The 72,089-nt window shown below is 33.2% G+C and overlaps 8 protein-coding genes and 1 pseudogene across 12 annotated transcripts; 6 read left to right on the forward strand and 3 right to left on the reverse strand.

Moving 5' to 3' along the window:
* Positions 1-1,161: 1,161 nt before the first annotated feature.
* Positions 1,162-8,986, forward strand: LOC142549599 (uncharacterized protein C6G9.01c). The gene is made up of 2 exons (XM_075658636.1): positions 1,162-1,232; positions 8,451-8,986. Exon 2 carries the CDS (start codon positions 8,451-8,453, stop codon positions 8,847-8,849), a length of 399 nt encoding a protein of 132 aa, XP_075514751.1. The 5' UTR covers positions 1,162-1,232; the 3' UTR covers positions 8,850-8,986.
* On the reverse strand, positions 1,242-6,763 carry LOC142550280 (uncharacterized; annotated as a pseudogene).
* A 1,234-nt stretch (positions 8,987-10,220) lies between the features above and the next one.
* Positions 10,221-13,063, forward strand: LOC142549600 (uncharacterized). 2 transcript variants are annotated; one of them, XM_075658639.1, is made up of 3 exons: positions 10,221-10,709; positions 10,805-11,029; positions 11,570-12,681. In XM_075658639.1, exons 1-3 carry the CDS (start codon positions 10,437-10,439, stop codon positions 11,576-11,578), a joined length of 507 nt encoding a protein of 168 aa, XP_075514754.1. In that variant the 5' UTR covers positions 10,221-10,436; the 3' UTR covers positions 11,579-12,681. The 2 variants fall into 2 exon arrangements, with proteins under 2 accessions (XP_075514754.1, XP_075514753.1); XM_075658638.1 differs by lacking the exon at positions 11,570-12,681 and adding an exon at positions 12,698-13,063 and having other exon boundaries at positions 10,227-10,709.
* Positions 13,064-16,452: 3,389 nt separating this feature from the next.
* Positions 16,453-17,491, forward strand: LOC142548239 (transcription repressor OFP7-like). The gene has a single exon (XM_075656553.1). It carries the CDS (start codon positions 16,453-16,455, stop codon positions 17,428-17,430), a length of 978 nt encoding a protein of 325 aa, XP_075512668.1. The 3' UTR covers positions 17,431-17,491.
* A 4,939-nt stretch (positions 17,492-22,430) lies between these two features.
* On the forward strand, positions 22,431-24,193 carry LOC142548240 (uncharacterized). 3 transcript variants are annotated; one of them, XM_075656556.1, is made up of 4 exons: positions 22,431-22,532; positions 22,628-22,744; positions 23,207-23,279; positions 24,006-24,193. In XM_075656556.1, the coding sequence occupies exons 2-4, from the start codon at positions 22,660-22,662 to the stop codon at positions 24,055-24,057; spliced, it is 210 nt and encodes a 69-aa protein (XP_075512671.1). In that variant the 5' UTR covers positions 22,431-22,532; positions 22,628-22,659; the 3' UTR covers positions 24,058-24,193. The 3 variants fall into 3 exon arrangements, with proteins under 3 accessions (XP_075512671.1, XP_075512670.1, XP_075512669.1); XM_075656555.1 differs by having other exon boundaries at positions 22,432-22,532; positions 22,621-22,744; XM_075656554.1 differs by having other exon boundaries at positions 22,520-22,744.
* A 5,556-nt stretch (positions 24,194-29,749) lies between these two features.
* LOC142549601 (zinc finger protein ENHYDROUS-like) lies at positions 29,750-32,981 on the forward strand. 2 transcript variants are annotated; one of them, XM_075658641.1, is made up of 5 exons: positions 29,750-30,559; positions 30,673-31,069; positions 31,168-31,448; positions 31,873-32,676; positions 32,830-32,981. In XM_075658641.1, the coding sequence occupies exons 1-4, from the start codon at positions 30,460-30,462 to the stop codon at positions 32,655-32,657; spliced, it is 1,563 nt and encodes a 520-aa protein (XP_075514756.1). In that variant the 5' UTR covers positions 29,750-30,459; the 3' UTR covers positions 32,658-32,676; positions 32,830-32,981. The 2 variants fall into 2 exon arrangements, with proteins under 2 accessions (XP_075514756.1, XP_075514755.1); XM_075658640.1 differs by having other exon boundaries at positions 31,873-32,981.
* A 497-nt stretch (positions 32,982-33,478) lies between these two features.
* On the reverse strand, positions 33,479-36,671 carry LOC142549602 (vicilin-like seed storage protein At4g36700). Its single transcript, XM_075658642.1, is given in 6 exon segments — positions 33,479-33,768; positions 33,770-34,288; positions 34,538-34,858; positions 34,948-35,028; positions 35,145-35,329; positions 36,318-36,671. Coding segments are annotated over 6 exon segments (1,548 nt in total). The 5' UTR covers positions 36,655-36,671; the 3' UTR covers positions 33,479-33,663.
* A 10,934-nt stretch (positions 36,672-47,605) lies between these two features.
* Positions 47,606-49,572, forward strand: LOC142549603 (scarecrow-like protein 15). Its single transcript, XM_075658643.1, has one exon. The coding sequence runs from the start codon at positions 47,788-47,790 to the stop codon at positions 49,393-49,395; it is 1,608 nt and encodes a 535-aa protein (XP_075514758.1). The 5' UTR covers positions 47,606-47,787; the 3' UTR covers positions 49,396-49,572.
* Positions 49,573-55,680: 6,108 nt separating this feature from the next.
* LOC142548242 (homeobox-leucine zipper protein ATHB-40-like) lies at positions 55,681-57,296 on the reverse strand. Its single transcript, XM_075656557.1, has 3 exons — positions 57,102-57,296; positions 56,654-56,982; positions 55,681-56,126 (listed from the first exon to the last, which is right to left on the reverse strand). Exons 1-3 carry the CDS (start codon positions 57,178-57,180, stop codon positions 55,899-55,901), a joined length of 636 nt encoding a protein of 211 aa, XP_075512672.1. The 5' UTR covers positions 57,181-57,296; the 3' UTR covers positions 55,681-55,898.
* Positions 57,297-72,089: the final 14,793 nt, after the last annotated feature.

Below are 72,089 nucleotides of genomic sequence, written 5' to 3' on the forward strand. Positions count from 1 at the left end.
TAATATGCAATATTGCATTAGTTATAATTTAAAATTCAAATAAGACATCGCAAGGGACAAAAATTATACATTGGACGCTTTTGACAGAATTATACAATACATTAACTATTTCAAATTATGGAAATCTCGAATTGCATGCATTGTGTGTTAAATATTTCTGATTATTGAGGGTAATATACATGTTTATTGAGAGTAATTTAATGTCCATTTGAAACTATTTTGAATATGTCACTTTTAATTTTCTTGTGCTCTCTTATTTGAATTTTTAAGAAGATAATTCAAGGATATACAATATACATATGGTTTTGGAAGAAAATTACAATGCATTAATTATTTCAAATTAAAGTAATTTCAAAACAATATGCATTTGAGATATAAAAATTTATGATTATTAAATGGTAATTTAAGGCCCATTGTAAAACATTACTGTAGTGATAACTTTTAACACTCAACCAATATATTTTAGAAAAATTAAATAAAATAATTAAATATTGTATTTCTTTTTTAGAAAGTAATTTGGGCAGAAAATTACTTAAAATAACAAATTATATTTTTGAATGATTTACCTCATGAGTGATACTGAACATTTTATACAGTTTTTAATTAAATTGATTGATATAATTAATGAAAATTTTTTAATATATTTTACGTTTTCAATAGAGTTTAGTTTCAATTTTAATAAAAAAATATATATATATAAATAAATTAAATTTGAATTAATATAAAAATTAATTAAATTCAAAATTGAATTAAATGAATTAATATAATCAATGCAAACAATAGAATTTAAAATTTATTTATACAGTTTGTAATAAAAATTAAATATATCATTGTAACACAAATTATATCACAAATTAAATTGATTGATATAATCAATGCAAACGTTCTAACGTAGGTTATGTTTTCAATAGAATTTAGTTTCAATTTGAATAAAAAATAATTAACTGTCGCTAAATTAGCAACGGTTTACAGTTAACCGTCGCTATTAAGATCGGCGACAGCTATGTTAAACGTCGCTAAGTAGCGACGGTTAATTAACTGTCGCAAAATAGCGACGGTTTCATAACCGTCGCTAAATAGTCGCTATTAACGACGGTTATATTAGAAACTGTCGCTAAATTCCTTTATATTTGACTTCTCTGAACTCATTTTTTCACTACGATTTATTGTCTCGCTTCTATACTGGCGTGTTTTGTGTCTTCTCCGACGATCCGTCTTCGACCGTTTTTGAGGTATCAAACTCGAGATTTCATATTTTGAATCTTATTATATCTTGTTAAGATTACTATTTTTTATAGCGCATGTCAATTAATTAAGTGTTGCAAAATGTTTCAGATTTGTAGATTATGATATATAGTTTAATTTATTTTATTGCATGTATTAATTTTTTTAACAATGAATAAATGATAACCAAATTAATAATTGAATAAAATATTCAATAAAATACATGTGTTTTTTTTTTGGTAGGATAAAATGGATAACGATAAAAATTGGATATATCGTCGGTTGGAGAATGTATTTCTAACGAATGAATCCTGAATTTTTATTGAATGGAAATTTACGTTGTCTTTGCAATCGAAAAAAATGTCAGAACAAAATATATTTAGATGAAAATACCGTTAAGATACATCTAAGTCGTTATGGATTTGCACCGAATTACTACAATTAGTTTTTTCATGGAGAGGAATACATTTATCCAGTCTATCATAATGTTAATATTGAGGCTCTTTCGTCATCTTCGCATCGTGTTGCACCACGAATTCTTCCAGATACATTTCAAGATTTTTTTGACACTATTGAAGAAAATGTTAACTTTGAAGCGAACCTTGAAAATGAGAACGAGAATTTTGATGAAGAAAATCCTACAATAAATACTGTTCCTGAAGGTCCTGAAAGCCCAAATAGTTATATAAAATCATTGTATAAAACCATTAAATCAGCCGAGAAAGAAATTTGGGATGAAAATCCACACGGTCATTCTGTGTTGTCTGTGCTCGCTCGGTTAATGAAGATGAAACATGAACACAACATGTCCGAGCGCAATTACAGTGACATGTGTCAACTCATATAAGAGTTATGTCCGTCTCAGAACTACGTCCCCGAGAGTTTTTACGCGACCAAAAAACTTATCAAAGATCTAGAGCTTCCGGTTGGGAAGATTGATGCGTGCAAGAATAGTTGTATGATATACTGGGTTGTTGACAATGTTTTGACAGAATGTAAGATATGTGAACATCCTCGTTACAAACGTAGTAAACGTCGATCTACAAATCCTGATAAGAATGGAACTCCGTACAAATTGATGTATTATTTTTCGATTACTCCACGTTTGCAAAGGTTGTATGCTTCGAAAGCTAGAGCGTCACATATGCGTTTGCATAATGAACATAATTTTGACGGTGACACTATGACACACCCTTCTGATTCTGCAGCGTGGCGTCATTTTGATGCTATCCACCCATCTTTCTCATCAGAAATCCGAAATGTGAGATTAGGACTATCGACAGATGGATTTCAACCATTTGGACAAAGTGGCCAGCAGTATTCATCATGGCCTGTCATTGTTACTCCATACAATTTACCACCTTGGATGTGTATGAAAGACGAATACGTGTTTTTGTCTGTGATTGCACTTGGACCGAGTAACCACAAAGACAAACTGAACATATTCCTTCAGCCGTTAATTGCTGAGTTTCAATCCTTGTGGTGTAACGGTATTTCCACGTACGACATTCACACATAACAAAATTTTAACATGCGGGTTGCTTTGATGTGGACGATAAGCGATTTTCCCGCATACGCAATATTGTCTGGTTGGAGCACTGCCGGAAAACAAGCATGTCCTCACTGCATGTCAGATTCAGACACATTTACTTTGCCATGTAGTGGCAAGACATCATGGTTCGACAATCATCAGAAGTTTTTACCTGAAGATCATCCTTTGCGTCGTGATAGGACAATGTTTCTCAGAGGTAGACAAATGTTACAGTCAGCTCCTACCACTAAACTTGTGGATGAATTACTCAATGAGTTGAACAAGTTTGGTTTTAGACCTTCTTATGAGATTGGCTCTGACACCATTAATAAGGAAATTTGTAACTTGACGAGCTGTGGTTGGAGAAGGAGTATTTTTTGGGAGCTTCCATATTGGAGTACGAACCGTGTAAGACATAACTTGGGTGTCATGCATATTGAGAAAATTGTCTTCGAAAATGTCTTTAATTGCGCTGAGTCGAACTGAATCGCATGTTCGAAGTTCGATTAATTGCGTTGATCTCGGCTTACCATATGTGAACCGCACATTCTTCCTCTTCCCACAGCCCTGCTTCTTCCTTGTGCCGCCTCGCCTACTCCACAGCCTCGCCTCCTCGTGTAGCCTCTCCCTCGCCCTCGCCCTCACCACTCTTGCAGCCAGCCCCTCGCCCTCGCCCTTCGCCCGCCTTGCCAACAGCCCCTCCCTCGCATCGCCTCTCCTCTCCTCGCCTCGTCGCCCGCCTCGCTTGCAACCATCTCACCCTAGCTTCTCGCCTCGCCCCTTCGTGCCTTCGCCTCCTCGCCCTAGCCCACAACCTCGTCTTCACCCATCTCACCCTAGCCTATCGCCTCGCTTCGTCCAGCTCCCCCATTCGCCCACCTCGCCCCTAGCCTCGTCTCGCCCTGCAGCCTCGCTCCTTGTCATAGCCCACAACCTCGCCTCGCCATAGCTTCTCGCCCCTTCGCGCCCTCGCCTCCTCGTCCTATTCCACGGCACCATCTTGCCTCGCCCACTCGACTCTCGTCTTCAAGGTCCTCTACTAGTCTTTAGGTAGGAAAAACGAGTACTTCACTCACCTTCCATATTTCAAGCTTCTCACCCTTCTTCCTACAAACTTCTCTACATAGCCTTCAAACTTCATCTTCACCACCTCTTTCCACATTCGGGGTCGGCTGGACATTTCCATGGTATTAGAGTAATCGTTATTCAATACGCTCACTGTCAAGATACGAGAACGGATACTAACCCAACAGAGATTGCCATCAATTGTTCCCAGACTCCCGTACATGAAATTGTTGAGCAACTGCGATCTATCTTTTGTTAGATTGAAACAAAGGAGACCTCTGCCTTTCCAGTAAACAACACCATTAGCATAGACCCCTGATCTTGGGTCGATTTGCGCAGCAGCAAAACAAATTTCCTTTGAAACTTTCCATGACCCTTCTTTGAAAGAATATACCTCAAACTCGGTGGCATCGTCAAAGTCAGCCGAAGGAAAGGCACAAACAAGCTTGTAATCAGCCTCAAAGTTAAGAAGCGACGGTTCGAATACGAGCACAATAGCCGGATGATCCCCGTGAACAGCGTTTGGTTTTGGGAGCATCTTCCATTGCTGTGTGACAGGATTGCAAATGTAGTAGGGTTTATCACCGGCTTGACCCTGGCAACAGAGCAGTCCGTTGGATGAGGACCTGATGTCAATTGTTTCGGCAACGGATCTGGCACACCACAGGATATCGGATGTGCAGAAATAATTCCTGGTGGTCTTCCAGGTACCTGAACAAATAACAATGCAACCGGAAACATCACGATATGAAAGCGACTGGTTGTGGGCAAAGAACGGAGTCGATATATGAAGTTTCCAGTCCCAGCAAACACTCTGGAACCTTAAAAGTGATTGGCAGGAAGAAATGGAAGGGCATTTTCTTGTATAATGCCATTGAGATTCAAGTACAACTTGTAATACCTGGACCCCAAAAAATTACCAGGCTTCTTTCCACTATCCATCTGTGGAAATCAATTAGTCACGCTGCTTGATATTGGAGCAAGGTAGCAATTTTTCTCGTCACAACTGAAAGGAAAAAATCGTTATAGTCGCATTATGACACGAAAAAAGAGAACAAGTCCAAAATCCATCTTAGATGTAACATCCCACTCCCAGATATCCAAATGTAGTAGGGTTTATCACCGGCTTGACCCTGGCAACAGAGCAGCCCGTTGGATGAGGACCTGATGTCAATTGTTTCGGCAACGGATCTGGCACACCACAGGATATCGGATGTGCAGAAATAATTCCTGGTGGTCTTCCAGGTACCTGAACAATGCAACCTGAAACATCACCATATGAAAGCGACTGGTCGTGGGCAAAGAACGGAGTCGATATATGAAGTTTCCAGTCCCAGCAAACACTCTGGAACCTTAAAAGTGATTGGCAGGAAGAAATGGAAGGGCATTTTCTTGTATAATGCCCTTGAGATCCAAGTACAACTTGTAATACCTGGACCCCAAAAAATTAGCAGGCTTCTTTCCACTATCCATCTGTGGAAATCAATTAGTCACGCTGCTTGATATTGGAACAAGGTAGCAATTTTTCTCGTCACAACTGAAAGAAAAAAATCGTTATAGTCGCATTATGACACGAAAAAGAGAACAAGTCCAAAATCCATCTTAGATGTAACATCCCACTCCCAGATATCCAAAAAGGTCAAGTTCCAAAATTTAATAAATTAACTTAAGAATTTAAACCTTGTAGAACAACTTGATAACTTAAATAAATACTAGAACCTATCAGCAAAAGTCTTTATAACATTTATCCAAAATGCACCTAAAAATAAACAATTTTCATCGCTCCACAAAGGTCTAATATAGATATCGTTTGATCACATACTTTATAATATTTATCCAAAACAAAAATAAAACGAACATCACATTCGAAGTAAAGTCATATCGATGTGGTTCCTATTGTATAAATGATATCAGAGGAGCACCACTGTGGCCATATATCCCGCCCTTGGGCTTTATTCTGCTATTACATTTCCCCGGCTGATAGGATAAAACACATGTTCCTACCAATTGCAACATCTATTTTATTTCTCTTTATCTAAACACTAGTAACCTGCTCAAGAATGACCTATATCACAAATGTGACAAATCAATATCTGAAACTTCCTATAATTACGAGTCTAACCTAAACAAATACTGGAATAATACTTGTAATTGCCTATAACTGCAGCTTCTACCCTGCATTCTAATTATTCAAGCCTAGTTTCGGTCGATCATTGTTGAAATGGTCGCAACATCAGTTTCAAATACTACCATTCGAACTCAGAGATCATTTTCGGAATGGTCGTAACGTCAGTTCCAAAAATTACCGTTCGAACTACACTATCATTTCACTATCGGAGTGTGAAGTTTTTAAATCATTAAAAAACATGAAGTTGGTAAAAATTATGAAAGCATATATAAATTACATTAATAATGATAAATGTAAAATACACGAAGTCATTAAAAATTAAATTAACACATCAATAAATATCTTTCAAAATAAATATTATACATTAATTATATCATATACCATCTCAAAATTTGAAACTACGAGCTTCAATTTTACTCATATGTCGTAGATCGAAACAAACAATATTAAGTGCATACAAGTGAACCAGAAAAAAAATGAGATAAAATATAATTATTGTGATTATTTATTAATAAATAAAAACATATGCCATCTTTATATTTATAGAATAATCAAAATAAACACTAATCATTTTCTACATTAATAACCCATTAATATATATTAATTAAAAAACACAGATTTATAATTTTGTGAAATGAATAAATTTATTTTATGTATAAAAAATTTATTTTTTTATATAAAAAATATGCACCGAGGAAAGGTACTCTTGGAAAAAAATAGGGCAAGGGTAAATTGGCCGTTCTTATCCGATTTAAGCCAAAAAAGGTTCCTGAATCGCGGAGATTATCGGCATTCTGCAGCACCGTCCGTTCCGGGTATGAAATTTGTATGTGCCACTGTCGTTCCGATAACGGCCTTCCGACGAACCAATTCGTATGTATATCGGAGGCGAAATCACAAGTTCTGATATAAAAAGTTGATCTTTCGCCCGGAAAACCTTGTTTCCAAGCTGGCCAAACATTAGCACTTTTATAGGGTTTTCCATCCCTTGTATCTTCCTTCTCTCCTAGCCTTAGTTATTTTTGGTTTAGTTTCGACGATTAAAAGCCATAATTAACTGATTACCGTACGTAGTAGCTGATGAGTTTGTAGAAAATTTAGAAAATATATGATTATGGAACGAAGTCTAGATCTAGTTATATGTTTTATATGTTGTTTGGGAGCATCCCGAATTATTTACAATTTTTTTGAGTCAAATTTCAAGCAAAGGACACAAGAATGAGACTTATTATCGGAGCGAAGTGAAATGAGTATGTCGGTGTGTAATGATAGATTTTTGTGATATTGATGTGTTTTATGTGATGTTTATAGGGTCATGTGGTTTTATTTCTTTTTATGATTTATTTGTCGTATGCTTAAAATTTTGGGCTTTCATACATTGAATTTCAATTTTTATCATTTGTTTGTTGTATTACTTGAATCTTGCATGTGTGGTTGCCAGTATAGATTATGATATTACTTATTAGTATGTGTAATGTCTTTAGGTTGGGTTAGTGTCATTGCTAAGGGATATAGGCTGCTGGGTCTTTTCATTCCCTTGATGGTCTATTTATTAGGGATTACATCATCCGTGAGAATTGGTTGAGTCGTTGCATCTTTTCATCTGGAAGCTTTTGTGGGGCATAGCTTCTGAAGTCTATCGGTATGTCCTCTAGTATTGCATCCAGTATTGAGTAACAGATCATCAATATGAGTTTATGAGTGACCATTCAAATCCAATATGCATCTACATGTGTTTGTGTATGATGCATGAGATCATGGTAAAATATATGTGTTTATGTTTAAGATAATACAATTGGGCATTTGGTTAGTCGCTTGAGTAGTTGGAAACATACTGGGCTGTTCTTGCTCATTTTTCAAAAGACGAGCAATGATACAAGTATACCAACTGAAGTGGTAGGCAATGAGGATGTTAACAATGCCGAGCATGATTAGTTTATGGTTTTTTGTTCACATGATTCAGGTTCTTGGTTGGAGTTTATGAATTTATGAAATTATAATACTTGGTTTATTTCCTTTGGCTTTATTTTTCGTTATGCCTATACTCATAAATATGTGTAATTTCTTATTGATTTGTAATGGAAGTGTGAGCTGGGTGTAGGTGGATTGTTGGGATTTGTAGTGAAAAAGATAGTCATTGCGATTCATATAGGTGGGACCTTCTCAAGAAAGTAAAAGCTAAATGAGATCAAATATATGCTTTTGTAGTGAAGAAGATAGTCATTGTGATTCATATAGGTGGGACCTTCTCAAGAAAGTAAAAGCTAAATGAGATCAAATACATGCATGCCTATGCATAGGCAGCAGAAAAATTCTATTTTCCCTCATTGAAGCTATTCTACTGTAATTGCTCCTTCTTATGTTGTGTTTATTATCCCATGCTTCTTGCAGCTCCTGCTCCCGTTCTCCCTCCTTTTCAATCCTTGATAATCATCAATCTACAATATTTTACATAAATGGCCAAGTTTCTCATTTCTGACATAATTTCTTTATGACATTAAGATGATGAAAGAGAGTTCATCGAAGAAGAAGATTAAACCAGTATGTTGTGGTCCTGTCGTAGAAAAAGAGAAACCATCCTTGAAACCAAAGAGAATGGGCAGTGAGATTGATGAAATATTTGCTAGAACAAAAAGAAAGAGGTCTGAAAAAGATACGATGGCTGACAAAGAGAAGCCCGCAAAAGCTTCGGCTTCAAGTGCTAGATCACATGATAAATTGAAGATAAGAAAGGATAAGACCAAAGATGTTCGAGAAAATCCATTTGCAGACTCTATTTTTCGACCAAGGAAGAAGACCTCGGACGGACTAGCTATTTATACAGAAGAAGAGCTAAGCTTTGGGAAGCCAGATGCTGGAGGTACTCGCATGTGCCCATTTGACTGTGACTGTTGTTTTTGATAAAATTAATTTGACAACATTTTAATGATTTTGGTCGCCCTCTGAGGGATTAGTTGCTTGGTTATTGTCCAGTGATATTTGCACATTCTGTGTCTTACTTTCTATAATATAAAATGGTTGCATGCGAATTAATATTCGGTTATGTTGTAAGGAAGTTTATTTGTGCTATGTTCAGCTTGGGCATGGTTTTGGTATTTCAAATGGTATTTATCTGCGAGACGGGTCAACCCTACCGATATTCACAACAAAAAGTAATACTCTAAACATAAAAAATAATATTTTTTCATGGATGACCCAAATTAGAGATTCATTTAACAAAATACGATACATGAGATCGGTTTATACAAGTTTTTACCTATATTATAAAAAACTAGTATTAGAATAATATATTTACCAAATGCTATAGTTTAAAAATTTTCAGTTTCTCATTTTCAAAAATCTTTTTGATTTTTCTCGTTTCTTCGCAACCTATAAATTTAATTATTTCTAGCATAATTTTTTTACAAATAATCATGAATATATAAATAAGAGTGGAGGCAAGGCAGACCCACGGTAGGTGGTCCGGTAGGGTGGAAAAAATTCTAATTTTATAGTTTTTATTTATCTTGCTCACTTTTGAAAGATTAAAATCATATAGTCTATAGATGTGATTTGTATGTTAGTGATTATGATCATATTTATTAAAAAGATGCTATCAAATTTATACCATATTTGAGTCTTTTAACATTTGACAATGCAATCCAATTATAGCGACTGTAGTGAATATATCATTGATTGAGTAAGCGTGTGTTCATTTATATATTTTTATACTCGTTTCTCAAACTTTGTGTAATTGTAATTTTTGTCTTCTAACTCGTCAAATTTCAATTTTTAATTCAGTATATATATTGAAATATTGTTTTTTCTCATCAAAATACTGACATGACATCAATTATTCACTATGTAGAACCATGTCATATCAATACGATGGAGGAAAAAAAATTAATACCGTAATTTTTTTATATTAGTTATTTCTAACAATTTTTATATCCTATTAAAAACACTCATGTAATAAAGGTGAAAAAAAAATTTTATTGTGAAATTGTAATTTTCATTTTTTTTTTAATTTGTGTGAAAATAGAAAAAATATACCTATATATATTGGACAGAAGGAGTAGTAATTTTGAAAATTTGTTTGTATAAAATTAATCTATTGTTATCATGCCAAATATTATTTGTAAATTATGATTTAAATGCATAAATATTTTTTTAAAAAACCATTATTATTATTATTATTATTATTATTATTATTATTATTTTACAATAAAAAGGGTTGTTTGATACAATTTTTAGGGCCCCGGTGGCAAGAATAGTGTCTTAATCGGGTAACTTCAAGTGGCCCAAATGTCGAAATCGAATTCAATGAAAAAGATCCATTTTCATGGCGTTGGCCCACTATAATCCACTCCACTCCCGGAAACTCAAGATCGATACTTTCCAATTCCAGAAATCAATGTATCAAAATCCAATGATCTTCGCATGAATTTCGATTTTCTGCATTCGTGATCTTTTTCGTGGACCCCTTTTTCTGGATTTGATCAGGAAGATATGAGGGATGATGACGCGCTACCAATTTCAACGCCGACATCATCATCGATTGTATCGTCATCGTCCTCCGGGATTCCGAAGCAGGACCATCCGCCGAATTCCGCCGGCTTTTTCGGCCGTGGACGGTACAAGTTTTGGGCTCTAGCAGCGATATTGTTGCTCGCATTGTGGTCAATGGTCACCGGGACCGTCACTCTCCGATGGTCCGCTGGGAATCTCAATCATGTCGCCGATGACTACCATTTCCCTTCCACTGATGATCTCGACGTCCTTGTATTGTTTATTCCGTTTCGTGTGTTTGTAAATGCCTTTACTGTGATTGAGGGTTTTTATAATTGAATGTGGTTCTTGATTTGTTCCTGTGTTAGGATTTGGAGGAGAGGGAGAAAATGGTGAATCGCATGTGGGATGAGTACATCAACAGTCAACGGATCAGATTGTCTGGGTTTTGGCAAGAGGCCTTTGTGGCCGCTTACGAGGATTTGACCAGCGAGGTGCCTGAAGTTCGACAGGCTGCCGTCTCGGAGATCGCCAGGATGTCGGCGCTCTACATCAAGCTTGACCCTCCTCCTCTGGAATCTTCAATATCTTTGGTCAGTTAATTTCCTTAGCTTGGTTTTTATTTACTTTCGGTGTTTTTGGAATGGCTGATCTAAAGTCTAAACTATGGCTGGCTGGCATAAAATCAAATACGGCAGTGTTTGCGAAATTCAGGGTTTACATTTATTGACTTGATTATAAAGTTTACCAATATGAGCTACTTATTTAGGCGCTCTTAGCAGCATCCTAAGGTTCAATATTGATATGCCTGATTGTGGGGGAAGAGCGAGATACTGGGGGCTTTACTACTGTATGCAAACCGGTTGTTGTTCATCGATTTCTCTATCATGACCTTGATTTTACCTCGAAGAACCATGGGTTTGTGTATGAGTCGTTGACTGCATGTTGTTTTGTTAGGATTATGAGTTGGTGAGTGTTTTTAAGGAAATCGATTGCCTATCTTAGGACTAAGAACTTACCAAGGGCTGACGAGTAAGTTCCAAATATTGATTTTAACATCCGTAGCTCGCCTAACCTGGATGAACACTACAATGTCATCTCTGATGTCTCCATTTTTCTTTAACTGGCCATAGATGTGTTAAATTGGTACGGCTGAAAATTGGGATGGAAAGCTCCACATCGTTATATCATATGCATCCCCGTGTCTACTTTGCCAGCTCAATGTATAAGGTGCAACTTAAGCTTTCGTCTTTCAGACTTTCTTTATTTGGGGAAAGGATGAAAGCCGGCATATGAGGCAGCAACTTCATCTTTTACCGTGTAAGGCATGATAACAGTGCATGATGATGGAACATTTTTTCCTCTCTTCGAATGTCATCTAGAGTTTACATGGTAACTTTTAATCTGACTGTATTCTTCATAGTGCTGAGTGGCAAACCTTAAATTCTGCTCTACTGGTGTGCCAATGACTTGGCACCTAACCGTAAAATTTGGGCTGGCAGATTGTTATTGCCCTTTTGCCGGCCTCATATGTTCAAAATCTGGCCATGTGGCCAGATCGACAATTGGCTTGTACCGTCGATAATAGCAGAACCCTTTGCCAGCATAAACAGAGCTGCACCTAAGACCCCAGATTGAGGAACAAGCTAATGGTGTATTTCCGTTGGTTCAGACAAATGGCTACTCTGGACCTAGCAGTTTCTATACCCAAAAGATACTTAACAGGTCCAAGATTTTTTATTTGAAAGTGGGAATGTAATAACACTCCAACTCTGTAATAGAAGCTTCATCATTTCCATTTATCATCTACAAAGACAACAAGTACCACAATTGGAGAAACCTGACGCTTGACATACAAGGAATGACAATGACCTGGCAACTCACCTTTATCTCTTTAAAGGCATTGAAAACTACAATTCCACCAAACTACTACCACTGAGCAACCAAATCACAATATTTTCTAGCTTTCATTAAGAGAGAACCTTTCTTTCATAATGCTTGATGGTGAGTTTTGATTGTTGCTCAAGATCCGAGCACTCTTCACCACACAAATATATGCGAAATATTTTACCAGTTGCTTTGCTGTAAAAATCATTTCATTACCAGCTACTTCAGCAGTTTATGATACCTGGAAAGAATATGTGGTAAAATGTGATTACAAAATTTTTGTAAATACGCTGTTTCAATATTCATTACACGTACTTTCTATTCACTCTCCTTTTCCGATCATTTACATAGATCATTTCTCTGTACATTTTCAGAAATTGCGAAATTTGAATCGAAAGGAAGCTGAGCACACATCTGCAGGAAGTAAAACATGACTTGAAAAACATGGAACATCAGAGCCCTATAGTTGTTTCTTTGCATATACAATGAGCCTTGTTCAACACAGTCTGTTACATGCCTAATTCGAGGAAATATGCTTCTTAGTTCTCATGATTATTTAACACAGATAGTTTTTCTTTTAGTCAGGCGTTGTTTTGTGTTTTTTCCTTTTGATCATTTTTGCAATCACCGTGTTGCTATATGGTTGAAGAGCAAACAACCCATCATTCTTTTGATTCATGTAAAAGTTTTGTTTCCATTCTTTCACTCCGATGATTATAGTATCATAATAATTATTTTAACTGTGGCGACCACTGTTCTGCTCATCGCAGTCGAGTTTAGCCTGCGCAATGAGCTTATTTACAGATAAGGGTGGGATCCCATGTCTTTATTTGAGGAATGAAATGGGGGAAATTTGAAATGGGAAAGACTTGCCATTTACAAAAATGGCTAATGGTAGAAGAAAATTAGACATAGATAAGATAATGGGCAAGATATCTTGGTTTGGTGGGTGGGTGTTGTGGGGGGGGGGGGGGGGGGGGTTGTTTATTTCATACACAAATTGTTAAAATTTCAGTAAAAAAAAATATGAATCTCATATTATAGAGGGTGGTCGATCATTTAACATAAAATTATTTAGATTGTATTGAACAACTAATCTTAATGAATTTTTGAAAATCTTGCTGTGGTCCCATACTCCCATTATTAGAGCCTTAAGAACGTGTAAACGAGCTTTACTTTTTAGTAACAAAAAAAAGCTGAGAATACAATTGCATTTTTAGATGACTCTGTTCCTTTGGATTCCCCCTTTTATACTTTTGTGTTACATTTTTCTTATTTATATCAACCTTTTAACTATCTTTTAAGCATGTATTAAAGTTTTGATTCCCTCATAAAGCCTGGTTTCTTACCTCTTAACGTGTATATTAATAGTGCTTGCAAAAAACATTTTTTTTTAAAATTAATAGATTAATTTTATTTTTTCAAAAAAAAAATTCACATTTTCGAAAATTGCATTGGCGTCCTGTAAAAATTACGAAAAAACTCGAGTATAAAATTAATTGCATTTGAAACTCTGTGTTTTTAAAATCAACGTAAAACCCTTACAAATTAGGTTAATGTGCTTGATTTTTTAAAAATGAGTAGATCTCTTGTGAGACGGTCTCACGAATCTTTATTTTTACCTTTAAAAATAGTGGGTATATTATTCTATTAATATTTTATAAGGGTTTTTATATCTTTTTAAATTTTTATTGGGGACTGGTGCAATTATCCCGATAATTGTTTTTTAATTAAACAAAATACTAGATTCAAATAGATTTTAAATGTATATTAACGGTTAGTTCATTATTGTAGTTCCAATTGTTTATGAGGAAACATATATACTTGTGGAACCACATAATATATATAAAAAGTTTCTTCAATTGGAAAGAAATGATTATAAAAAGTTGAAAGAAATGAAAATGCTTCCGATCAATTATATGAATAAGTTGAGTATGTTATCGATTAAGAATTATTGTTTAATGGTGATCGTTTGACTGATGATTATGAATTTGATTTTTTTTATCGACATTTTCTTAAGCGAATTTGTCACACATCGATTTCACAACTAAATAGATTTCTTTATGGAGACACCAGCATAATTCTACAACTTAAACATTAATACATAAATTTATATATGAGAGTAAAAGTAAAAAAAATAATCGAATTGACATAAATGATATTTTCATAATAAAAATATTGTTCTGGTTTGACACGAGGGCCAATTAGTTTATTTTGCCTGTCAATTTCATATTATGCAAGAGGTAAAAATTTGTGTGAGATGGTCTCACAGGTCGTATTTTGAGAGACGAATATCTTATTTAGGTCATCCATGAAAAAATATTATTTTTTATAATAAGAATATTACTTTTTATTGTGAATATCGGTATGATTGACCCGTCTCACATATAAAGATTCGTGAGACCATCTCACAAGAGACTTACTCTACGCAAGATACCGTTTCTATGAATTTAGGAAGATCGAAATTTGATTCTGATTTGAACTGCTTATTTTTTTAGGCATGCTATTTTGTGTTACTTATATATTTTTTTCGCATTTTTTTATTATAAGCCCGTTTGTATTTATTTATTATAAGCCCGTTCTATAAATTCATATATGATTTTGATTGATAAGTGAGTATACTATTGAGTAAAAATTTTTGTGTGTGTTTTTCATACGAAAAATTTCCAGACATTTTGAATTGAGTCAACATGTTAATCCATTATTACTATGTACTTTCACTATATCACAATTTAATTAAAGATAATGCCTTTTAGAGATCCTTTAGGCAGTATTCGATTCATTTTGGTGTTTTATCAATGGTTAATTTTTTTAAAAAAATTATTTTGTCTCTGAGGGATTATTTTTTATTACTATAAATGTCTCTTAGTGTAAAAATAATAATATTTTATTAGGTTATTATATTTTTTTTTATTAGCTTGCAGCATATGTTAAAATTTTAATATGTTTCGATAGAATATAGGGGAATGTAATTTTCACTCAGCATTTTGATGAATCTACTCTTTCTTTAGTTGTCGTTGTATAGATTTTGTTTATCGTGTTCTTTTTTTAAATTGAATTTATTTAGTATTGTGTTTGGATGAAATGATTTGAAATCCATGATTTAAATGTATTTCATTGATTAGACAACTTATATACAAAAGAAATTTAAGTACATATCTCTACTTATTTACTTATCAATTATAGTAATCACGATTAATTTCAAATCTTATAATGCTAGAGTAATTTGAATTTCGTTTTGATATGTGTAATTATAGTGTATATACGTAGATGAATTTGAGTTTTCTCTTAACTTATTCAAAAATGAAAATAAATTCGAAATCATGAATTTCAAATGACTATATCTTAGCTCCAATGGAAGCAAACACCATAAATTGTTTACAACGTCTCATTTTCATTTATTTTTATCATAACGACTAGTTTATAACGTCTTTGTTTTTAACTTCAAATACTTCGTTTAACAACAAACATATTGTTAAAAAGTCGAAACATGACGAAAGAGTCAACCAATCCACATATATGGATTAAATTAGTGGTAAACTAAAAACGTGTTGATGATTCTAAACGTCTCACATGTTTATACAGTATTTTATCTTAATTACGATTAATTTCAAGTTCGCTCAATGATGACATTATTTAAAATATATTATATTTTGTCTTGTTAATGTATTACAATATAAATAAATAACGTGTGAACATCCTAAGAGTTATTGATGTTAGGAAAAAGCTTGTATGGGACGGTCTTACGAGTTGTATTTTGTGAAACGGATATTTTGTTTGGGTCATCCATGGAAAAATATTACTTTTTATGCTAAGAGTATTACTTTTTATTGTGAATATCAGTATGTTGACCCGTCTCACAGATAAAGATTCGTGAGATCGTATCACAAGAGACTTACTCTTGATATTATTATAAGAGTCCAAAATTGTAAGAGAAATTTATAAAATAATAAAATAAATTTAATCAATTATTTTTAAAAAATAAAATAATTGACCCTCTAAATTGTACTATGAAATGTACATAAAAAAAAAAATAAAAGTGAAAAAAACCAAGAAAGTGTTTTCTCGTCTGCCTATCGGTCTATATAAACACAATGTCACCTTCTTCGTTTACAGTCTCCGAACATCAATGGCGAAACGATTCAAGCTTAGGATCTGCAAAGCAATCGCCACCACTTTGCAATCATGCCGTTCGAAACACCCTTCCGATCTCCCACAAGATCCTGTCCGTTCATTCTCCCCGGCCAACTCCAAACACCCAAACCGCCACCACAGCCCCTCCGCCGGTGGTTTATCTGAAAATACGAAAGCTTTGGAGAAAGAGATCGCGGTAGCGAGTTACCCGGAGCAGTTTAAGTGGGAGAAGGAAGAGAAATGGCAGGTGGTCGCTAACGTCTGCCGAGAATCCACACCGCGCCAGAAAATGTACAATTCATCCGCCTCCTGCGGCGACTCCGAAGAAGAACTTACGTTTGCGAAGAAGAAGAAAAGACGCGCGAAGAGGAACAAGAGGAACGTCCCCTGCAGGCTTCGCGAGAGCACCTCTTCAGGTGATAGTATGTGGTTCAGCTGCGAATGCGGCCGAGGAGGCGGCGGCGGCGGCGGGAACGAGGAAATAGAAACTCTCGTCTCCTCCTCCTTAACTCTGTCCACCGACTCTTCCTCAGAATTCAACTTCTATGTCCCATTAAATCCCATCGGGAAGACCCAAAACTCAACTATAACTCCGCCTCAGTACAACAGGAAACTCTCCGAACCTACTAAACATCGGGTCTTCAACCCGGCGGCACCAGAGGATGAGATTCCGGCAAGGCTGTCCATGTTCATGAAGCTAACACCATGCATCATCGACGGAAAAATCAAGGAAAGTTTCGCGATCGTGAAGAGGTCGAAGAATCCATACGAGGATTTCAAGAATTCAATGATAGACATGATAGTGGAAAAGCAGATGTTCGAGCACAAAGATTTGGAGCAGCTGTTGCAGTGTTTCCTGTCGCTGAATTCCCGACATTACCATGGAATCATCATTCAAGCTTTTTGTGAAATCTGGGATGCCATTTTCTCTGCAGAGGTTCAAAAGTTTTCGCCGGTGGTCGTCTCCGACTAGTTTAATTTCAGATTTAAGTCTTTTAATTAATCACCAGAAGATTAAATTTTAGTTGTTCATATATTTTCATCTTGTCCTTTCGTTCAACTTCGTTGAGCTTAGTTAAAACTTAAATGTGATATATTTGAGAATTCACCGAAACAATTTTGTTATTTATATCATTTATACACGTTTGATGATCATTGATACATGATATAACGACGATGAATCAATATATTTAAATAAATAAATTAATATTTATTATTAATTATTTGTAACATTTGAGTAAATACTCGATCAAAATACAAAATACACAAACTTATATGATTATTTTGACCATTTTCCCTTTTTTTAATCAACTACAATAGAAGTAGAGTCATTTAATTCTCATACTTATAAATTGAGGTAATAAAACACAAAAAAAATCGTCAAAATCTTTTTCATGTGTCAATATTATCATAATATTTTCGAAAGTTTTTCAATTTATATATCCACCGTTGATGTGACACTCACATATTTGATGTGATAAAATATATCAAAATTATGTATTCAATATGTAATTGCCACGTCAATGATAAACACAACGGTGGACAATGTCTTATTTATATATTTTTTCATGTTAATTTTTATAGTGCCATATTTTGTTGCCATATCTAGCCCAATGGAAGACAAAACTTAGTGTAAAAATAAAATGGCTTCAAACATGAATAAAATTTGATTCAATAAATTGAACATCAAATTAACAAATATATTATATTCACACACCTACATATATAATAGTTTTAAAAAGCGATAGACGGTAGATGGATAACTACCTAATGTCTAGTCGCCTAGACCCGCTTAGGACCGCTTTCTATATATATACACACATATATATACTTAGGCAGTGTGTGTGTGTGTGTGTGTGTGTGTGTGTGAGATTGACCAGAGACCGGTGAATAGTTTGTTGAGACAGAGGAGACAAGGGAGTAAGTGATCCACATGTCTGCCTTTGACACAGTGCGAAGGTTGTTAAAGTTTAATGCAGTAAAGTACGTAGTAAATCTTTTAGCATGAGCATGGCATGACTGCCTAAAGCTAACAAACTCCTGCATGCATCCCTTTCTTTTGTACTCAACAATATCAAGAATCAATATGAATGAGGCAACCTGCATATTCAGATAGATCACCTTAAAATTTGTCGGCCGTAAACCATTATTTTAATTGAAGTTGTTTTTTTATTCTAAGTAATTATAATACTAGTTACGCTTCGAGGCGCAATGTTTTTATAATAGTAGTGATTTGATTTGAATATTATTGAGATGCAATGACTGTCTATTTATAAGAACGGTCGATTCGTAACGTTTTGTCTGGTACGAGAGTTGTAGTAATACAATCAGTTAGCATCAGGTCGACATGCAAGGTTCTAAGAAGTGTTTTTAGTATGATTTTAATCTTATTAAGTTGATTAATAAGTTAAATAACGTGTAAACATAAATTTTAAAAATAAGTGCATAAATTTTCAACCTATAAAAAATGTTTCAAAATCAAAAATTGTGTGTGGAGTAAAACTTTTGTGTTGGATCAAGCATCTTCTCTTATTCGCAAAAAATAAAAAGAATTGATATAGTAAAAATTTTATTTCAACATTTTAAAGTTTTTTTTTATAAAAAGTATACTGTCAAATATTTATTTTCTCAAGTAAAATTTAAGAGTTAAAATTTATTTTAAAAAATTATGTTTTTCTCGTTTTTTCACGTTTTATTCTCTCTTTTTTTTTTTTTTTACTTTATTAATATGCTCAACCAAAGACTTGCCCCGCGTTTTTTTCAAGATTTTGTCCAAAGCGAAGCTTTTTCCTCACGCTTCATGCTTAAGCTGCGCTTTTTCTTGGGTTTTAGAACACTTCCGACCGGTACTCGATCCTACAAATACTGAACAAAGTAGTCAATAAATTTGTTTTTTGAGATATCATAAAGACATAGGGAAAAAAATAGATGGTCCTGCTTGTGATGAAAATATAGATCTTACTTTGAAAAACGAACTTATTTCGGTAAATTTGTTTGATGACTTAAAAAGGAGACAAAAACAAAATAAAATATAGATAATAAAGAATTTTTTTAATATAATAATATAATATTGATAATAATGAAAAATTGATTCACCAAGCACCAAAACAAGCCCAAGTAGAATTGTAATCAGTCCGACTCAAAATACCGTATGTATACACAAGTAAACCCTATGGGTTAAGGCTGAGTGGCTGACTCGGTATTGGATAAATTTTTTTGGGCCTTGCTCTTTCAAACGATGGTTTGTTAATTGTGTAGCACAAACCAATATTGTAAGTTGTTCGTAATCGAACTCGAGATCAAATTATTGTTTCCATAGTTAGAAAGTATTTCAGGAGTTCTAATAATTTATTAATATAATATAATTATATATTAATAAATATATTTCGAATATTTCTAAAATTTATTTTCAAGCAATAGTTCGAATAGGTCGTGATCATGTTCAAATCTTTTGAGTATAATTTAAGCAAAAAAAAATTAAATTATTCGAGTTGCAAATTAATCTCGAGCAGCCGAGCTCGAATATATTTAGTTAGGCCAGATTTTCGTCTCAGTTCGATTAGTTTACGCGACATCGCTAGGCCAAAACCTTAGAGTTTATCACCGCGATTACACTCGTATTTCAACAAGGTAAAATGCCAGTGGAAGAAAAGGTGCAAACTATGTCGCTCATCAAGATACAAAATGACCCTCAAATGAATATATTCAGAACAGTGAAAACAAAATACCAAAGATATGCAGAAACATGCACGAAGCACAGAAAACTACTGAACATCAAGTATACACCGGCTTGTATGATATAACTTTAATCATTATGTGGAACTGACAACCCTTTCTGCTTTCTTAAGTCTCATATGAAGATCTGCCGAAAATTTTCTGTTAAATGATGCTGGAAAAAAGCTCCATCTTGCTTCGGCGAGCTGGGCCTGGGATGCTTCTGATGGTAATGTCGAAGAAGACCATGGGTCGGTTTGGCAGCCTCTTATGCCACTCCACTGCCGTTCCTCCTAGGCAAATTGCTCCTGACACCATCTTTTAGGACTGTGATATTTCATTTGTGCGGGCATGAGCGTTTTGCTGTCGGATATTTGGTGTTTAGGCGGAGTGTGAAGTTGCACAAGATACCGGATGTTGATTGGCTGAAGTATTTGGCAGAAGGGTTGGCGAACAATGGGCATAGAGGGAAGGCGAAAGACATGATCCGGATAATGAATAAGCGGTTCGCCCCTAATCAGTTGAGTTCTTGGGGAAAACTTATGGAAAGATCTCGGGTTGGTTATCGATGACACTAAAAAAGCCAATGTTGTTGACATAGAAAAGGCATTTTTGATTCTGTTGAGATGGAAAAGGCCAACAATTGGGAAATGGGAATCATTATAGAATGTTCTTTCATGATGTTTAATTCTGAGGCTTCGGCTGCAAGCACCTACGAAGGCTGATGATTCTACCTCAATTACGATTGGCATAGGCTTGGAACTGCAGAAACATACTTGATGTTCGTTCATTTCTGTGGAGTCGGTTTCGATCGAATGTACGACCTGTACGACGACGAAAAAGCAAACTGTCAACGCGAAGGTGGTGACTACTGACTGTTCTTGTTGTACTCATACATTTCAAATGTATCATACAAGTTTTTTTTTTTTTTTTTTGGAATCAAGTGTTCTTAGCTACAAGGTCTCTCTTCCTTTGAGTTTATTACCTTCACCGTTAATTAATTTGACTAAAAACATATAATACAACGTGGATAATTTGCAAGAATAGACATGCACAAAAGAGATTTTTACAAAAGAAATCTCATGACCAGAAAACACATGGTGCAAGATGTTGCATTAACGAGTCCTACTTTTTTTAAAAAATATTTTCTACATGTAAAGGACTCGGTTTATAATATTATATATATATATATGCAAAAACTTGTGTGAGACGGTCTCACAAATAGTATTTTATGAGACATATCTCTTATTTGGGTCATCTATGAAAAAATATTACTTTTTATGCTAAGAGTATTACTTTTTATTATGAATATTTGACATGTCTTACAGATAAAAATTCGTGAGACCGTCTCACAAGAGACCTACTCATGTGTATATATATATATATATATATATATATATATGAGAAGACTACTTGCCAAAAAATCATTTAATATCAGTGTTCTAAAAGAGGTAGGCGGTAGGCGGGCAGTTACCTACCGCCTAGCGCCTAGGCGACTAGGCGGGGCCTAGGCGGTTGTCTAGGCGGTTTTTTTTAAAGCTTAAATTCATTAAGTGGTTCATGAGTATTATGTTTGTATATGAAATATATATTATTATAAAATTTAAAATTGTAATAATAAATATATATTAATAAATTTTTATATAAGAATCATCCACATCAGTTTACTTACTTTACTACAACCGTTGTGCAATTAAAATTAAATTTTTTTAACATTTTTTCCAACATAATATATTGATATTAAACCTAAACATCTAACTCTTCTAGTTCATCTCCATATTTTTCCAATACTTCTTCTGTATCGGATTCAAACTCAAAATCCATGGCTTCTTCCTCCTCTTAATCCGATACAAATTCTTATTCGTGAAGTCCCCTTACATCTTCAACATTTGTCTCAACATCTTCATCTCCACCATCAACAATCCATCCTTGTGCCAAAGTTGCTTCTTCATAATTTGTTTTTTTTTAAGTGTAAACCGCCTAGGCGGATTTTTAATTGTAAAATCGCCTAGACGGCTTTCGCGTCAGGCGGTCTGGGCGCCGCCTAGGCGGCCGATTAATATGGTAGTATCTAGAAGTTTCGACTAGCCTAAAATCGGGGCGGTTTTGGACCACCCAACGCCTAGACGCCGTCTAAGCAGTCATAGACGGGGATTTTTAGAACACTGTATAATATATGACATTGGCTTCATATTTATATATTTTTTAAAAAACGCATGACACAATATTATGTTTAATTTTTAACACTGTGGAGGATATATTTTATAAAATTGTTATTTTTCCGGCAGCCAATCTATAGGCGGCTAAAGTCGCTCCGCATTTGAACCCCCATTTTGGGGGCCTCCTATCGCAGATCCCCAGGTTCATTTATGTAAAAATTAAGCTTGTAATTTTGATTTCGTATCAAAATTTGTTTTGGTTCTTCTCAATAATTTCTGAATTTATTGAGCTTGAAGGAAGCGACGATCAAATTGTGGGAAAAAAAGCGATGAATTGGGTTCAGCGCAAAATCTACCTCTACAATGTTACCTTCGGACTCTATATGCTCGATTGGTGGGAGCGTTTACTCTTCAGTATCCTTTCATTCACTCTCATATTCTCTGTCCAAGTATGGTTCTTGGGATTTCAGCTATTTTAATATTTGAAATTTTACACCTAATCGTTCTCAAAGTTCAACGTTCAATCCCAAATTACCTCGTATCACCCCTATATCCCGGAAACTCGCCTCTTTGTCCTAATTAATGGATCTACACCTGGAGTTTGATATAATTAACATGTTATCATGAGTTTAAAATGATTTATGAATTATCCGCCATTCGAATTCTGGAGGTTAAAAGGAGATAAATTGGAATCTTGGAATATAGATAACTTAATGTGCAAAAAAGATTAGATGCAACATTTAAGATGCTCTTTTATTCGAGGGAGAGTTTATCAGTGCTTGTTCCTCTGTGTGGACATTCCCAACCCTGCTGCAGTCCGGATTTTACAATTCTAAACTTTGAGTTCTTGCAGTTTGGGAACCTTAATGTTAGCAGATGCAGTGTTGCTTGTGTTAATGTGGTTTGTTTGCCAAAACGGGGCTCATCATATATCAGAGATTTACAGAAGGTATAGAGTTTTTCTTATGTTTTTCAGATTTGAGTTAATGTAATTAGTTAAGATCAGCTGTACGGTGAGAAGTTGCTTGAAGTAGACGAATAGAATGATACAGATGCATTAACATACAGGCTGGCTGGTTTTACTATTGAATAATAAGCATCAGATTTTTTTCATCTCCTTTGTTGTGGGTCAGTTGACACTTGAATTGTTCTGTTGATGTCTTTTTGTATTTGTGCATCTGTTGTCTGCGTTTTTATCTGCTCTAATAGAATGGAGAACAAAGTTGCCGTGAGGTATTGCTAGCTATCATTTGTAAAGATAGGTGAGTTTAAAATGAGTTTGATATAATTAACATGTTATCATGAGTTTAAAATGATTTATGAATTATCTGCCATTCGAATTCTGGAGGTTAAAAGGAGATAAATTGGAATCTTGGAATATAGATAACTTAATGTGCAAAAAAGATTATAAACAAAGGTTAGATGTAGAAATTTTGATGAAAACGATAATTTAAGTCGTGGCATCAAAATATATGGATTTAACAAAAAAAATGAAAAGGTGAAGTTCAAAACTTCAAATAAATCAGAGTTAAAAATTATTCTGTCATTAGGTTTCTTATTGGTTTATGCTCTTAATCACACATGTTAAATTTAGGTCCATTATAGTTTTGTGTTATTCAACTCTTTCCAAGTATATTTACCCTTCTAATTGTGTCTTTGGAACTTTTTCACGCAGCTATCGCAAGGCATTACCAGTCGCAGGAGCCTCAAATCTGATAATAATTTGAACATGAAGTGTGGGATTGATTCCATCTTTTACTTTTCTTTCCTTTGATATGTAAGTTAATTAACAGAAGTTCTCGACATTATATGCTGCAACCATATTTTTTGTGGGATAAATTATAAACTTCTTGATTTTTGTTCTTTGTTCCAGCCTGGAATTAGATCTTCCCAAAAGATTTATTTTATAACATCCAAAATATCAACTTTCCCCCCGAATTTTTTGTGAAGAAATAAGTCCCAGATTCTCGAGAACTGTATTTAAGAATATGAATAAAGAACAAAAAAAAAAGACTTAATATTTTGATTGTATTGATCTCGAATTACTTGTGTTTTTCTTGTAATTCTCGCTCGTCTGGTTACTCAACGCCGAGACCTTTGCTAAATTAGCCTCCGAAGTGTCGATTGTTAGCCCCCAAAATAGATTTTTTGACACCCGATCCAAGGACCAAAATTTCTATTTTGAACGTCCCCGGACTCGAGGGCCATAAGCACTGTATCCCAAAAACCTCGAACCCCATGATTTTGCCTATTCCATAATCTTCGATCCCAATAACTTGCAGGAAGTTCAGGCTAAATAGTAAACATCTCGAGCGTTGCGCTTGGTTCTCAGACTCCCGCGCACGACACTCTGCAACATCCAGAACTATGATCTCCCTCCATGCTCTCAGTTAGATCAAAAGTCTCAATTTTAACATGATGTCAGAGACCAGATTCCAAGTTGAACTACCCGATCTGCGCATAGTTGTACCACATGTTCTACCTATAGTTGAACCACTTGTAAACTTTACGTTTCAGATAATCATTTCTGGACGTGAGAAGTACTTTAGTTGTCCTGCATCGGAGATTTCATTGATTGCTAGTAGGACTATGACTATAGCTACATTTTCTTTAATCAAACAGTCCACATCACTTGGTTGCTTTCCTCGTCTAAAAATCATTCAGACCTCCAGGAAGTTCATTAGCCAAATTTACATTCCGTTCATGAATTGGTTTCTGCTGGCTCTAACCCTGATATTAGTGTGCAATATCTCAAGTATTTATGAGATTGGAAATGCATATGGCATTGCGGAACTCGGAGTCATGATGATGACTACAATCTTACTTACTCTTGCAATGCTTCTTATGTGGCAGATTAACATTTTGTTGTTATGAGTTTGCCTATAGTTTCCTGGGGTTGGAGTTGACATTCTTTTCGTTAGTTTTATGGAGTGTGTGGGATGGTAGTTGGATCATTATGGTATTTGCCATTGTAATATTTTTTTATAATGTACACTTGGAACTATGGGACTAAGCTTAAGTATGAAACAGAGGTAAAGCAAGAGATGTCGATGGATTTATTGCGGGACCTGGAAGAGCTCATGACAATGATATAGTTTTTGAGTTTGAGTTAGGTCAAAGTCTCAATCTTAATATGATATTGGAGTCAGGTTCCACAGTTATGTGTTGAACCACCCGTTAATGTCTCCACGCTTCAGTTGTTTATTCCAGAGCGTGAGAATGTGTGTTAAGGTGTCACATATCGGTTTGATAGATTATCTGTGAGTTGTATATATAAACTTGGACAATCCTCTCTACTTGAGCTAGCTTTTGAGGTTGAGTTTGATTCAAATCTTAACAGTCTCCGGTGGTGGAGTGCAGGTCTAGTGCTATCATACGGTAAGCTTTTAGGTGATTTTCGATTTTTAGATGTTGGGTTCAAGATCAGAATGCTTCGTTTTTCTTCTGCACGCTTGTTATCATCAATCATTGATTAATTCATAAATTTAAAAAAATATGTTCTAAATGCTTTAATATCCACTCCAGTAAAGTTCAAGACTTATTTATATTGTTGACATTATTTATTCCCAGCAAGAACATGGTTTGACATATCCTATTGAAAGGAAAAAAAGTAGGACAAAATTCAACTATTAGTTAAACAATTGCATTCCGAGTCATTTCAAGCATAATGAATAGTTGATAAATAAGCATCTCTCTCGTTTTTTAACGGCTTGTTAGTCTACAAAAGCCAAATACGTGAAGTCCAAATTCGACATCAAATAAATTTTTAGAATGATGATGATCATTGGATCTATCCTATGGATATAATACCTTGGTTGGATTTATATTAAAATGTATAAATAAAAATTTTAAAGCTTAAACTCTTATTGTGACATAAATATGATTTCAAATTCATGTCAATATTTTTTTATTCGTAAAAAAGTTAATGAAGCCAAACGGTCTACTAGATATAAGTCAAATGTTGTTTTTTTTTTTTCCTGAAACATAAAATTCTAATAATTGATAACACTATTTCTGTGTTAAGATGCTAGACAGCAAATTGAAATGTATGAAAAATTGAAAGCTGGATTGGAGTATGAGCATTGAGAAGTGGTCCATCTATGTGTTAAAAATTTTGAAGAAAAGTTCAACAATTTATGGAGCACAACATTGGACTTTTTGAATCAGCCAAGTCTAGAAAGGCTCCATTATTTAAGATGAGAAGTCAAGTTAGGATTAGGACATTGCAGGACAACATAGAAATAACCAAAGATGACGAGGAACCGCAACTGGACTAACCTCAAACTTACCAAAAAAAAAAAAATCATGATATGAATATTGTTATTAGAAATCATGTATTGTGATTTGAAATTATACACATACTGTAGAATATTTCTTATATTGATATATGATAAATTAGTAATATTTTGCTGGTAGAGTGATCGAATTATGATATTTGAATTGTCGTATGATTTAAAAGACTGAAACTATATTATTATTTCTGGCTAAAATTTTTGGGTATAACAACAAACATTTGATAGCACTACTGGATTAGAGTCAATGTCGCATGCTCGATTCTTATATGCAGCAAGAAATGCAGTAGTTAGAAAGAGAATTGATGGGAACCAATAGGGATATTAGCGAAATAGTTCTCTAACTTTACCTATTTTGTGTTTTGGCCCTCTAAGAATTCAAATTTATTTTTGTTCTTGTACGTTGGTTGGTTAATTTTTTGGCATTTCGTTTTTATTTTTGCTTGAGTATGGACGTGGCGACAAAAATTACGGATGTTGTATCATGAAATGCTGATACATATGTGAGAAATACCAAATGTAAAAAAAGAACCAACTAACGTGATAAAAATGGTTATCTAAGTTTGCCTATTTTGTATTTGGCAAAAACTTGTGTGAGACGATCTCACGGGTCGTATTTTATGATGCAGATCTCTTATTTGAGTCATCCATGAAAAAATATTACTTTTTATGCTAAGAGTATTACTTTTTATTGTGAATACCGGTAGGATTGACCCGTCTCACAGATAAAGATTCGCGAGACCGTCTTACAAAAGACCTACTCTTTGTATTTTACAAATCTTATAAGTTGCTTATTTTTGGACATTTGGTTTTTTCACAGAGATGTCAGCATTTCTAATCACCTCACTAATTTATTTTAGAAACGTATCTATTTCAATAATATAGAATAGATAGATATCATTGTGTTCGCAAGCCTATTATTATATATGTTATATTATAATAATTAATATAATTAAAATAATAATTTTCTGTGATCTATCATATTATAAATTTATTCAAATTTACCCCCCTCATATTTGATACATATATTTCAATTCATTGACTTAAAAATAACTTTTACTCTCACACCATCAAAATATTTTCTATATTTTTTTTGACTAACTCTGTCAATTATCTTTATATTTCATTATAATGTTTAACTCGTACATATTTTTATTTATTCATTTATCTATCAGTTCAGATATAAAATTTCAAAATAATTATTTGAAAATATTTTTTTCATGATCAAGTTGAATAAAACATTCATTTCATTAAATTGATCCGTAAAACAATATAATAAAATTTTGTGAAATTAAAATACGTTTAAACCTAAAATGTATTATTACCCATTATAACTATTCTTATTGTGATGTGAGTGATGTGACATTAAATTACATGGTGCCATGTGGATCACAAAACAAAGGACATAATATTTAACTCGACGCAAATTGATTTTTAATATTAAATTAAAGATTAAAATTTAATAATAGATTAGACCAAATATATATATATATATATATATATATATTAAAGTTGTCTTAAAAACATGAATAAAATAATCATAGTTGTTTTGACTTTTGAATGCCTCTCACATAAAAACACATGCTTGACAGCTTGCCTGCCATAATCTTTTTTTCCAAGCACTGTTCGTTAGTTGAAATTCAAAAAATACAAATAAATATCTTTACATTATTTAATATTAATATCTACAAAAATTGTCTACGTACAAAGCACATCCTTTTATTAGGCTTTGGTCATGTCGCCACCTTGCAAGATTTTAAAACAATTTTTTTTTTGCATCGAGTTAATAAAAAAAAATTGGCAAAAATACATATTGTTTTAATTTTGTATTTCGTAAGGCGAATATAATCAATTAAAACAGTTGAAACTATATGGTTATAGAAAATTTCAGCATTGTTTTTGTTTTTTTATAGTTATATTTCCAATTTAATCCGCTTGTACGCATAACATAACTATTTTTTTAAACTCTATTCGTTATTCGTTTGATTTAAATGTTTGATAATACAAATATATAATAGTAGGTTTCTTGTGAGACGGTCTCACGATTCTTTATCTGTGAGACACATCAACCCTACCGATATTCATAGCATAAAAAGTAATATTTTTTTTTATTGATGACCTAATAAGATATATGTCTCATAAAATACGACATGTGAGACCGTATCACACAAGTTTTTGTCAAGATTATAATAGATGACTAGTGATGGGACTCCAAACAATTATTATTAATTTTTCAAATTAACCAGATTGTCTGAAGTTGTATGTAATAGTAAATGAAAATAAGTGGAATTTATGCGTTTTTGTCCATACTGTCTTGGACTTTTACCATTTTTTTTTTCTCATTTGCCAGAAAATCCTTTAATCCACTTGGTTCTTTAATAACTTTTGGTCCCTAACGTTACTTGTTCATCAATAATTTAATGGAAAAGAGACGTAAGATGCTCGTGGAAAAACAAATCATTCTGGTTTATCTTTTTTTTACGATGAATTGACAACATACATCAAACATATCAGAAATTCATTTAAAAAAATAATTTTTTAATTAATCGAAACATTTTTGACTCGATACAAAGGAGACAAAAGAAACTCAAAATAAGGGAGTTATGTTTAATTTTTAGGGGGTAAGGTTAGAATAACTCTTTGGACAATATCTACTAAAATTTTTGATAAACAAGACGATACGATCTTTTGCTAAGAAAAAATCTTATAATATTAAAAATATTTAAAATAAAAAATTATTTATGTCAGAAAATTTTGTGAAAAATATTGAAGACTAGAAATTATTAGTATATTTTAATATGAAGATATATTCTGATGTGTTAAATGAACAAGGTTTTAAAAATGAGCAAAAATTTGTGTGAGACGATCTCACATATCATATTTTGTGAAACATATATTTATTTAGGTCGTCTATGAAAAATTAATATTTTTTATCATTAAAAAATATTATTTTTATTGTAAATATCGGTATGATTGATCCGTTTCACGGATAAAGATTCGAAAAACCGCCGGACAACTCCTTGAAAATGTTTCCAAATTAGAACTCAAAATGGTACTCATGAGTTCAAAGTGAAACAGAAATAATAGCTTTGAGTTCAAAGTATATTAAATATATTTCTTTTAATCATGGAAAGAGTGAAGACCCAAAAGGCAAACATCGAAGAGGGAAGACTTTGGCGCACACACACACAGTCATTTACGCACAATACACACTCATCATCCCCCTGCAAATCCTCTCTCTAGCTTTTCCAAGCCACCGGATTCATTATCAATTATTCCACGTAATCTGAAAACCCGCATCAAGAATCGGGTTTCAGATTTGGGTTTTCGGATTCGTTCAATTTTATGCATCGATTGTCCGCTGATTAGAGTGGCCTTGGCTAGATTTCGGCTGCCATATTCTTGAGCTTCTGTAATTTCATCAGTCAATACGCATAAAGTTCTCAAAATTTTCCATTTTTCCCGCAGCCCATTTCGTTGAAGTTTGAAAATTTGGTTGTTTTCCACTTTTTCTCTCTCGTGGGATCGCCGGAGATTTAGTTATCCGGTGACTGTTTTCGTTGCTCGTTTTACTGGTTTTGTTAAGCATTTCTTGATTTCCTAATTTAGGGAGTTGGTTATGAACTGGTTGTTGGCGATTAAATATGGTGGACTGACCAGTAAATATAGCTAAGTTTATGAAGTCGCAGACTTGAGGAAGTAATGGGGAATTTGTTGAAGCTCAATTTTTCTACAGTATAAATTGTTTCTTGAATTTTCTCTTTGTAATAATCGCAGAAGAGTGAAATCTCACCGTTCGATCATTTCATGCGTGCTGAGTAATATAATCCTTACACCATGAATGATTCAACGGTGTCCGTTGACTCCTCTTCGGGAAACCGAACTGCCGCCCCTCCAAAACCAGGTGCTAAGAAGCGGAACCTGCCTGGAATGCCAGGTAAAATAAAGTAAAAATTGTGAATACTTTGTTCTATGTAATAATTTCTGATCGATTAGTTGAAAAGATTCATTTTTTCATAGCGGGTGGTTTTTTGTATGTGTTATTCCTAGACCCTGATGCGGAGGTGATTGCTTTATCCCCAAAGACTTTGTTGGCAACGAACCGATTCGTTTGCGAAATTTGCAGCAAAGGTTTTCAGAGAGACCAGAATTTACAGCTTCATCGGAGGGGTCATAATTTGCCATGGAAGCTTAAGCAAAGGTCGGGTAAAGAAATCAAGAAAAAGGTTTACGTTTGCCCCGAACCGAGCTGCGTCCATCACGACCCCACACGGGCCTTGGGCGATTTGACAGGAATCAAGAAGCATTACTGCAGAAAACATGGGGAGAAGAAGTGGAAATGCGACAAGTGCTCCAAGAAATATGCTGTTCAGTCTGATTGGAAGGCGCATTTGAAGATTTGTGGAACAAGGGAGTATAAATGTGATTGTGGAACTTTGTTTTCGAGGTTCGAGTGTTTCAAGTTTAACCCTTTTTGTGTTTCTTGACTAAATTGATTCATGCTTCTTTTGGGGTTGATTTGTGGTGTGGATGATTGGTATGCAGGAGGGATAGTTTTATTACACACAGGGCCTTTTGTGATGCATTAGCAGAGGAAAGTACAAAGGTGCAGGGGGTGGCTGCGTCTCCATGTGCTGATGAAGATCCCAAAGTTAATGTTCTTGCACCAACAGCACCTCAGCAGCCACAGCCACAGCCGCCGCCGCCGCCACCGCCACCACCACTACCACCACCACCACCACCACCGCCGGCAGCACTACAGGCCCCAGCACAAACACGCGTTTCCACTGATGTAACGGCTTCTGTTTTAACTGTTCAAACACCAGGTACTTTGATCTAGAAATTTAGATTTTGGCGGTTTAAGATTTGGGTTTTGTCCCTTGTGTGGCGGTTCAACCAGAAAATATTTTGTTGTTTATATGTCTGTGATCTTGGAGTTTAGTTGTTTTTTGTCTGTTACTGGTATTTGTTGGTATCTGCATATGATGCTGGACGCATTCTGGTTTAGTATTTGAAAGCTCAAGAACTACAAGTTGATAGAGAAACAATTAATGATTCAACTGAATTTATAATTGAGATTCATCTGAATTATCTTTTTGTTAAAGCAAGGTACATCAAGATCCAAAAGCTAAAAGGGATAACCCATATGGATTTAAAATGGAGACCCCTTTTTGTATATATTATTGTTAAATAAAAGCCTTTCTTTCCCTTGCATCTTTATCATTACAGTTCACATCTTGATTTTAACAGATTTGCTAGAAAGCACTAGCCCAAATCCCACTATCACTCCCATTTTCGAGGAGACGCTGCCCTTGGTCAACTTGACAACAAATTGCAGCAGCGGTGGCAGCAGCGGCTCCAGTAGCAATGGAAGTTCAAGCAGTAAAGTCTTTGCCAGCCTGTTTGCTTCTTCGACATCAACAGCAAGTTTGCAATCTCAAACAACCGGATTTACGGACTTATTCCGAGCAATTTCTCATCCGGACCACGTTCCAGGCATCGCGCAACCTTCATCTTCCGAACCCGTATCACTGTGTCTCGCAATGAATCAAGGTTCATCAATCTTCGGAACGGCAGGGCAAGAGCGGAGGCAGTATGCTCCTGCCCCTCAGCCAGCTATGTCTGCCACAGCATTGCTTCAGAAGGCTGCTCAGATGGGTGCCACTGCATCAAATGCCTCATTATTAAGAGGCCTCGGGATAGTGTCTTCCTCCACACCCCATACTGGTTCACAAGAATGGAGCGGGCAGCTAATCGACCCCGATGGGGCATCATTAACTGCTGGCCTTGGCCTTGGACTGGCCTGTGATGGCAGTTCAGGTTTGAAGGAACTCATGTTGGGTGCTCCATCGGTTTTTGGTCCTAAGCATCCTACACTCGACCTACTCGGGCTAGGAGTGGCCGCAAATGGCGGCTCAAGCGGCGGGCTATCGGTCCTAATGACGTCCATCAACGGCGGGCTTGATGTTACCGGCTCAGCTCCACCGTTTTATGGTGGAGAATATGGTGACGAAGATATCGGAAGAAGGTCATGACTGGCTCCATGCTATAAAGGTTAGATACATTTCTAGCTAATCATCATGTAATATTGATGTGGATTGATTGCATATCTAATATGTATTATTTACTTTATATATTTTTCAACGATTAAAATTTTGAAGTCTTGCGTATAAAATATGCTTATCTTGTCTCACCTACACTTTCTAGATCATACAATAATGCACACTTCTAAGTGAAGACAGGGGGTAGTTGAGGCTCTTTAATGTTGTCTGTTGCCTTGTAATGGAGTTGGAGACCAGGCTTCTATCTGTAATATATTCCCTCATTTAAAATTTCAGATGTGTTTTCTACTTTTCTCATCATTGTTCTTTATATTTACTATTTTGGGACACATTGGTTTTTGCAAAATAAAGTAATCTTACATGGATCCAAACCTATTGTGGATAAATAAATGGCACTTAATTGTATCAATAATAACAAAGAGTTTACTAAAACGAACCAACTTGCAAAATAAAATTGCAAAAAAATCAACATTTTAGGTGACTAGTGAAAATGACAATTAAAATATGAAATAAGTGGAAAAGAATAGAGTGGCAGTGGGTGTAACTGCGAGGGCGGCAATCATTAAAAATAGGTTGCAGTTAAAGGAAAGACGTCACTTAAGCCAAATGTATCGAGCCTTTTACCTTTGAAGGAAGCTTGAGAACTCAGAACTTTTAAATCCTACTGTAATTTGACTAGCCTGATTTTGTAACTAAAAAATGTAATTTTAAATGTCACAATTAATACCTTGGACTTTACCTGAAAAATAATTTTCTGAAGTGGGATTCATGCAAGGCAAGCTGAAACATACATAAACACCAGAATTTCTTGGTCGTTTGGACAAGACACAAGATTTTATAAACCAACTTTACAAGCAGAGAGTTTGCCACAGAAGCCTTATTACAGAGACCAAACACAAGAAATAACAAAATAAACAGAGAAACTCATTCCAACATGATCGGCAAAATCGGAAGATTCATCCCCTCGTCAATCTAATCCTCAAAACTCCCTTTCCCCAGTGATTTTCGGGATCTGACGGTGTTTCACCACCTGGAGCTCCGCCACCTCTGCCGCTGCCGGGCTCTTCTCCCTCTCCTCCTCCTCCTTCCCTTTCCCTTTCTTCTTCTTGTTCTTTCTGCTCTCTTTGTCTTTCTTCTTCATCTTCTCGTTTCCTCCCCTCTTCTTCTTCCTTCTCCTTTTCCCCTTCTCCCATTTTCCAGAATTCTTCCTCGGCACAAGAGGTACATTTCAAGATTACAGACTCATCTTCGGAAGCCACTAACTGGTTGATAGTCTCTTTTGTGCTGTTGAATGATGCTGCAAGAACGTCTTTGTCCAAAACTCGGAGGATGGAAGCTTTTCCTGCCAAAAACTGAGGATGGTTCTTCTTTGTTGAAGTGCTAAATCCGACAAAAACGAATGTATCGTTGTTGAAAGCCATTTGAGCCATCGAATGGAATCTTGGAACGGAAAACACATCACCTTCATCGACCTTAAACCTCATTTTTTGACACTCTGTATCATCTTTAAGGCTCGAACACACCACCCGGATCATCCCTTGCCCATGCAATGCTATAGCAATTTCAGTGGCCATCGGATTCCAATGTGGGCTCATCATCGATCCCTACACATTGGAACAATGCAATATTCGGTCACCCAACAGCTGGAGTTTATACAAGTTGACCCAACAATGATTTACATGCTTTTAGTATTTACCAATAGTTTACATAGTTTATAATCTCAATATTAATTGAATCCTAGTGGTCATATACATACTATTTACATACATAAATATATACTTACATGAAGTACCATAAACAATTATTAATGTTCATGATGTCTCGTGGTTTAATGTTTTAGTATGGAAACTTACTTCCGTCAAGTTCACCATGAATAAACCGAAGTTGGAACCCTTGAGTGCAGACTTCTTCTTCCTAGTTACAGTTGTGCTCCAGCCGTTGCAATTTTCGAAATCTTTCTCCTCTTCCAAGAAATTGAACAACTTTGCACTCTCCTTCCTTTTCTTCTTCTTGTTCGATTCAAATATGTTATAGCTTCTGCCGGAAAGAAGGCTTGTTACGTATCGATCCTCAATATCCCACGAAGTTTTCTCCAAGGCCGATTGCTTATCGGCAGGTACAATTGCTGGTGGTTTTGTTCCACTTAATAGCTCTTCTATCACTTCATCAGAAACCTTCAACACATGCACATTTTAATATAAATTAATCATGCCTATCTCAATGAAATTCTTGGATCTGCGGGAATAAGAATCTAAGTTTCTACCTGGAAAGTTTCCTGCAAAACTCTCTTGTCGAATCCAAGAATCATGTCTCGGATACTAGAATATGGTCCAGTTGCTGGTTCCTGTATAAGTTACATGAGTTAAAAGTATACATTACTTCCCACAAGCCCAAAACTAATATATCATATACTAAGCGAATGATTTTTGTGGAAAGTATAGCACGCCAATAATTTCTTACACGAAGGTCCTCATCTGAATTAGCGAAAATGGCATGGATCCCAAGTTTTTGTGGCTCGGCTTGATCTGTCTCCTTGCTGCTATTCACGAAGAAAACGGATCCTTGTTCCAGTCTGTAGATATCTCCTTGCTTTATATGGGTACCCTTGAGATTATCTTCCTCCGTCCAGCTCAACTGGCCACGTCCTTATTCAAAGGAGGTTAAAAGCAAGTGAAATTACGGCGGCGGCGGACGCAAAAGAGCAGGAGAAAGGTTTCAAACGAGGCGCGCGGCCAAATGCAATCATGGATTTTGACAAAACTTGTTGTGAAATATCAAAATCTTTTCAGGTGAAAGGGTCGTTCCTAGTCCACTTCCCGATCCTGGTCTTTTGTAAGAGACCATTTAGAAAAAACTATTGAGGGTGCATTTTGATTTGAGTGGTTTCAAATACTTTTTTGTCGAAATCCATTTACAATATAATTTCAAATCCATAATGATTAGTACAATTAGAGCATAATTAGTAAGAGGAGATGAATTTGAATTTCTTTTATTTAAGTTATCTAAATATGAAAAACATTTGATATCATGAATACACACTGACCTCATTTAGCAGTTATGCATGCATATGGTAATCTCAACTAGCCATATCAATGAGAAATGGTTATAACAGATCTCTGATACATGCAACCATCAATATTTTTCTATCTCGTAGCCAAATATTCGAGTAGGAATTTGAAATCAATTATAAATATTTGGAAAGGAAATTAAGGGTTAGAACTTAGAATACTCCCATCTTGCACAATTGTTCTCCATGAAGCATTGGATTAATGGTTAATAGTCAAATTATAATTCATAGGCATAGTCTGTTGGTAAAAAAAAGTTGAAAAAATCTCAGCGTGACAATTCCTGCATCATTACCTGTTGTAATTTGATATCCGTGGCAATCAATGATTAATCTATCAGGCAATGTTGCAGGAATTGTTGTAAGAAAATTTTCCAAAAAAAAGTTTGATCAAAGTCAAGTGACCCGAGAAATTCCGAGTACATCCTATATAGATAGCACAGCACGAGACATCAAGAAAAGTTTCGAAAACAAACCTAGCGATTTTCAAACATGCTGTAGGGATGAAGTATGGAAAATATTCAGATTTAAGATGTTAAATAACAGTTATTTTATGTATGAAACTATACCTGAGTGGACATAGAAAACCATATCTGCATGCAGAATAACGGGGAGGAAGAGCGAATTGGGCTCCAAAGTGAAGAACTGAAGAAGATAGGATCCTCCATTGACATCATCCCTAATCCTCACGTCCGATATCTCTCCATACTCCGTCGAAACCAGCGATCTCCGCTCCTCCCTCTTCACCAGAGGCCCTGAGCCCCAGCCACCACCGCCTTCTTCTTTCGAACCTCTGTTATCTGCATGCGCATGCGCATACGCATTACAGATCCCTGAAAATATAGGCGAAACCACAAGAAAGAGCAGCAGGATGCTGCCGGAGAGACTCATGCTTCTCTTGAACATTTGTTGTTTACTGCAATTTCTTGGTTGGGGGAGCGGGTTTAAGAAGTGAAAGCAGCGCTGGTTGGAGGGTACGTGGCGTTTGCATGGACACGTGGGGGATTGGAGAATCAGATCAGAACCGTGGAGATTGACTTGGAGCGGGAAAATTTCGAAGCAGTTTGTCTCTTCTCTTTTGGCAGATTCTGAATATTATTCAGATAGAGATGGGAAGAATGGGCCTCGCTGAGTTTCAGCATGGCCTGGTGCCTTCACTTCCAATGACATATCTAATTTTTTTTAGTTTGAATATATCTCGTTTTAAAATTAAGATTTTGATATTAAATATAAATTATAATTAAAAATAAAAGTTGATATCAAATATAAAAGTAATATTAGATATAACTTATAAATGAGAATCTTTCTGAAATTTATTTATATTTTTTATTTTTTCATAATTTTCAATTAATTATTGTTTTCCAAGGGATTATTGGTTTTCAGTCTCATTCGAAGAGTATGATTTATGGTTAATTTTATTCATCATATTTAGTACATGGGCATTTGTTCAGATTTTATAATTTTGAATCATGGTTCATTTTACATTTTAATATATTTAAATAAATGTTAATCCTTACCGCGAGTGTCTTTAATTTATGAAAACAAAAGACAAAAAATTGTGTGAGATGGTCTCATGGTCGTATTTTGTGAGACTTATATCTTATTTAGATAATTAATTAAAAAATATTACTTTTTATGCTAAGAGTATTACTTTTTATTGTGAATATTGATAGAGTTGACATATTTCACAGATAGAGATTCGTGAGACCGTCTCACAAGAGATCTACTCAAACAAAAATTAGGAGACAAAATAATATTTGGAACATTATTCGAAGTAGATGATTAGCTCAAGTTTAAACCTTTATTTCATCTGAGTTCCACACATGAATGCGATGTGGGAGGTGGTCACGAATAAATTAAAAGTCAACGGATCAAATGGCACTTTGGGCGAAAAAAAAGTATCGGAAAGAATAAACTTTTCATACCATTTGATGCAAATAATAAGAAGATATTTACTTCTCATATTTCATTTTTAGTCACATATATTCTGATTTTTTTTAATTAGAAGTGTTGATATGCACTACACACGTCAGCGTCGGATAAAAGAAATAAAATTCCAAAGAAAAACAAAGACAGTGGACTAAAAATAAAATTTGTCAACATAGATTATCAAAATCTAAAAGAGAGAACTGTATGTTTTGCTTTTGGGAGTTGGCAGAAATAATGGTGTGACTAATCTTTTAAAGATTGATATTAATAAAGAATCTCGACCCAACCCCTTCTTTTGTGTGCCACAAGCTTCGATCGCTTTGTTTTCCCGTGTGAGCCCCGTGTACATATTTAATTACCGACTTAACTCCTAAGTATATTTCACACATTTATTATGATGTCATTATCACAAATAGGTGATGTTAATAATGATGAATTACTCGAGAATGAAATTAGGATAAAGTACAATAAAAAAAAGTTCGAATTCGAGTTCGAATAAAAAATTCTACTAGCAATAAACTTGAATTCAAGTTCGAAGGATTTTTTCTGGTTTTTGTGTGTTTGTGTGTGCGTGTGCGTGTGTTTTTTTTTTTTGGATACAAATGATTTAAGATAAATGCATAATCATATATCTATATATTTTTGAAAACTTTAGAGAACCAAAAATATTGTTTTCGTTTTACCAAATAAACCTCATTAGTAGACTAAAAGCTCGACACCTAAAACAATATCAAAGAACAAATTAATTCTATAAGCACAATATATATATATTGAAAGTAAACTTGCATTTTATTGAGGAAAAGTAATATATTTGAGTGTGTGTATATATAGTAGGTCTTGTGAGACGGTTTTGCAGATCTTTATTTGTGAGACGGTTTAATCATGTCCATATTTATAATAAAAAGTAACAATTTTGACATAAAAAAATAATTATATTTCATGAGTAAACCAAATAGAATATTCGTCTCACAAAATTGACTCGTGAGACCTTATTGAAGGTAAACTTGCATTTTATTGAGGCAAAAGAATATATTTGAGTACGCACAATTACATCACATATCATCATATAATTAAAAAGCTAGTTTGATTTTTTTGTAATATTCCGAAAGAAAGATGCTTAGATACACTATCTGAATGAAACGTCCCTTTAATTTTGTTATCCCAATCACCACTTTTCACTTAAAAAAAAAAAGGTGTTAAAAACCGTCGCAAAATTTTACGAAGATTTTGCGATGGTTCTTACCAAAACCGTCGTCATTTAAATATTACGACGGTTTTTTAAATAGTCGCCAATTTTAGTGATGGATTAGCGACGGCGCCACAGAACCGTGACAAGTTATTAAGTGTATAAAGTATATAATTGACAATGAAAGTGAGAAAATATGTTGTTGATTGTATTAGTAATTGATTTTATTTGAAAAATATGTTAAATCGCAATAGAGAAGTGACACAAGTTACGATTTTCAGCATAAGTATATGAGTATTAGTGCAAATAAAATTAAAACAATTTCATTAAAAAGCTAATACATATTACTAAAACTTTCATGTTGACCACTGTTGCTAATTTGAGAACTAGCGTTTCGGACAGAACATGGCGCACTAGGGGGCCAATTTCTTTTGCGCCCCAGCGCGGTACTGAAAAATATTTTGGAGAGAACGCGGGCCACTTCATTTGCGCCCCAGCGCGGCACGATTAAAAAATTTCCAGATCAGACCTCAGCGTGCTAGTCCGCCAATTCATTTGCATGCCAGCGCGCACACCTTGGATTTAAAGTGATAAGAATGAGTTTTCTCTTGTTGTTTTGTTAATTCTGCTGACGCTTCAAACGTCGAAAGAGAAAAGAAGAAATCAAGTTCTATCATTCGAATCTACCTCGAAACGTTGTCGAAACAAATTATATATTTGGAATCCTCGTATTGAGAGCGTTCTTTTGAGGTAATTTTCTTCTTGATTCAGAACTTTTATTTATTGAATCGCTAGAATAGCATATATTTGAAGTCAAGATCAATATATGTGCTAGCATAACCAACAAGAAATTCATGTTCAAAGTCGGAATCGAATTATGTTATGATTTCAATTTGATATGAATTTTCAAAGTTTCAAAAGATTTTTGAAACTTGAATTGTTGATTTTAAATGAATTCATTGATTTAAATGAATATGTTGATGATGTAGATTGATTATCTGTATTGAAATCCTAATATCGGATAGAGCTACAGTGAACTTGAGACAAAGAATTGAGGTATGTTGCGACCAAGTAACATACGACAAGTATCTGTGTTATATGATATATGTTTGATTGGTTTGACTGAGAATATGTGTCTATATACCTTACTTGTTAGTTGATGTGGCATACATGACATTCATGATTGGTATATCGATGTATAAAATAAATATTTTGTAAACACATATCATTTATTCATATATCGATACATGAAATGCACATTGAGCTATGATCCTTGGATACCTTTATATCATTGGATTTGGTTTTAGGGTTTGTGAGCACGATGATATGTTTGATATTATGTGGCCCTTAAAAACATAGTCATTTGTGATCCCTATGATTGATTGATTGAGATTTGGGATTTGATGGCGCTTTGCCGACGCTATCATACAATCATCCCTTATACTTGATTGAGGCCGATGTGCCAGCTTGAACATTGATTTGATAGCGATTCGATCGGTTTTGATACTTGCTTAGTGGATGATCATTTGACTTGATATCTCCATGACATGCATGCATTGCATATCATATATCATTGTGTAGATACATGTTGTATATATTATGGTTGTTCCATACGGAGCGTTTGCTCACCCCCAAGGAGGGTTGTTGTTGTTTTTGTGTGTGGATAATGACAGGTACTCCAGGTTATCAGGAGACCGGACATGGTACTTTTAGAGGGAGTCACACCTGAGTTGTGGTTTAGTGGTCTATCCCAGTATGTATATGTATCGATATAGCAGGGCATGCCTCGAGGACATGAGTTGGTTGTATGTAATTGATTTTGATTATGTGTTGGCATGTTTTTTGATATGATATGTTTAGACGAGACTTTATTATATACTACTTTTAGTATTATAATTATAGTTGACACATTTTGGGTTCATTGTAAAGAAATTTTTTACTTGTTTTCCGCTGTAATTAATTAACTCTAATCAACTTGCATTATTATAACGATTAAGAGTTAAGGGCACCACATATTCGGTCCATTTTTCTCCACACCGCTTCACATTTGTGATAGACTTTTTCTCTTGGGCAATTTTAGTTTCGATTTGGGGGTAGCTTCAATTCTTGGTAGATTTATGATATTGGTTAAGATCATGAATTTTGTTAGCTTATAGTGCATGTTGTTTTCCATCTGATTTTCTTGCGCGTGAACAGTGCTACTGCATCTTCAACGGTGAGATTGTAAGTTTGTTATAGATTTATACATAATTTAATTTGTTTTGTTACATGTTATTTAAAAATTAAATAATATATATTGCATGTTTGTTATTAAAATATTTTATAATTTAAATGTTCAATTAATTATCAATATTAAAATTATTAAATCTTTCTACTTATGTTGTTGAATGAGAATTAAAGAGTTTATATATTAAATTTTTTTATTTAATGAATAAATGATAATAATTCAGTAAAATACATCTTATTTATTCTTTTGTATGATAAAATAGATAACGATAGAAATTGGATGTATCGTCGGTTGGAGAATGGATATTGTATTGGTGTAGAGTCGTTTGTAACATTTGCACTTAGTCATTCTGAAGTGTTTATTAAATGGAAATATACGTTGTCCGTTGCAATCGAAAATAATGTCAGAACAAAATATATTTAGATGAAGATACCGTTAAGATACATCTCGGTCGTTATGGATTTGTACTGAATTACTACAATTGATTTTTTCATGGAGATGAATACATGAATATGGATGCTTCTTCGTCATTTTGTATCGTGTTGCACCACGAATTTCTCAAACTACATTTCCAGATTTTTTTGATACTATTGAATAAAATGTTAAGTTTGAAAAGAACCCTAAAAATGAGAATAAGAATTTTGGTGAAAAAAATCCTACAATCTATCCGGATGAGATGACTCGACGTCCACGTGGAGGTTCGAGCAGTTCCAGCAGAGGGTCGCAGGATATAGAGAGGATGCGAGCAGAGTGGGAGGGACAAAAAAAAAGCGTTAATGAGCATCTCCGTATCGACTTGCAGGCGACACAATCTAACTTGAAGGCGACGCAGACCACTTTGGAGGCGACCTAGGATGAGAATGCTTCGTTGAAGGATAAGATGACGATTCTGGAGGACCAGGTTCGTCGACTCGTCGCTATATTACCGCAGCCACAACAACATTCACAGCCACATAGATCCCGACGATTTCTATACGGTCGAGGCTCATCTAGCAGAGGACGCGCTTTAGCAGGGTCATCACATTTTGATGACCCATACGCAGCTGGATCATCACATCGTCGACGTTTGGGCAAGGTCCTAAGGTACTTGCCTGAGTACATTCCACCATTATAAGACTTTGGTCACGACGACGGTGATGGCGATAACGACAATGCATATGACGACGATGAAACTCAGTCTTCTAAGTTTTTTTATTATATTTACGCATGTATTTATTGAGACTTGTAAACAATTTGTTTTTCAGTTTTATGACATTATTTAATTTTGTTGTTCGCTTATTTTATCGCAATGTTTAATCGTTTCATATATTATTTATAAATTTGAAAATATCAATCTTCTAGTGACCAAAATATTCAAAATATCAAATAAGAAAATTATCTAACTTTCAAAAAAGGCTAATAATGAATATCCAATTAACAAAGCTGGTTAAATTGAAGAAAAAAACTTGTGTGAGACGGTCTCACGGATCGTATATTGTGAGACAGATCTCTTATTTGGGTCATCAATGAAAAAGTATTACTTTTTATGCCAAGAATATTACTTTTTATTGTAAATATCTGTAGAGTTGACCCGTCTCACAGATAAAGATTCGTGAGACCGTCTCACAAGATACCTAATCTTAAATCAATTATTCTAAAGATTAACGAATTATCTCACAAAATAGCTAAAATAATTTATATACTAGCGGTTCTTTCTTCTAAGCATCTCAATCCATATTAGAGTATAATGCTAACGATTTATCAAAAGGTATTAAATGCAACCAACTTTCCTAAATTTTCTACTGACAGTAAAATACGATGATTAGGGAATCCGCATTCGTTACTGTTATAACATCCATCACCTCAGCAAAAATCGTTGGGTCCACATGCCACATACACATTATATTAACACATCTATTCTACCACATTCATTTTAACATTAACATTCATTATTTGTAGGTCTCGATGTCCACTCATTCATCTCATTCTTATTTTACATTACATAAATTCAATTTCAAATTATTTACAAAATTTAAATTATTATTATTTTATATAAATAATAATATGTTTTTATAATAATATATTTTTATTTATATTTTTAAAATTAAATAATCTTTATTTAATTATTAAAATATATTATTAAATTAAATAATGTACATATATATATATATAATATTAATACATATAATTAATGTTTGGCCCACCTCATTTACTCTCTTTAAAAAAATAATAATAAAATAATATATATATATATATATATATATATAATAAAGGAAATGTGGGCGTTCAAACAATGCAAACACCCACTCACATTGATATTCAATGGTGTTAATAACAATGTGGGTGTCCTTAGAAGAAAAGTCACGCACAATATATATTTAACCTAAAATAATATATACCTAAACTTTTTAGGATAAATTGTTTTCTGATGATAAAAGTACAATTATACGAATGCAAAATGGCTTACGGATATGTGATCTAGCAAAAGACACGAGTGTCCAATATTCGTTTGTCTTGATAAAGACATGAGTGTTTAATATTTGTTTTTAATATATGCAAATATATATATATATATATATATAAATAAAATATATATAATATTGACATTATTTAAAGCAAAAGGAGCTCAAAACGTAAATCTTTTAAAAGTAGCATGCTTTTCCACTAAAGTTGTCGGTGAAAAACAAAAGAAAGGCCCCAATATTAAGTGGTCTCTCTTTGTGGTACGTTCATACATGGAGGGATGGATTAATTTCACCGTTGCTAGCACTATAGAACATGTATATTCGTCACGTTTTGTAAAATTATAATAAGTGGAAATAATATAATTTAAATATTTTAAATAATCATAATTTATAATGATTCCCAACAATATTTGTGAACGAAGAAAAATTTAATAATCCAAGTGTAACGCATTATCCCAATCAAAATCTTGAAATCGAAATACAAATTGTGCCCATGTTGTCTTTTGTCCATTAGAGATAAGAATGTTATGTTTTCGATACGTCCTTTGAATAAAATTAATTTTAAATCTTCAAAGACATTGTCTATATCAAATTTCAAGTTCGAGATACGATAAAATTTGCCTGAATATCCGTAAATTAATGTATCTCTAACTATTTATAAAAAAATTTGGTTTATAATATGAAGACCATTTAACTCGTGTCCAAAAATTATTCGATGACTAAAGAATTAATATCCTTTCATTCCACATATAATAGGAACAAAGGATTTTGACGCCATTTAATTTTATATATGCTTGAAAAAAGTACAAAAGTTTGTAATTGTTTCAATTCAACATTTTAGAAAGCAACAAGGATTGAAAAAAAAAAAAACAGAGGTATATATATAGTATACACTCTATTTTTGAGGTTCACATTTCACAATTTTCCTTCTATTTCTGTCGATCCTCGTATCTGACTATGTTTTTTTAAACAAAAAATATATATTATATTTATTATTTAATTAAAAAATTGATATCATTTAAAGTAAATAATTACTTGTGACTTAGTAAATCCATGACACCACTTTAAAAATATAATTGGCAAAGTTTGTGAACGTAAACGTTTTGTAAAATCTTTTAAATTCTCTCATACTATGAATAAACATGCATCACATTATTCTTCTTTATTACTCCCTGTAAGAGTAGGTCTTTTGTCTCACGGGCTATATCTATGAGATGAGTTAGTGCGATTCATATTTACTATGAAAAATAATATTTTTTGAAGAGTGAGTATCTTGTCTCACGGGTCTATACATAGAAAAAATAGTAATTTTTCATGAATTGTGTCCGATTAATATTATGATTGATCTCTAAATTTCTACAGTGGCTACTGCCTACTAATTAGTCATCGTCGCATGATTATTTAGTAAAAAAAATTATGTTAATTCATGAATTTGATTAATTGTGGAAATTTGCCAGGGGTGTCAAAATTATACACGACCCACCAACCCGATATGGTTCAACTCGAAAAAAATTAGGTTTGGGTTTGTAGTTTTCGGGTTCAGGTCATATCGGGTTGGACTCGATAGCTGACCCGAAAAAAATGATCAGGTTGGTTGACCCAGAAATTTTACTTTTTTTAAAAAAATATAATTAATAAATATTGCCTACATTTTTATATATTATATGTCTGAAAAAATATTTATTCTATAATTTTATCATAAATTTTCATAATTTAATATTTATTTTGAATATTTTTTATTTTTAAACAATTGTTTATTTGATTTAGTAAATATAATTTATTTTTCTATAATTAAATTTCAAATTGAAATCATATATATGACGGAGATTTTATTATTATGTGTTTAAATTAAAATATAATTTTTTTAATTTTATTTTTTAAAAACAAAATAAAAAAATTCAAAATCGTGTTAATCGGATTTGATCGAGTTGATCGGATTGATTCGGATTTGGGTTCGAGTTGGCAATTTTCGGGTTGGCTCGGGTTCGAGTTGAACAATTTTTGAATAGTATTATTGCTCAATACGACATAACCCACCCAAATTGACATCTCTTGGATTTGCCAAGGGCATTTTCATTGTGGGCATTTGGGAATATTTTACTTTCATTTTCACGCTTGGAAAAGTTAAAACTTTAGCTCCCCATATTTTGACTCGTTTGTCGTTTTCCGTCCACATTTTTTCTACTTTTACGATTTGGAAGAAGTTAATTATTGGAGTGGACCAGTAGCTTGGAGAACTTTAATACGTAATCTATACTCAGTGAATGTCGTTATACATTGTGTATTTATATAGTTTTTTCTAATTAATTTGATTTATATTAAATAAGAGTAATATCATAATTATAAAAATTAAAGACGGATTATAATATAATTTAAAATGATTACATTATTATAATTTGAAATTGATTCATATCATAATTGTAAAAATTAATGAGATATTAACATATAATTTTGAAGTAGCCAATTTTTTTTTTTAAAAAAGGCGTTATAAAAATTAATTTACAAAAGTCATGTTAATGTATTATGTTAAAATTGGGAAAGTTGCATTTTTGGTTCCATATATTTGTCTCTTTGTGATTTTAGTCTACTATGTTATCCAATTTTTTTCTTAGTGATAGATTTTTAAATTTTTGATAATTTTAGTCTTTTTTTTCATTTAAAGTGTTGACGTAACACTGCACATGTCAGCATCATATTAACGCTAAATCAGCGCAGCATCGGTGGCACATCAGCACCATGTCAGAAAACGATTAAAATCGTAAAAAAAAACAAAGATATCAGACTAAGACGGAAATTCCACAACATAAAATCCAAAATCGCTTTTAAGATCAAATTTTGACCAATTAGATTTAACATAATCCTCTATAAATCAACGAAGCAAATTTTCTCCTCCCAAGTTATATTTAAAAAAATAAAAAAATTGAATGTGCGGACAATATCCCATTGGTCCATGTTGGGGTTACTTTTTGGCAAGGCTTCAAAGTTTCTTTTTCGCCTCCACTAAGATGAATTGTGGTAGATATACACGCACTCTCCTTTTGTTATATCGAAATCAAAGCGCACTATATCACCCAATTGCATACCCTACTTTTGTTATATGGACTATTGGGCACAAATACATACATGTCATAGCTAAATCCATATTATAAGTACATTTTAATTTTAATATAATATTGGATAAGTTTTATCAAATCCATTCGTATAAAATTACATTCGAAGTAGAGAAGGACCATTCTCTATTTTTGTTATTTTTTGTTCTATTTACAGTTTTAATCCACTGATTTGAATATTTTTTTTTTCGATTTTGGTCCTGAATTTCATCGGAATACTGACGTGACATCAAATACGTCAGGACTATGCCAGCAATATCCGGTGTCACGCCAACAATGTCTGATGTCATATCAATATTTTTCGGTGTCATATTAGTATTTCATCAAAAAAAAGATCAAAACTGAAAACAATGTGAAAGTTATTGGACTAAAATTTTGAATTTAACAGCAACAAGACTAATTGAAAATATACAAATTACATGACCAAAAAAGTTGTTATCCTGCTCTTGACATTTCAAAATCCTACTAAGTCTAACAATGAATTTTATGTAAGCAACGGGAGTTAATAGATAAGTGGCAAAAACTTGAGACGGTCTTACATGTCGTATTTGTGAGACGGATATCTTATTTGGATCATCCATGAAAAAGTATTATTTTTTATGTTAAGAGTATTACTTTTTATTGTGAATATCAGTAGGGTTGACCCGTCTTACAGTCTCACAAGAGACCTACTCTAGATAAGTATGTTAATTAGTGTGAGAAAAGGTGAAAATTAAATGGGAACCAAAGTCAAAACCCGCATTTAAAGAAATATTGAAAGATAATGGGCAAATCAAGCAAGAACAGAAAGCTGATGAGAATCAAAGAAAGTAGTAATATTATTAAAGTGTACGTAGCATCAAAGCCTTAAGCAACAAGCTTCCAATTCATAATCAATCACTCCCCCTTATCTTCTCGTCTTATGTATTGCCATTATATTATATATATCATGTATCCATGCATGACAATGATACCCCACCCTCCAACCCAACCCCATGCAAGCAAAGATAAAAGGCCAACAATCTCGCTCAAAAAGAGCCCCGGAAACTCCGATTTGCAATATACTACTTCATTCAATATTTCAAGAATACAGAGAGATACCTCCCCTTAACTAGGGTTTCTTTCTGCTTTGTCTTGCCCTTTTCTGATCGTTTTATTCAAGAAATGAAAGTCCCCTTTACTGCCAACGATCAAAATAATTCCAAACCAATAGAACGTAACGTCAATAGGAACCCGGCCACCGGCTGCTCCCCATACGAGCCCAAGTCGGTTCTTGAACTCCGAGGGAGTCCGAGCCCCGTTACAGATCAAAAGCCCACTCCCAATTCCCACACTGATAACATAGTTGGCTCTGTTTGTGGTCACGACTCTCTTCAGCTGGAAGATCAAGATCATGTTCTGATCAATCAAAACTTGGAGGATTGGGATTCTTTGATGAGAGAATTGGGCTTGCATGACGATTCCACTGCCCCCGTTTCAAAACCAATAATTCATTCTGAAACTGAAAACGCTGGGATTAATCAAGATCAATACTCAACTCTGTCTGAATTTTCAACTGTTTCCTCGTTTGATTCAACCCAGTTTGTGCCAGCTGATTTCGGGCTTCTCTCAGATGTATCGACGTACACTACTGTGTGTTTGGATCAATCTGCCGGTGATTTTAACTGCGGCAACTGGAACGTGGGGTTCGATTACGTCGATGAGTTGATTCGACTTGCTGAGTGCTTCGAGACAAACTCGTTTCAACTCGGGCAGGTGATACTAGCGCGGCTCAATCAACGCTTGAGGTCTCCTACTGGCAAGCCTCTCCAGAGAGCTTCTTTCTATTTCAAAGAAGCCCTTCAATCGCTACTCACCGGATCGAATCCGATTAATCGTCCCGCAAGCTCTTCGGAGATAGTTCAAACGATCAAAGCTCAAAAAATCTTCGCCAGCATCTCTCCAATCACCATGTTTTCAAGCTTCACGGCTAATCAAGCTGTGCTCGACGCTTTAGAAGGCTCCGTTCGAGTCCACGTCATCGACTTCGACATCGGGCTGGGTGGACACTGGGCTTCCTTCATGAAAGAACTGTCGGAGAAGGCAGACTCGCGTAAAGGCGGGCTGCCTATTCTTCGAATTTCGGCTCTTGTTCCTGATGAGTACGCCATGGAATCAAGATTGATCAGAGATAATTTAGCTCAGTTTGCACGAGAGCTTAACATAAGGTTCGAGATTGAGTTTATTTTAATACGAACTTTTGAATATTTATCATTAAAATCCATCAAATTCATGGACGGTGAGAAAGTCGCGGTTCTCTTATCCCCGGCGATATTCCGGCACGCCGGGTCAGGATTTCTGAACGATCTCCGGCGAGTCTCACCTCAAGTAGTGGTGCATGTCGACATCGAAGGGCCAATGTGTTTCGGGTCGTCGTCGTATAGGCAGACGTTAATCGACGGGCTGGAGTTTTACTCCTCGCTGTTGGAATCCTTGGAAGCTGCTAACTTCGACGGCGGCGGGGATTATATGCAGCGCATAGAGACGTTCGTGCTGTTCCCCAAGATACTTGAAGTTGTGGAGACATCCGGGCGGCGCGTGACTCCTGCGAGGGAAGCGCTGGTGGCGGCTGGGCTAAGGCAAGTGGGGCTGAGCCAATTCGCTGAGTTTCAGGCGAAGTGTTTACTACGGAAAGTGGAAGTTCGAGGATTCCACGTGGCAAAGAGACAGGCGGAGATGCTGCTTTGCTGGCATGAAAAGCCACTGGTTGCCACGTCAGCATGGAGGTATTAGGATTATATCAGCTGTGATCATACTTATCCAATGTAATAATGGTTAAATATGGTAATTAATAATTTTAATTGTGTTGGGGTTTGGGATGAAATATATAGTCCAAACCCTCTTGTGTTTATTATGTAGTTTGTATTAATGTTTAGCAATTGGATGGGAACACATGCAATTAGTTTTCAATTCATTTAATATATATATATATATATAGTAATATGTTTGAGTTTGTTTCACTCCTCGAGCCCAAGTTTGTATCAGAGTAAATGTAATTCTTTCTGTTCATTTTTACTCTACGAAAATGATTATAAATAAATTTTTGTATGAACGTATTGTAACTCGTTATAAACATTTTGAAACTTAATTTTCTAGTAAAGTTTACATTCTAATTTCGATAATACATCATAAGTTACACATTTTAATAAATCTCATGCGTTCAAGAATGGCCAGTACCATAAGATCGTGCAATCGCCTAACTCGAATTATAATTTTAATGTTCGATGCCCAAATTTTAATTTTTTTTTTTTGGGTACATGTATAATATAATTTGTGAACTTTGATACTACTTGAAAAAAATGTGTCATGGTTGCTGTTTCTGTGGTATTATTCAACGAACGGGATAACCTTTGAAATTTCAAATTTGAACAAATTTGGAAGCGACCGAAAAAAAGGAAAAAGGAGAAAAAGTCAAATTCATTATCGCTTTCAGCATATAAAGGGTGTGTTTTGATTGGTGCCTTCTCTCTTCTTTTTTCATTAATTTTACTCGTTTGTTTTTTGCTAAATTAATTGAAAAATCCCTTCGTTGAAGTTTACAATACAAATTACCAATCCAATATATTAGTTTATTTAGCTTTCTAATAGTAATTCGTATTTAAAACGAAAGCAAGTGTTTATTTTTATACTATTTTATTAAGTTTGAGACACTTAGAGTAACTAACTTTGGTGTCATGGTCTGTTTTAATAATTATATATATTAATAAAATGTTAAAATTTTAATGCAAGTTACATGTAGTTCAGCGGATAAAGTCATTGTTTCTTGGGGTTTAGGTTATTGAAGTCATTTTTTTATTAAAGTCATTTTTTTATTGAAGTCATTTTTATTTGTAGTAACTAACTTAATGAAGTCATTTTTTTATTATTTTATTTTTTAATTTTTTTAATTTAATATATCAAAATTACAGTGCAGTCCCTCATTATTTCTTATAATTATATTTTGATCTTAATTTAAATATAAATCAAATGAATTATAAAAAATATTATACAAGCACGCAACGCGTGCGTCGGTGTACTAATATATATAATACTTCTCTTCTCAAATTACAAAAATATTATTTTTTATTTAATAAAAGCTAATTTTAATAAATTTTTTATTTAATCTATAACTAACATAATTTAATAAAATATATTTTTATCTATATTTATATTTTTGAATTTTTAATTGATCATATCATTCATAACATAAAAATGATTATAGTTATTGCTCACACAAGCCAAGTACATTCTTGAATTACTTGAGCGAACCAAAATGACTCGAGCCAAGTTGTTGCCCACTCGGATGGTGGTTCGTCTTGATTAAGCTATGTCAGTGATGGCAATCCCTTTGATGATGTTACTCTTTACCATAGCAGAGTCGGTGGTCTTCTTGTCGAAAGAGTTTGCCCGTTCATGCAAGCCCCAAGTCATTTGCACAAGAAGGTGGTAAAACGTATTCTTCGCTCTTTAAATGGCACGAACATTATGGTATTCATCTTGCTCTTTCTTAGTCTCTCACTCTTTCGGGTTATTGTGATGCTGATTGGGGTAATGACCCTGGTGATCAACGTTCTGCTTCGAGGTATTGGTGGTTTCTTGGAGTTCAAAAAAACAAATTCTAGTTTCACGATCATGTACTGAGGCTGAAGATCGAAGCTTAGCCAATGTTACTGCTGATCTGATCTTATATGGATCAAATCCATTCCATCTATGTTGCATATCTTCACACCTAGCACACAGTGGTGTGACAATTTAAGCATCATTGCCCTCAACGCCAATCCTATTTTGCACTCCAAGACTAAGAATTTTGTCCTTCATTTGCACTTTGTAAGGGAATAGATTTTAGCCAATATATATGTTTGCTTTTGTCACGTTCCTTCCTGTGATCAAACCACTCTCTTCCCTGTGGCATTTAGTCGTCGACGATCCAAGCCCATCATTGTTTTAGACCCCTCTTGAGCTTGTAGTGGTAGGATAAGAAATGTATGCATTTCTGTAATATATTGGGCCTATATGTGTGAACTTGTGAAGCTCACACATATGTGGAGGTTCTAGAATGTTGTGGAAGGCTGTAAAAAAAATTCATTGTTGCATTGTTGCAACAGCCTAAAAAATTAGATTCCAATTCTGTTCTGCATTTTCTTTGTTTCTTGTAATGGTATAAATAAACACTCGTGTACTTAATACAATATTGAATGGAGATTACACTTTTACATCAGTCTTTCTTAGCAATTTATTTTTCCTAATTCAGGAGTTGTGTTATGTTCTGGGAAATTTTCATTTTTTTTAATGTAATTTGCACATTTTTTTATCATGTCGCACAAGCTTGTTAACTCCTGTTTAGCATTACAACAAGTATAGTATTGGTATTCAGCCTTTTTGGATGAGAAAAAGGAAACTCGATGTCACAGCTGATTCTTTTGTGCATGCATGGATGAACTTGAGTGGATAACTGGACAAGCTAGAAATTGATGTTATTCTATATATATGGGCCTAATGGCTGAAGTGAAGTAATGCAAAAACATAAAACAAAGGCGAAGAGAAAACATTTCTGTGGTTATTCTCAGATGTGAGTTTCTTGAATTCTTCTGAAAGCCTCAGCGGTCAGCAATTCGTCTCTCAGAGTGTGATTCTCAGTACTCAACGTCTCCACACACTGGCTAATAACTCGCCATACAACGTTGAATATTAAAAAATACTATTCTTTTTAAAGTACTTATCCAAACAGAACCTGTATGGAAAGATTATGATCATAATAACAAGAAAATTGCGATAAAATTTTCGCAGATTCAAAGAAGTACTTCACTCTTACCAATTTTCCCTGCACCATACCTGCTTATGCAATCTTGATCTCCGATCGAACTAACTCACAATTGGATTATAGTTTTCTTTTTTCCTCTTTTAATTCGCGTTCATCCTGTAAAATGGATTGAAAGGTACATATGATCACTTTTTCAAAATATCATATGTGGTCCCTCTCAATTTCTACGTTTTTTTTAATACATAATTTATCAAACTTTCTCAGTTTATAATGCCATGAAATATCAAGTGATTGGCCAAAAAATTAAAGATTTGGGACAAGATTCCGAATAATTAGGGGAAAAGTTTCCCAATGTTGAAAAACTTTTCAGGTTTGAAATCCCATTAAATGCTGTCATCCAATCCAACTTGTTAAAAGATAAGGGAAAAAAAAAACTGGCTCTAAACTTTACTTCATGATCAGTTTCTTAACACTGTCGTGTTGATATTGGACACATGATGTTCCTATTTATTGTAGCCTTTAAGACAAACTTTCTTGCACGTGTGGTTAGAATTTGGTAAGTACATTTTATGCACTTAAATTATCGTTATACTTCATATAGATTGTTAGTTTTTTTGGGCGGAATTACGCGCTTTTGTTGTTTTTTTTGGTGTGATTGCAGGAACCTAGGTAAGACTGTCATTCGGGCGCAAAGGAAAGTGAAAATGGCATCTAGAAGAGAAACATGCAAGACGCCCGGGTCTGAAGGCAGTGAGGCTCGCATATGCGCGAGCGATGCACCGAAGCGAGGTAAAATACAGTGAGCCTCGCGCATATGCGCCACTCATGGCGTGCATATGCGCGAGAGACGTGAGGCGAGACCAAGAAGAAGGCAATGCACAGAAGGACCCGCGCATATGCGCGAGTCTTTGTCGTGCATATGCGCGCGGCGCAACAGTCAGACTTAAATAGGGTTCTCGTGGATTTTAAGCGGGGGTTCCGAAAAATTCTTGCCAGAGCCGACATCAGAGAGTGAAAGGAAAAAGCGAGAGCCAACGACGGAGCGCGAAGAACGGAGTATAAAGACGCTGAATCCGGACACGGAGACGCACTTTCATCTCTTTTCAACACGTTTCTAATTCGGTTCTTTATTTTTACGTTTTAATGATTTCAAACAGGTTTTGTTGTGACCTGGATTTGAGCATGAACTAATTCTATTTTCTAGAGATTGACGTAGTCGAAGTTGAACCTATGTTATTTACATTTGAATTTTCATTGAATTAATTCATCGTGTTATTTGTGATTTCTTGTGTTTAATGCTTTTGGATTACTGGCCATAATTCGGCTGATCTAATAATTGAGATCTAACACTCGTGAGAGGTCATCGAAATTAGGACATGGGAAATCGCATCGTCAGATGTTTATAACGTGCAAAAGACGTATAACCTTGGCGAATCCATAAGAGAACCCTGTGTGCATTTATTACGTGTTACATGATTTTGAATAGACATATTAAAATCAGTAATAGGTAATACAGTTCTATTTATCACTTTAAAAATAGAATAGAAAATATTGTGAGTTCTTGGTTAATAAATATGATACAATTTAATTAAATGTTAGTCAATTTTAATTTAGCATAGGGGAGACTCGACGAAATCATATCTCTAGATCGCTTTACTCACTGAATTTCGACTATGTGCATAAGATTTACATAATTCGTTAATTGATCTGAATTGATTATACAACTACTCTTTGATTTTTCTAAATAAAGTTGAACTATGTCAATTATGATACTTAGTATACAATTTTAAATAATTACTTCTCGTGAGATCGATATCTGTACTCAAACCAGTACTAAAACTTGACAAGTAGTGAAAATACGCAACAGAATTCAACAGCCACTTCAAAATCGACTATGAATCTCTAATTTCGTACAATCTTATCAATTTTTTTAATAAAAAAAATCGTATTTTACGATAAAAATTAAAGACCGATGGGTGATATATGGTTTATGTCATCCCATGCACCTCTTGTCAAATTCATGGATCACTAAAAAATAAAGATATATGAGTAGTCTTCCGACTAAGACATCTCAAACTTAGAAACATCAAGTTTTGGAGCAATATTTTTGGTTTCCCTCAAGACAAATTTATTACAGCAGAATGCTGATATGATATTATATACGTCTCACCGTCTGTCGATGTCATGTCAGCCATATCGAAACCACATCGTAAAAGAATTAAAATTGAGAAAATAAAAATCAGAAATTTGACAACATATATTATCGTAATAACAATAAAACAAATATACAAAATCAAAATTATAGTTTTATCTCTGCTTTAATATGTTTTATCACTTTATGTTAAACTGCATCAACCTTGGTAGATAGCTACACAAGGAAATTAAATTGACTATAGACTTACTTATCACTCATATATCCATTGCAAATCTTTCCAATTTAGAATGAGATTGAGAAGGAAGAGACTCAAATTTGAAGTTGTTTTCTAATGTAGACAAGCTAGCAACTGATACAATAATTATTCTTACTACTCTCAACTGATATTTTACTTCTTTTTTTGTTATTATTTGGAATCGACTAATTAGAATATACTCTCCTCTCATATGCACAACCTTATCCTAGGAGTCCGCTTATGCTACGCGCCTGCCTTTGAGAGCAGTAGCGGAGCCAGAAATATGGCTCTGTCTGGGCTAAAATTTTAAACTCTAGAATCTTTTAATATTTTAAATTGATTTATCTAGGCTAATATCATATTATTCCAAAATTATACAAAATTTACATATATATTTTTAAAAAAATTGGACCACCAGGGCTAAAGCCCGTGTAAAGGAGCATGTGGCTCCGCCCCTGTTTGAGAGCCTTTTCGTTGGTTCCCTTCGTCGGCGTTATTGAACCTCGTTAGCATTTCGAAAAGAATTAGTTTATTAAACTCTCATGTATTTAATGTATTTAACATTTTGCAAATTTTATTACTTAAATTCTCAAACTTTTAATTGCGTGCTCCCCTAACCAAACCAAAGATGGTGAGAATTGAGATATGGAGTCTAACTTCCACGTCATCTTTAGATATTTAATTCATCGGCAACGTGCAATTCATAAGTGTAACTAATAAGGTGTGTAAACAAATGTGTCGTACGTTGTAACTTCTAAATTTCGAAGAATAAATTTGATTTAAATGTTTAATAATAATAAATTTTCAATTTCAATTTCTGCGCAAATGTACATAAATTTCAAGATTTTTTTTAAAAAAAATTTATTTCAAACATACAAAAATAATACTGTCCGATAATTTATTCATTTAGACAGAATAAAGACACAGTATACGACAACCTAATTAATAGCCGTAGTCAAAAAGCTAAGCCACATTCATGACAATACACTTTTACAACACTAAATAATTTACATTATTAGTCCCAATCTACGTACGTGCAAACTGTCATCGACCCCCCTAGCTAACATATAATATAAAGTTCTTAATAAACTGACCATTTTAATTAATCACATATGATAAAAATTATCCCAACCTAATCCATAGTTGTTATCCGACCCGTTATTGAACACATTCTGGAGTCCTTCCATCCCGAATTCTCCGAGGAAAGGAGGATCGTTCAAGGCGTCCATCGAGAAGGACGAAGTCGGGCTGTTGCTCAAAAACCCGTCGCCACGCTCTGATAGTCTTTGAATCTCTTTCTCGGCTTCGCGGAGTTGGTCCTTGAGCTTCAGAAGCTGCAACCACCAAAATAAGTAGTACGACTTTTTGTTACGCTCTATTGTTGATGTCGCCTGATCATAAAAAAATCTAAGTTGGGATACACATATTATATTGTTTTTATACTATAAATTAGTAGTATGTAAAGTTATTAATAAGGAGGGGGAGTGGCATGTGCAGCTCCACCAAGGCACATACGTACGGGGCATTGAAAAAACAATACCTGAGCACAAACTACAACTTGGGGTGGCAGCTACCCTTTTTCCACTGCCTGTCTTCCATTTTTTGGACATAGATGGACCCTTTTTTCCAACCTAATTAAGTGCATCCTTTCCACATATTTTCTTAGTCTATTTCAAGCTAATTAATATCATCTATCTACACTTTACAATATATTTTGTCAAGTTCCAAAATGATTGTGTGACAATCTTAATTTGATAAAAACGAAAGAAAAGCTCGATATATATAAAAACGCAAATGCAATTAACTATCCAACCATGAGCTAGACTGGATCAAGTCCAAGAACTGAATGGAATGTACGTACCTGAGTCTCGAGGCAGCATTTTTCGACGACGGTGGTGTCGTGCTCGGATTTGAGCCTGGAATACTCCTCCTCCAGCTTCTTGCTCTTCCACCTCGCGCGCCTGTTCTGGAACCACACCGCCACCTGCCGAGAGTCCAGCCCCAGCTCCGCTGCCAGCCTATCCTTCCTCTCCGACTCCAATTTATGCTCACTCCCGAAACACTTCTCCAGCATATTCATCTGCTCCTCGCTCAGCTTCCTCTTCCTCATCAAACCATCTCCACCGCCCTCGTCTAATCCTTTATTCTTCTTTTGTCTCCGCCGCGGTTTCGGATTCGGCGCAGCCGCCTCTGTATAAACACAAAGTCATTCAAATGCATGCATGTAAGTCAATTTCTGGCCGGTAATTCTTTTTAAGTTGTGGATATATAGATACATAGTGTATGTACATAATAGAGTACAAACTAACCTTGTTCTGGTACAAACTGGCTGTAGATTTCTGATGCATAGTACTGAGAAAAGAATGCCATTGGATCATCAGAGTTCATATTTATTTTTATTTGTGGATAGGTATGTTTGGTAGGGAATTGAAATTTAACAGTACTATTGCAGAGACTTGCTGCAACTTGGAATGAATATCAAGCAAGAAAGTTGCTATCTTGGGACTACGGATATAAGTGAATGGTAGACTTTATTTATAAGCAAGTATTTTTGAAATAAGTCTTGGTTTTCTTGACATTTTCAAGAATGCCACTCCTATGAATTAATGTGGAATATTTGAATATACATATATATATTACATTAAGTGTGAGGGTCTTGGAATAACTAACTTTGAGGACACCAAAATATTTAATTTCATAATTACCCTTCTTATTCTACTAAAAATCTTTTCAAATCACTCCATATTTTAAATATAAAAAAATCAAAACAAAATTTTCCTTTTAAATCGAACAACTTTTTTAAATCGAAAATAATTTCGTGTTAATTATTTAGTATTATTTAATCAAATTAAAAATAATAATAGCACATGCATTGCATGTGCATCTTTTACTAGTATATATATATATATGAGCACATGATAGTAAGGACACCAAATTTTTCTTCCAATTTTACCCTTATATGATACTAATATTGCACTTTTGTTTTTTGTTATTTTTTTTAAAATTTCAACACACACTTTTAATTTTCTTTTTTTTTTATTTCAACAATTCAAATATCAATTTAGTCACCCCATAAATTGTCAAATTACACATTAATCAATCGATAATAATAAAAAAAATTTGTACACACACGCATCGCGCGTGTGCATAGTAACTAGTATGTATATATATATATATATATATATATATATATATATAATGGGGACGAATTTCCTACACCTAATCTAATCTAATTCCAAATTATATGTACAAGTGAGATTTGAACCCAAAACTACATAGGTCTCGAGGCCTCACTCATGTCACTAGGCCGAGAGAATCTATTTTTCATCGTTTAAATTGACTTGTTTTTTATTTTTAGCTTTTTAATTGGTCAAGATTTTATTTTAGCACAGTAAATTGATTTTATTTCTTGATTTTAGTCCTATTTTTCCTAACGTTAATATGAAGTTAGATACAGTGGCGGAGCCAGGTTTGTATTTCTATTCGGACTAAAATTTTCTAAATTATAGTTAAGCTAATATTGACAAATGAAGTTTCTGGACTATTAAAAAATAAGACAAAATTTTATGTATAAAAATATCGGAAAAAACAAGCTACCCTGGCGGCAACACATGGTTCGGCCCGTGGCTGGATATTACTAGTGTGTTACGGAATCACTCAAGTAGGATTTAAAAATAAAAACTAATGATTATAACTTACTACGTACACTACACTAGAACCAAAAATTTGAGCAAAACTAAGATAAATCAACTTACCGTAAGATTTTGATAATTATTTCTTTTTAATCATTTTTCGCTACAGTTATTTCATAGATATAACCTAGTTCCATTATCCGTCATCCATTGTGTAACCTTTCAGACCTTGAGTACCGTAAACAATGCGCTCTGCTAACAGTTACTATGTATTCATTATCGTTTTATAAAAATGATAAATAAATTAATTAGACAGTAGTCCACTGTACCCCTTGTAAACCAATTCAAACGTCACATACCATGCCGACGGATGTGGAATACAGGTATGATATTCAGTAAAATGTCAATTGAAAATGTGAAAGTGATGCGACAAAAGAAAATTACAGCGCACAGATTTTGAAGAACCCCATGGGATTAGGTTTTGTCAAATTGGGAAGTTGGATTGGCTCAAGGCAAAGGCCATGACCTTTTCTTTCGTGTATTAATTTGGTGAGTATCGATTCATTAAATGGGGTGCATGCATTTCGTTTTCTTGTCTATACATATGGAGTAGGTCTCTTGTGAGACGGTATAACGAATCTTTATTTGTGATATGGGTCTAATCCTACCGATATTCACAAGAAAAAGTAATACTCATAGCATAAAAAGTAATATTTTTTCATGGATGACCCAAATAAAAGATCCGTCTCATAAAATACGACATGTGAGATCGTTTCACACAAGTTTTTGTCATATATATGATCTAAACATTTATCTGTAATGTCTGGATAAGGGATCGTGGCCTACAGTGTTAAGATTTCGATGTTTGCGTGTGTTCGAAGGACAAATATTTAGAACAAAATTTTCTGATGGACAAAATATATTAACGTTTTTATTTATAAAAAAAAATTCAGTACAAAATAAAATTTTAATATTTATTTATATGAATATAAAAATGTTAAAAGTGGATTTTTGGACAGAGTAAATTTAATTGATTCTATTGTGATGAAGGTGACGTTTAATAATTCCCAAAGATTTTGGATAAAGCTTGTGGATGTAACAATTTCCTGGTTTCAAGTACTCTAATAAAAGCTAACAAATCACTTGCCAACTGAGGATTGATTGTATTGATCTTATCATGAACGGGTGCTAAATTAAAAATAAAGAAACAACATGCAAAAGGCATGAGCATATCTTTACCGACCTATTTAATTTTACACAAAAACTCATATGAGATTGTCTAACCGATCAATTTTGTGAGACATATCTCTTATCATATCTAACTTATGAGAAAGGATAATTGTTTATGTAAAAAAAATATTTCTTTTCACTTTAGATATGGATCGAATCGACGCGTTTTACGAATATAGATTTGTGATACCGTCACATTAGACCTACTCTGAATTATATTACTCTTTTTATTTTATTTTTATATATAGGGTGATAAAATTAATATTCTATCATGAAATATATGTCCGATATACATAAAACCTCGTTTTCGAACAAAAAATTTTGATAGAATTATATTTCATATGCTTGAACTATTAATATATTTTATTTTATTTCCATAATTTCACATTCAAGATCAATAATGGATACTCCAAATGTATTATTCTAGATTATTTTTGAATATCCTTTTTTATACATGTAACTGAATAATAATACAAATGGGATCAATTCCACATTTGGACTTTAGCATCAAATGCAATCAAAAACCTTTTAGTTGCCATGCATTTTGTTATATTATGATTTCATTTCTAAAAGGCTTGTTTTCAAATGCGTTCTTTATTTTTTAACATAATACATGGGAAAATACAATTGGTCATATAAGTTGGTTTATTTTGGGTTTTGATAATCTAAATTTGTGAAAATTACATTTTACTGCAGTAAGTTCTGTTTTTTTTTTTTTTTGTTTTTGTCAGACTAGTGACATGACACCAAAAATGTTAACAATACCTCATATTATGTCAACAAGATCTGGTATATAAATAATATCAGATGTTATATCATTAATTTTTCCCTTATATCAACACAATAGTAAAAATACTAAAAAAGACAAAATTAAGATACTAGAACCAAACTTTGATGGGTTAAAGGGTGAAAACCATAAACATAATAACTTAAAGAGTAGTTCTCTTGTGAGACGGTATCACGAATCTTTATTTGTGAGACGGATCAATCCTACCGATAAAAAGTAATATTATTAACATAAAAAGTGACGCTTTTTCATTGATAACCCAAATAAGAGATCTGTCTCACAAAATATAACATGTGAGACCGTCTCACACAAGTTTTTACTTTAACTTAATAAGACTAAATTTGTTGTTTTCCCAATAAGACACATACCAAGAATGTTGCAACAAACATATTTAAATTTTTTAATTATTACTCACTTTGTTATATAATATTTAATCTTTCAAAAAGCATCTTTTCACACACTTTTTATATGAAAATAGATTTGTGTGATGCATCACCGCAGTCGTGACTATTTAATTTCAAGATTTTTAAAACTTGATATAATGTTTTAATATTTACCTAAAACTCATAGTTCAAGTAATTAGGTTAGCGATAAAATGTTTGATCTCTATGATTTAGGGGAAAAAACCCAAAATTCGTGTACCTTTTGTGGAAGTTAAGCATATATTAACATATACACATATATTAAAGTATTTACTTAGCGTACAAAATATAAATCCTCAAAATGATTTGCTTAATCTTTAAAAAAATTACAATTGTCTGCTATCATTTATATCGATAAATATCTCTTAAAAATAAAAAATAGAAATAAATAGATTTAATAATAAGATAATTGAAAAACCTACCGTAATTTAAGTTTAACAAAATCAATTATATAATTACTATATTTGCAAAATTATTTTAGTTCGGTTTGGTTTCGGCTTCTTAACTGAAACTTGAAATCAATTTTTTTGTCCTTTTTTCTTTAACTAATTTTAAAGTTGATCCAAATCGTAATTGACCGAAACCAATCTATATCACCAACTTATTTTGAGGGCATTTGGAGAAGGTTATAACATTAAAAATTGTGTAGTAAAATTTTGTAAGTTGTTTGACAGTTTATAATTGTTCAGTGCTAATAAATATGATTGGATAAAACAGTTAGCTAAACATTTGTGTGGACGGTCTTATAAGTCATATTCTACGAGACAAATATCTTATTTGGGTCATCCTTGAAAAATTATTAATTTTTATGATAAGAGTATTACTTTTTATTGTGAATATCGGTAATGTTGACTCATCTCACAGATAAATATTCGTGAGATCGTCTCACAATAGACATACTCAAACAGTTAAATTAATAATTTTGGGTGTGTCAAAATAATTAGGATTGGGATGCGATCCCAAGACTAACGACCTCGATCCATGTAATACTAATATATTGAGTACGTTTAATTGGAATTTGGACTAATAATTAATTAATTAACTAATTAATGTTGATCAGCAAGTTGGATTAGCATTTTCAACTTTTTATCCAACCAAACAAAACTATTAATCCCTTAACAAATAAATTGCAAAAGCGTGTGTGATAGCATTCGTCGATCTCTTAACATGACTGACAGTGTAGCAAATATAAATTTTTATATTTTAATCAGTTTTTGTTGTATAATAATTTTTATATAAGTTTTTACTATTGCAATCCTTTCATGTAAAAGTGTAAATGTAGGGGCTCGAGATATGTGAAAACAAATAATATATAATATAATAATAAGGTTAAAATCTTGATTGATGTTTATTATTCTGAGTACGTCTCTTGTAAGATTTTTTTAGGTCTATATCCGTAAGATTAATCAACTCAACTCAGATATAACATAAAAAACAATAATTTTGATATAAAATTAATATCTTTTCATAAAAATATATCGGAAAAAATTTGTGTGAGACGATCTCACGGGTCGTATTTTATAATACAGATCTTTATTTGAGTCATCCATGAAAAAATATTACTTTTTATGCTAAAAATATTAATTTTTATTGTGAATATCGGTAGGGTTGACTCGTCTCACATATAAAGATTCGTGAAACCGTCTCATAAGAGACCTACTCAATTATATCAGACTGAAGATTTATCTTCCGAAAATAATTCGTAAGACTATTTCATATAAATTTTTTAGATTTTTTTAAAATAAAATATTTGGATGAGATTTTTGATTTTACAATGTCCTTTAATGACATCACACACAATCAATCATATAAAATGAGAGGTGATTCGGAGTTGAGAAAAACTTGGGGTAATAGGGGTGAAACCTAGGCCTTAAAACGAACTTTCCGTTGCAAATTAAATGCCACGCCAAAATCAAGTCACTCAATTATTATGGATAAGTTAAAAAAATAAATTTGATTTCCAAAATATACCTTAATTTATATTTTATTCATCGACATATTGATCGATCATGTTATAATTCAATTTCACAAGGTAGATTGTTTGTTGTTTTAACAAATTAATGTATCCCATCTCGTAGGGGTTATAGGTGCTAATTAAATTAGGACAAAAACTTGTGTGAGACGGTCTCACGGGTCATATTTTGTGAGACGGATATCTTATTTGGGTCATCCATGAAAAAATATTACTTTTTATTGTAAATATCGGTAGGATTGACCCGTCTCATAGATAAAAATTTGCAAGACCGCCTCACAAGAGACTTACTTTTAAAGTAGAGGTGAGAAAAAATATTTATATTAATGCTTATATGTATGTTTTTCGAGTTTTATGTTGTTATTGTATAATACAACGATATAATATTTATTTTTACATTATATATCCGTGATATATGTGCTTCAGTGATTAATATATTATATTTTTACAATTTATAAGAAAAAAATATTTCATATACATAAATATCGGGGAAACTAATGTAAAAAACACCTAGCAACAACGAATATGTTAATTAATCTAGAGACGTCCATTTTCGAGGTTCGTTCAATCATTCTCCATCGTTTGGGTAGTCTGAACTCGCGCTGTGGTATGAGTAGTAAACTTCATTATTCATTCATTCTGCTTTGACTATGTCTATTTTTACGTTATATCTTATTGGGAGCGATGTATGTGACGACCTATAGCTTCCGACGTCGTGTATCCCATGTGGAAAGAACAAAAGTCGTTTTCAATAAAAAGAGTGCTAGTGTTTCCAAGTATGTGGATGGATAATGGATTTGAATAGAGTAGAGCCTGAGCCACTGCACTCTTTTGAAAATAAGCGAGACTTTGTCTGTCCTAAAAACCACTTTTCAACCTCAACTTACACGACTCCCCTGAAAAATAATATTTGTTAATTTTTATTTTAACTAGTAAAAAATTAAAATTTTAGTCATGTAAAATGATATAATTTTTGTTTTAGTGTTTTAGCTTGTCAAAATTGTTTTCATCCAGTAAATTGAATTTTTTCTAGCTTGAGTCTTTTTTTTTTGTCAGAAACTAGGCTTATGTAACAAGAATAAAACTTATATTACACATGTTAAATACGAAGAATTGCGATAAAAATATATATCTTGTTCAAATACGAATCTGAAAAAATGATCCCTCTTTGTTAAAATTTGTATGGTCCTCAGCACAGGATGTATTTAAATGAATGAAGTGTTGAACAAATCAAGCCAACAATTTGAATTCAAGGCACATCATTTTTGACAAATAATTAACACATATTTTGTTATTAGTCGAAATGGTTGGTTTGATTATGTAAGCAATGATGTTTTAATTTTTGTTTTCTTCCCTAAACTTCACCTATAAATACACATCCATTTTTCATTTCAAAATCACATCAAAAATACAAAATCCTCTCATATACAATCACAAGTGTAGAAGTGAGATAAAAGAGATTTAGTGTGAGATTTCTTAAGGAGTGCTTGTCCTTGGAAGAAATAAGATTAGTGGATCGGAGAGAAAGTGAGTGTTGAAATCATAGTGTTCTGAGTGAAATACTTTGTATTTTCAATTCTCTTGTCTTCTTTGTTATTAATAAAGAAGTGATCTCCTTGAGATATTTAAAATGGACGTACCCCAATCTTGGGGTAAACCACTATAAATATTTGTGTTAATCTTATTCATTGTTGATATCACTTATGATGTTCCGCTACGATGTTACCTCATTTATTTTCCTGATATCTGAACATGATGGTCATTTTTTAAAATTCAAATTTCATCATCGTCACTTTTATAAATGTATTAACATAATTTAATATTGTAATATTATATAATAACAAATCATGTCCCTAAAAATCGATTAAAAAAGTACTTTTCGTAAAAGATTAATAAAAATCAATGACTATTTCGAAAGGTTTGAAAATGAAATTTACAAATAAAATCAAGCCAGATACTATTGTTTTTTTTTTTATGGACGTTAAAAAAAAAAAAAAAAAAAAAAAAACTAGACATCGATCGGACTTTATTCTAAATGGTCTGATAAATTATTTTTGAAAATTTTCCCCAATAATTTTTACAAAAATAGAGTTGTTTTTTTTTTTTTTTGACCTGAAAAAGTGGGGTTAATTTTATTTTATGACTCGTCTTGTGCAAAATTAAACATATTCTATACGTGATAGTGGAAGAATAATACTTATGAAATGGTCACTTATCAAATGAGTAAGGATCTCCGAAAACTAGCCAATATTGAATTTTGTACGATATAATATTGATGATAATTATTATAATTAATTATCTATATTAATACCAATAATATGTTACCTAAAATATTGATGATAATTATTATAATTAATTATCTATATTAATACCAACAATATGTTACCATTAGATATAATAATTACAATTACATTTATAAATATAAAAATATTAATAATAACTAACAATATTATCTTTACTAATATTATAATAGTTATTATTAATTATTATCTATTTATTTATTTTTATTATTGCTTGCATGATATATTTATCATACAAATGTAGATTTGGGTTGCAATAAATTAATAAAGATAATTTAGTCTTCAAGGATATTCAAATAAAATCTTAAAAAATAAATCGTGATAACCCAAAATTTTAAAAACAACTCATACTATGTCAAACAACTTATTTTGATAGTTTATAATTTCGTTTTAATAAATTAACCGAATTTTTTTAAGAGCTTGGAATAGCTTATAACTTTAAGCAAACAATATCTTATATCAACGTATATTTGGCATAGAGTCTCCTAATTCATCTAGTCGAGTTTTAATCTCCCCTAAGTTTCAACACGGTTTTTTGAATATATTCTAACTTAGAACGATACTATTAACAATTTTGGGAGTAAAATATATATAAAAAAATTGATTTTAAATTATCGTCTTCCGATGCTAAATGCTTCAACAAGATGCATCTCGTGATCAGAATAGTCTCAACAGATTCGCCGCCAATCGCCACCATAGTTCCAAGAATTCCGATCAAGGTTGGATGTCGTTAAAAAAATTAGGATGTGAAGTAATCTTAAATTATAGTTGTTTTATATATAACAGTTTCTTTTAAAAATATTTGAAAAAAAATAAATAAATAGATGGAGAGAACCCAAAAAAGAAAGTATAAAAAAATGACAGCTTCCACGCTGCACATGGGTTCCAGCCTACAACTTTTACACGTGCCAAAACCCCAGAAGCTCAATCCGATGGACCACTTATCACTTGGTATTACACCTCACCTAAAACCCTGTACATGACCCCTCACATCAATCCCAACAATTATTTCATGCGCGATATGACACTCCAAATTATGTTTTTATTTGTTTTTTTTTTTATAGCAAGAATTGTAATTTTATTTTATGGGTAAAAATTTGTTATATCAATTAATTTTTTATGATTAACAAATTGAGTTAAACTGGACACGAGTAAAACCGAAAGTTTTGTAAGATAAATTTGTTTGAAGCTTAACCGATATCTAAGTCTATCGAAATGATAATTGAAATTCAACTGGACTAAAAGATAGTTGAGCTAAACTGAAGAGACATTCTCTGAAGAATCATTTAGACTATTCAGAGTTATAAAGCTGAATTATTGGATAAATTTTTCCATACAAATAGTCTACCTACAATGTACGCTTTTTCGGAAGAGACAATGACGTGAAAAATACGAGATTAATGGCTACCATACTTAAAACTGATATAATATTTGATTTTATTGACCATTGGATCCAAATATATAAATAGAGAAACTTGTAAATCAGTTAGGGTCTTTTGAATTAGTTGCATTAGGTCAAATATTCAAGCTTTTCGATAGCTTAACTGCTTTCAAAACTTTTTAGCACATGCTTAAATATTATGTCAGATCATTAAAAATCACTTTGTGCTTAATGTATTTCATTTTGAAATACTTGTAAACTTGACAGTTAGTGTATTGTTCAGTGTTTTTTTAGTAAGCAAGTTAAACTAGGAGTTCCAGTGAGATAGTGATAAAGCCTGACTGAATTGGGTTGTTACAAAAGTTGTAATTTTCAAAGTCTTCTAGTAAAAATACTTCTCAAAAGGAAGAAAGAGTGACGTAGAAGCTGCTTTAATCTCTGAACATTCAGAAACATCTTTGTGTTATTTACATTTCAATCAGTTACTTTTGATAATCCAACTGCTTTTCTTACTTAGTTATTTTCTGAATGTTCAATCTGTCAGTCTAGCTTACTTTTGCACAGAACTTATCTAATTAGTCAACTGATATTGACTTGGCGAGAATTACAAAATTCAAAGTTGTTAACCAAACTGAATTTCGGACAAATTAGTGTGATTGTTTATTCAACCTCATTCTAATCATTGACCGATCCTAACAAAATTTATTTATCATTTCTTAAAATAAAATGATTTAAAATTTTCCTTCAAAATATGGTTTTATACACATATTAGAACTATTCTTATCCTTAGCTTATTTTTATTTTTATTTTTTTTACGTTCAAAAAATATTTTAATCATCTATTTATCACACTTTTATATCTCACGTATAATAATTATCTATACAAATATTGATTAAAATATGATATAACGATATTATTATTGCTATTAATATTATTATTGTTATTACAAGTTTATGTATGATTCGGCTTAAATAGTAAAATATTCACCGAAAGATGATTTTGTAAATGCCATATTGCATATTACATTCATAGAATTCTTTAGTCAATTTTTTTTTTTTTTGCAAAATACAAATTATATTATTTAAGGTTGTGCTTAAATATGAATTTGATTTGATTGATGAATTTCAATTGTCACTCACTTTGAGTGTATTTGAAATTGTTTAACTTCATATTAAATAGATTTGAAATTCACTTGAATTTTGTCCATTTCAACGAGTCGAGTAATTCAAAATGAATAGATTTGAAATTATCATCTAGAATCCATCAATCCAAGTACAAGTTTAAGTATATTTTAAAATATTTTACTCGTGTTTTATTTAAATTAATTAATTTCTTATATTTTAAGTTTCTTTTAGCGTATGGAATCATAGGGTTTTTGAGAAATAACCCTTGTATCTAAATGTTAATGAAGTTTCACTATATATATAATATAAAAATTCATATTGTTCGAAAAAAATTTATGATATGTAACGACTGTCCTTCTCTTGCATATGTAGACGCGGCTTCAAACCTTAATTGGAGTGGAGACCGACTCCCGAATGTCAAAATCCAACTTGTTTTTCAATTTCAATTTCAAAACTTGAATCATAACCAAATACGTTACGGTTCGATTTCAATTTCTAAAATAAATAATTGGAACCAAAACTTCTATGGTAAATTCTTTTCAAATTTCCCATATCAAAGCCGACGTAAGATTAACATGTGTTTGAGTACTATCTTTGTATATAACTTTCGATCTATGCTGGATGCGACCGTTTGATTTTCTGTATAATATGCACTTGAAAATATTAACATCATACGTTGTTAATACACTCATCGTCGGATACAAAATGATAAAAACTTTACTTAAAAATACACCTTGTAGTTTAAGTTAATTTCCACCCTTTAGTAAAGAGAGAAGGTCAGTCGAATGAACTGCACAACTTTTTAGTAAATGAGATAAAGTTTTATTTTTAAGGTTATGAGTTTATATCGGCGCCTCCCGTTGCAAGAATCGAGGGGTTAAAGTTGTGGGGTCGCACTACCGTTAATAGTACTAATATATAAAATTCAGACATTTTTTTTTTTTGAAATTCTTAAACTAAGAATGGGAGGATTCGCACTCGACTCGTAACTCATGGCTTCCTTGCTCCCTCAAAGCAATGAATCGAACGAGACTACTGGAATCAATACTCGATCTCAAATACAATGCACCGAAATGACCAACAGAGAAATCCCAATTCCTCTCGGCAAGCCTGTTGGAATAGGACAACCAAAGGGGAACGGGTTGTGGATCTCTCGGTACTTTATCAAATGGTGTTTTAAAATTTTATTTAAATTAAAATTCTAAATGAAATGCGACGAAATTATTCTTATTAAAACTTTAAAATTTTGAGGGGGGTAGTCTAGTTGTACGTCCGTGATCCACATTTTACAGGGTGCCAAACGTGAACATAAAGTTCCTATATTGGCAAGTGGTGGGAATGTGCGCATTATGACTTTTCTCCCTACAAATGCACAATGGAATAAAATGGTGACAAATGTAGAAAAGTGGTAATTACATTTTTGGTCCCTCATTTATTTGAAGAAGTCGTACTAAGGGAAGGGATAACCATGTCAGGGGATAGTATTGAGTCCATTGGGGTTGGATTAATGAGTTGACGTCACTTATAATTTGTCCTAATTATTTGACTTGATAAAAAAATTGATATTAAATGTAAAAAAAAAAAAAAAGATTATTTATTCACAATCTTCTTGTTCACCGACTTTAATTATATATGATAGATTATAAACACTAATGAACGACGCATACGCGGTACGGTGTACGTGTAAAATAATGACTATAATTATATATGAATAGGTCGAGTTGAATCATAAAATTTTGTTAAGTTTTTAGTTATTATTTAGATAACGATAATGTAATTATATTAAATAAATAATATGTAAATTTTTATAGTAGATTAAATATTATAATTATTAGTAAATTATATTACAAAAACACTATTTATCTAAATGGATATGATATTTTCGTAAAAACTAATCGCTGTCATAAAGATGGACTCCTAAGGTCTCGAACTTTATGTATAGCATGGATAGATATAATTTGAGTACATGGAGATATTTGAAAAATCAGGAAATTTAAATTTATATTGAATGTGGACCAAATTTTCCCATTATTAAGCAAACTGAAAAAATTGTGTGCTCCTGGCCAATGGGATTGTGACAATGCTACGGATGGGATAGCAAATCCCAGATGACTCTGGAAAAGATTATTTCTATTTCAAGGTAGCTGCATGTTGTCTCAAGCAGAAGGATAAGATCGAGGATAGATTAGGGCTCATATTTGGATTCGCACTGAAAGTGGTGGCACCAATGGATAAGGTTATATAATCCAGGGAGAGGTTAAAGGTTAGTATAGGGAATAACTAGCTCATTCACACTCAAGAGCATGTATGTCAAATACTCTAGTTATTATAGGTTTACCATATATATGTATATTAATTTTATTATGAAACATGATTTTATGTAAATATTTATTAGTAAAATGTAATCGTTGAGTTTTTACTTTATAATATCTACATGACAGAATGGATGTTACTTTACTAAAAACTATAGTTGGTGGTGATAGGGATGTCAAAATGCAACACGACATGTCAACCTGACACAAAAAAAATCAGGTTCGGGTTGGACTTTTTCGGGTTCGGGTCGAGTTAGTTCCAGGTTATACGGGTTTCGGATTGGGTCGGGTTGGGTCGCGGGTTGACCCGAAAACTTTTTTTTTGAGAATATTACATATATTTTTATATATTGTATGTTTGAACAAAATTTATTATATATTTATAAGATAAAGTTTCATCATTTAATATTTATTTTATATATTTTTTTATTTTTTTTAATAATTGTTTATTTGATTTAGTAAATATACTTTAATTTTCTACAATTAAACTTTCAAATTTAAATCGGAAATTTTGTTATTATTTGTTTAAATTAAAATAGTATTATTTTTTTTATTTTTTCGAATTTTTTTCATTAATTTTTTTAAAAAAATAAATAAAATTCGGGTTAGACGGGTTGAGTCGTGTTAGATGGGTTCGTGTTCGGGTTGGGGGTTTTCGGGTTGCTTTGGATTCTGGTTTGGGGTTTTCGGGTTGAAAAAAAATTAAAAAAAATTTCGCGAGTTGACCTGAAACCCGACCCACCAACCCGATTGACACCCCTAGGTGGTGACAGTGTAAATCTAATATTTTAAACTGTACAACAGCTCAAGCACAAGTTGTCGATCGTTCTCTTAGTATAGACAATTATTGTACACCAACGTGATGTTTTTTCTAATCGAAATAGAATTAGCATGAAAATGTGAATTTTGAAAAAAAATTGATATGTTTTAGAAATAATAAAAAAAACCTATTATATATTTGGGTGTTCTTAATGTAATAATACATTATATGTAGCAAGTCATTCAGGTATAAAAGTAGATACCTTCGAAAAATAGATATACATCTATATCATTAAAAGATTGACAATAATAGATGAAATATAATCTAATGAAAAGAACTACTAATGAAGGAAATAATTGCAAGAAATTAGGATGGTTAATTTGAGTAATAATAATAGATATAAAAACATCCATCTGTCTAAATCTAATTGGTATATCATAAGATATAAACATAGTGTAGCATAAGATTTCATCTCATCGGAATAATTCATGTTAGGTTTATCATTCCATTTCGAATTAGTTTTAAAAAGATATGGCTAATCCGTCTCGTAAACTAATTATTCCTTATCTTCTAGGATATCCAATTTCGTTTTAAACCAAATTTAACATTTTAAACTGTGGAACCTTGTATATTGGTTGGACGGGAGATCTGTCTCACAAAATTGACTCGTGAAAAAAATTTATAGGGGTTTTTGTTTTAATATTTATAGTAGTTGCTTGTCCACTAATCAACATGCATGTTCTAACCATATTGTCAAAGTTCTCGAGCTTAGAGATTCTCTCGAGTTGGCAAATTCCAATAATTAGTTAATTTATTAATCCATTCTTTTTAGAAAGATTAGTTATTTGTTTAATGCAAATAATTAAGGAACTGAGAACGATGCCGCATGCTACGGGGAGGATTCCTCGATGTGCATAATTTATTAATCGTTATGATAAATAATGAATCAGAATTTAATTTATTAATCGTGACCAATTGGTGTCATGTTTATCCCGACAAATAATGCTCATGTTTCCGATCTTCCAACTTTTCGTGTGGATGCAAATGTTGTTTTCTTAATATTTGTTGAATTTATTTATTTTTAATATAGAAATTAGAGTTTATCTCGACGACTTTTTAACTAGCCTGACATTTTTTTTTGTTCATATCGAGGAGTAAAACATATTGATATAGATGAAAATCACGAGGTTTTTTGAGAGATCAGATTTGAACGGGCAAATGATCTTTTGGGAGATCGGATCTCGTCTTGGAAGCTTGGTTGAACTTTCGAATCTGGAAACAAAAATAAAAACGTTAGAAGAGACCTAGAAGGTTGTTCCGACGTAGCTCCTTCGACGCACAAGTCAGAGAATAGAAAAATAGTGAGAGTACTTACAT

Source organism: Primulina tabacum, chromosome 6 (genome assembly GCF_025594145.1).
Source record: "Primulina tabacum isolate GXHZ01 chromosome 6, ASM2559414v2, whole genome shotgun sequence".
NCBI classification, from domain to species: domain Eukaryota; kingdom Viridiplantae; phylum Streptophyta; class Magnoliopsida; order Lamiales; family Gesneriaceae; genus Primulina; species Primulina tabacum.

Bases quoted from the DNA above. Each gene is read 5' to 3' on its own strand.
- LOC142549603 (XM_075658643.1), top strand. From the start codon at position 47,788: ATGAAAGTCCCCTTTACTGCCAACGATCAAAATAATTCCAAACCAATA.
- LOC142549599 (XM_075658636.1), top strand. From the start codon at position 8,451: ATGATGAAAGAGAGTTCATCGAAGAAGAAGATTAAACCAGTATGTTGT.
- LOC142548239 (XM_075656553.1), top strand. From the start codon at position 16,453: ATGGCGAAACGATTCAAGCTTAGGATCTGCAAAGCAATCGCCACCACT.
- LOC142549601 (XM_075658640.1), top strand. From the start codon at position 30,460: ATGAATGATTCAACGGTGTCCGTTGACTCCTCTTCGGGAAACCGAACT. The intron at 30,560-30,672 runs GTAAAATAAAGT...TGTTATTCCTAG, and splicing joins GAACCTGCCTGGAATGCCAG to ACCCTGATGCGGAGGTGATT. The intron at 31,070-31,167 runs GTTCGAGTGTTT...ATTGGTATGCAG, and splicing joins TGTGGAACTTTGTTTTCGAG to GAGGGATAGTTTTATTACAC.
- LOC142549600 (XM_075658638.1), top strand. From the start codon at position 10,437: ATGAGGGATGATGACGCGCTACCAATTTCAACGCCGACATCATCATCG. The intron at 10,710-10,804 runs GTATTGTTTATT...TTCCTGTGTTAG, and splicing joins CTGATGATCTCGACGTCCTT to GATTTGGAGGAGAGGGAGAA. The intron at 11,030-12,697 runs GTCAGTTAATTT...GTACATTTTCAG, and splicing joins TGGAATCTTCAATATCTTTG to AAATTGCGAAATTTGAATCG.
- LOC142548242 (XM_075656557.1), bottom strand. From the start codon at position 57,180: ATGAACTCTGATGATCCAATGGCATTCTTTTCTCAGTACTATGCATCA. The intron at 56,983-57,101 runs GTTAGTTTGTAC...GTGTTTATACAG, and splicing joins CCAGTTTGTACCAGAACAAG to AGGCGGCTGCGCCGAATCCG. The intron at 56,127-56,653 runs GTACGTACATTC...TGGTGGTTGCAG, and splicing joins AATGCTGCCTCGAGACTCAG to CTTCTGAAGCTCAAGGACCA.
- LOC142548240 (XM_075656556.1), top strand. From the start codon at position 22,660: ATGAATTGGGTTCAGCGCAAAATCTACCTCTACAATGTTACCTTCGGA. The intron at 22,745-23,206 runs GTATCCTTTCAT...TAATGTTAGCAG, and splicing joins GTGGGAGCGTTTACTCTTCA to ATGCAGTGTTGCTTGTGTTA. The intron at 23,280-24,005 runs GTATAGAGTTTT...TTTTTCACGCAG, and splicing joins ATATCAGAGATTTACAGAAG to CTATCGCAAGGCATTACCAG.